General features: G+C 46.0%; 1 protein-coding gene and 2 long non-coding RNA genes across 3 annotated transcripts; all 3 read right to left on the bottom strand.

Moving 5' to 3' along the window:
• Positions 1 to 34,385: 34,385 nt before the first annotated feature.
• Positions 34,386 to 35,145, bottom strand: LOC137097265 (uncharacterized). The gene is made up of 3 exons (XR_010910097.1): positions 35,015 to 35,145; positions 34,720 to 34,914; positions 34,386 to 34,622 (listed from the first exon to the last, which is right to left on the bottom strand). It is a non-coding gene; the product is annotated as an uncharacterized lncRNA (long non-coding RNA).
• Positions 35,146 to 35,344: 199 nt separating this feature from the next.
• LOC137097294 (uncharacterized) lies at positions 35,345 to 37,085 on the bottom strand. Its single transcript, XM_067469535.1, has 7 exons — positions 36,969 to 37,085; positions 36,771 to 36,876; positions 36,501 to 36,638; positions 36,131 to 36,307; positions 35,855 to 36,001; positions 35,618 to 35,737; positions 35,345 to 35,521 (listed from the first exon to the last, which is right to left on the bottom strand). Exons 1-7 carry the CDS (start codon positions 37,016 to 37,018, stop codon positions 35,345 to 35,347), a joined length of 915 nt encoding a protein of 304 aa, XP_067325636.1. The 5' UTR covers positions 37,019 to 37,085.
• A 2,111-nt stretch (positions 37,086 to 39,196) lies between these two features.
• On the bottom strand, positions 39,197 to 47,549 carry LOC137097264 (uncharacterized). Its single transcript, XR_010910096.1, has 3 exons — positions 47,511 to 47,549; positions 39,451 to 39,518; positions 39,197 to 39,255 (listed from the first exon to the last, which is right to left on the bottom strand). It is a non-coding gene; the product is annotated as an uncharacterized lncRNA (long non-coding RNA).
• Positions 47,550 to 71,861: the final 24,312 nt, after the last annotated feature.

The raw sequence follows: 71,861 nt of genomic DNA, 5'->3' as shown, positions 1-71,861 counted from the left end.
TACGGGGTTGATTTGCGTCTCGAATGCCGAGTGGGCCTACCAGTAAGGCAGTAGATTCTCCTGTTGGAGTTCTTTGGTCTTTGGGGCTGTTTCCCTGGAAATATTTGGAGATCTTTGAATGCTCTTAAGACTGTTTCTCCCCAGAAAGTCTTAAGGGTTGAAGCTTTTGTATAGGGGAAGCTTGTACACGTCCTGTACATTAGCTTTCCTTACTGAGACTGACTAAAAAATGGCTCCCTTCCCTTCCCAATTGCCCAGAGCAAGGGGCGGAACCAAAACTTAACAATGATGGACAGGTGATTTGCCCTATCACTGCAACCAAAGGAACCTTTCTGCAGAATCCCTGAAACTTTGAACTGCAAGCAAACACTCAATACAAAGCAAATAAAGTGGGAGCTCCTGGTACAGCCATACCAGCACAGAGTCCACACTGCCATATATTCCAGTTCGAAGCAGAAAATGTGGGATTTTATTCAGCTGTGTTGAAGGGGCCTGAGGAAGCACAGGATTCTGGGAAATGTAGTTTGGGAAGGCAAGGAGCCCAATGCCTGACAATTCAAAAGGCCCTGCCCTAAACTACATTTCCCAGAATTCTGCTCAGCATCAGAAAGCCCCAATCAGGATAGGGGAGAGATCTGTCTCTCCTTAGCAACAGCCAGATAGAGTTCCAAAAAATTTTTGCATCTGCAAAGAGGACAGACTGATACTTCTAGTAAGTACATCTTTGTTCTGGGCTGGGAAGAAACCCTTAAGTGGAAGTTGTGTTGGTTAATATGAGAGACATTCAATACAATAGCTGTTGTGGCTTAAAAAAATACTTTTTAAATTCCCTAAAATCAGAAGATGTATGAATATTTCTTTTTTTTTTTTAATAATTTTTATTGATTTTCATGCACATATACATTGTTAAAAACAGGTAATGGGTATAAAGGGAGTTTACAAAAGGAGTATACAATAGGGAGAAGGGGGGTTAGGGAGGGGTGGGTGGTGCTTTCGGGTGGGGGGGACAGGGCTGGGGGTAGTGGAAGGGGGACAACGAGGGTGGGGGGGTTGGTACTTCCAGGTTTATCCGTCGTGGTACAAACATAATAGGTTTTGCATGTTACATTTGATTTTTATATTTCTCATTTATGAATATTTCTTAAAGTTGGAGGGAATAATCCCCTGTTATCTTGTGTCATTGTGTAGAAAATTCAAGGCGATAACTGCCAATTGGTTTTTTTAAATGTTTTTTTAAAATTGAAAATTTCCCAAAACTCTGTAGATAAGTGAAACATTCTGAAACTTGATGGGCTAACAGTAGTAAATGTGTCCTACCATTGTAGCAAGTTTCACCCCAATAGCTGTAAAAATGAGGGAGAAAGGAGCCCCAGAAGCTTGTCTATTTGCACAATTACTATAACGAAAAAGTAACAAAATTTTCTTACTCTCGTTATGGCAACGAATTTTTTACCAATGATATTTTAGAAACACTTTAGAAATGAAATGCTGGTACCTCCAATTTTATAATGACTTTTGAAATATTTTATTTATTGATCACACATGCCTAATTTCTAGCTATACGAACAGAGCTGGATACTTCCCTAGCAACGAGTTAAATTGCCCTGGGGAAGGGATGCGCTACTGGAGATCAAATGTGGGATTTATTTATTATTTATTTATTTACAGTTCTTATATTCCGCCCTTCTCACCTTGCAGGGGACTCAGGGCGGATTACAGTAAACACATATATGGCAAACATTCAATGCCAGTTTGACAAATAACGTTTAACAGACAAATACACCGAGGCTATTTAACTTTTTTTTTTTCTGGCCGCCAGGGGAGCTGCTGCTTTTCATCGTCCATCAATGACACCGAGTCCTCTTTCTTTATGGCCTCATAAATTAGTTAAATTTAGCCTCCCACACAAGGTGGTACCTTATTTTCCTACTTGACAGATGCAACTGCCTTTCGGGTTTCCTTTAGACTATTTTGTACTACAATATAGTATAGTAATGTCACGGCAACATGAATACAAAGAATTACCCATCTATTCCACTACTGAACAGCTCTTACAGTCAAGAAGTTCTCTCTGGACACATTTCTGCTTTGGGATCTTGTGATTTAAATTTTAGGGAGAGGCATTTGACACACTACAAATACCAGGTTTCCATAAAAAGCGGTCTTGGCTGTTAAAGTAGAATCTCAATGGTACGACTGCATCCTGATAAAAAGCTTCTAGAAATTTAAAATAACTTATAAAGCAGGAAGGTATCATTAATAACTGCTAACAGGAAACACATGGAATTTAAAGAATGGGAGGAGATTTTCCAAATGTGTATTTTTTTCTTGCTCTTTCTTTTATTTGTTTATTATTGGTTTATATTTAGCCGTTACCTGGAGGAGGAGTGCATACAGCCTCACAAATGTTGTTGGACTGAAAATCCCAGCATGCCTCCCCTTTGCCTGAATTGAGTTGGGTGGTTGGGAAATAGAGTCAACAATATCTGAAGGTTTTTGTGATTCCTACCTTTACCCAGATTCTGATGGTGGTCCGCGAGAAGGCCTTACTGGTACATTATTTAAACTGTTATGTTTATTCATATCATGATCTAATCACCATGCTCAATATATCCCATATGCATGGGGGTATTGGGGTAACAATACAAAAGGTTTGCTAGGGTAGACCCTCTTTCACTCAGACTCAGCCCCCCCCCCCCCCCCCCGAAACAAAATCCTGGCTACGGGCCTGCCCATATGTATTCATAGTTGAAATCATGGTAGAATGTTTCTTGTACTACATTCTCACTGGCCAAGTGCAAACAAGAATGGGGCTTTCCTATCCATTTTCTTCAATAGATTAGCACCAACAAAAATGGGTGATGATGCTTTGTCTCTGAATGCCTGCCTTGACCTTTTCTCTTGTATCAAAATCTTAGGAATCTGGGAACAGAGGATGGGTTAGAGATGTCACTGCCTTGGTCCCTAGTCATTGCTGTCACCTTTGGACCAAGGCAGTGACATCCTCTGTTCAGATGTAAGCCAACGCCTTATATCAAGAAATAGTTTTCTAAGATCTACAGAGATACTTGCAGGAACACCTCACCAAGTGAGAGTGAAGTCGAACATGACCCCACCCCCAATAAAAGATAGTAACTTATAGTTTTGCTAAGGACAAGGACACCAGACTGGATAATAAGGGTTAAGCCTTGGTCAATTTGCCAAGACACTAACAACAACAAGGACCCTTCCCATGTTAGGTAGTGTGTACATTTAATCAAGGTTTTATGCCCTAGGTTTCATATATAGCAGAAGGTAGCACATTTATTACTGAGAAACCACCTCCCTTTACACTTTTGTGCTCTCTTGAACTTCTATGGGACTCTGGTGGGAGGGATAAGTGGGTATGTTTTCTATAACATGATTTCTATATTTCTGTATTCCTCCCTGCGTATCTGACCTTTTCCTGACCCTTTTGCCCAATTCCCCTTTATTGAAAAATGTATAAAAATTCAAGGCAGCCACCCCTGCGTGACCCTGGAAAGAAGGAAATCTCCAGTTGAAAAAGACCCTTATCAAAAGACACTATTTGCATGGACAATAACAAAGGACCATGACCTCTGGCCTCGAAGTTGGCTCCCCAGAGGAAGCAGTCACTTGGCATTTATGATCATATCTCAATAGGACAAAGGAAGCCTTCGGAAAGCCACACCTTGTCCTAATCTGTTACTGATTCAACTTTTATCCACTGAAACCACAGCCAAAATTCCCTCATTGTTCCTGTCTCTCAGCACTGGAAAAATCTGGATTACAGTAGGCTTGCCAGACAATCAACATTTATTGCAGCCACTCAATGACAATAGGAATGGCTGGCTCGCAGGCCCCAGGACTCGCTGGCCGCTGGGACATTTCCTACCTCCATAATCCTCTCAAGAATCCATTGTTTCCCTCTCATCCAGCCTCCCTCTCTCCTGATTCATCAGGACGCCGAGGTGGCAGAAGCCCAGCGATTGGCCCAGTCGCTCAGGAGGTGGCCAAGCCTCCTCCCAGCTGTAGAGCATCAGCCAATCATCATCAAGCTGGCAGAGGGGCGGAGAATGGGGGATTCAAACCTGTCGGCTCCGTTTTATGTATTAAAAGCCCTTTATTTTTGTACACTGTATGCTCAGCTTAGTGAAATATTGCTGCTTTGCATCCTTTTCATCCTTTTCAGCTAACTCTAAAATCATCTCGGTGGCACTTCCTTCAACTTTGGTGAGATTTCTTTTGGGAACCTAGGAAAAACCTTTTAAATTGGGCTTCTCTTTGCTCACCATTGTAGCGAGCCCTCTTTGGTGGGTCCGCAGTGTCTCTCCTTCAGGGCCAGACCCTTTTAAATTCCTCCATGATTTCAAGAGTCCAAAAGTGGCAGGCTAAAACCCGGATTTACAAGGCCTGCTGCCTTCTGTGCTAAAGAATGCAAAGAAAGCATTCTCTCTATAATAGGGAAGATGTATGCCAAGCTTCTCCTGTCTAGGCTAGAGTCAGGGGTCAACCAAAACAACATAATTGGCATACCTACAAATATTTAATAAAAAATAAAACAACAAATGGGAGCTGAAAACCCTGGAAGAAGTAAGAGAATTTGATGAAAAAAATGAGCTGGTTCCATTATCTACAAACAAATGAATGCTTCAAAGAGGCCCAAAAGATAGGCTTCAACTCCCAGGAAACAAGTTGGGATATTGTAATACAAAAGGAGAAAAAGGTGATCAAAGTACTCTACCAAAGATTACTAGAGTGGGACACGGTGAAGGAACTAATAAAAGAAAATATGGTCAAATGGGCAGTAGACATTGGGCATACCATGATTTTAAAGGAATGGGAGCACGTCTGGAAGATCAAATTAAGATATGCAAGAGCCACCAACATAATTGAAAAGTGGTACAAAATATTCTACCGCTGGAATTTAACACCTCTACAATTATCCAAATTCTATAAAACATACAACAATCAATGTTGGAAATGTGGGAGGGAATTGGGTACTATCTCCCACTTATGGTGGAGTTGTAAAATAATAAAGAAATATTGGGCATTAATTCGCAAACATACTAAAAAAATAATCAGTGTTAAATATGGCATGAAACCAGAATACTATCTATTGAACATAACCAATTTTGAATTGGGGAAAAATGAAGATAAGATTTTATTTTATTTGTCTGCAGCTGCGAGAATTACAGTAGCCCAGAAATGGAAAGAAGAGATCCCTCCCTAATTGAAGACTGGCTATCCAAGATAATGGAATATATGAATATGGTCAAATTATCACAATTATTGGAAAATATAAATAAAAGGAATCAAACCAATTGGGAACCACTTAGAAGATATTTGCAGGAAGAAATGAAACTCCACATTTAAATATTTAAAGAAAAAGGGAACCAGAAGTAACTAGTTAGCAAACTCACTGAAGAAAAAAACTCAATTTATTTGGAAGATTATCTCTCTGTGGATTGAACTGGAAGCACCTCCAACCCTCCCCACCTCTCCGTCTCATCCCAACCCACTCTCCCGCCACATCCCTCCCCCCATTCACCCCACCTCTATACCCCCCCTCCAATTTCCCACTTTTATTTCAACCCGATTTATTGTAATCTGAAAACAGAGGATAATAAAGATGATTAATTTAAAAAGATTGGCCCCAAGCAAGCAGGATTTTCCAAGGGGAAATCAACATTAGATCAGGTCCACATCTTGGCTCACCTAGCCAACAAATACTCTAAAAATTGTCCTAACAAACTAAACGTAGCATTCTTGGACCTCAAGGGGCATTTGACTCTGTGAATAGAAAAAAGCTTTGGGAGAAACTAGCAGCCCTTAATATTGACCCAAGACTTCTCTTTTTTATTAAGAAACTGCACAACCAAAACCTATGCCAGGTAAAAAACCACAAGAGATTCTTGTCGAACTAGATCCAGGTCCAAAAGGGAGTCAAACAAGGGTACATACTAGCCCCACTTCTCTTCAACATCTTCTTGCATGATGTCCCTATAGCCCTGGCCCAAGTGGATGGGCATAGCCCCAAGATTGGCCCAAAACATGTTTCCCTCTTGCTATCTGCGGATGATGCAGCCCTACTATCCCTCTCCCATGTGGGTTTCCAAAGACTACTGCACAAATTTGTTGACTTCTGTGAGACGAATGATCTGCAGGTGAATTATGATCAAACCAAGATCCTGGTTTTTGGGAAAAGCAATAAAAAACAAGTCTGGAAGATAAAGGGCCATTATATCGAGCAAGTAAAACATTTCAGATACCTAGGACTTTGGTTCAGTAACAACCTGTCATGGTCCACTCACTTAAAATATACACTGGCCTGGGCCCAATCAAGTGACAGTGCTATCAGGAGGTTTTTCCATTCCAGGGGCAACCAATATATCCCCCCAGCCCTGCAAGTTTTTCAAGCAGAGGCGATGTCACAACTACTCTATGGGGTGTCCATTTGGTTACTCCCTAAGAACAGTGCCATCAGATCCTTCCACTCGAAATTCCTCTACGAATTATTTGGTGTCCCAAACTGTGTCCCGTATGCAGTTCTATGCCTAGAATCTGGCCAGTGCTCTATAGAGGCCACTATCTGGCTAAACTTCATCAAATTTTGGTTATCTATCCACTACCAAAGCCCAAACAGCTTTCTGACCCAACTCACCTTGAGCAAACTCCATCACTCCAAATGCTGCTCAAAAGTTCTAGCAAAGATCAGTGAATTGGGCTATAATAGCCACTTCTTGAACTTGCTAACTTTCATTGAGATCTTTACCCTTCTTAAAAGGAGGTTGCTAGAAAGGGATTCTAACCTATTGTTGTGCTTGGGCAATAAATCCTGTTCACCTATGAACATGGCAATTCCATTCATACAGGGAAATCCAGCCTTTTCTGTTGCAGCACTCACCAACCCCTCTTCCATGAGAGCCTACATGCTGGTTAGATTTAATATTATGCCATCTCCGCTCCATAGAGGAAGACTTCACAGTCTACCGAGCAATAAGAGCCTTTGTCCCTGTAGCACAGGACAGCTGGATTCTATCTTGCTTCTTCTTCTGCACTGCCCACTTGACCGGGAACCAAGATCTAGCTTACTACCACAAGTTATAGATCCCTTGAAAGACCACCGTGACCCAAAGTAATGATGCTTCTAAATTGTCACGATTTTAACGGCTGCCTTTCAGTGGCAAGATTCCTGAACGAAGTCTGTAAACTGAATGTGCAGCAAATGTGAAGTTCCCTTTTCTATGGTTTGTACTGTATTTTATCCCTTTTTGCTAAGTACTATATGCCAATAAAGGCTGATTGGATTGGATTGGATTGGAAATGCTTAAGAGGCATTTCAGGAGCCTTGGGGCGGAAGGAGATTTGGGGGAGTCATTCACACCCAGATTTTATTTCTGACACCTCTTTCCTGATCGAGGCCACCCCAGGGGCTTCGCCGCCTGAGGCCGAGGGGCAAACACCTCTCTTCCTTAAGGGCATTGAGTTTGTTCAGTCTGTTCCACTTCCTATTAATCTCACATCGTAATGAGTGAAGAAGATCTCAGGGCCCGTCTACATTGGTTTAGCACCACTCGAACTGTGGCGGCTCAGTGTTGTGGAATCATGTGGACTTTAGTTTGACAAAGCCCTGAGCCTGCTGCACCAAAATGTGTTGATGCCTCGTCAAACCACAGATCCCAGCATCCTGTAGAATGGAGCCATAACAGTTTAACTGGGGTAGAACTGCATTTATTCCACAGTGCAGATGCATCAAACTGCACAAATTTTACAGTGTAGATCAGTGGTTCTCAACCTTACTAATGCCGTGACCCCTTAATGCAGTTCCATATGTTGTGGTGACCCCCAACCATAATATTGTTTTCGTTGCTACTTGAAACCTGTCATTTTATTACTGTTATAAATCGTAATGTAAATATCCAATATGCAGGATGTATTTTCATTCACTGGACTAAATTGAGCAGAAATACCCAATATGCCCAAATGTGAATGCTAGTGGGGTTGGGAGGGGGGGAGGATTGATTTTGTAATTTGGGAGTTGTAGTTGCTGGGATTTATAGTTCACTTATAATCAAAGAGCATTCTGAACTTCAGTATATATATATTTCTATAAGTAAAATGACTGTTGTTTACTTCAACAGCGAGTTAATTCTATAGCACAAATGCACTGTAGGCCACATCGGCACTGACCTTCTCGGTCAAACTATAACTGCCAGGATTCCATAGCCTTGAGCCAAAGCCATTCACATGGGCTCAAAAGGCCTTCGTTCGACAGTGTGGAGTCACCCTATGACTAGGGAAGGCACATCTTCATTGCTCTGCCCTTTTGGGGTGTTTGCTCAAAGAGATTGGCATTGGCCGGCTCCAAGCATCCTGTGCATTCTTCCCTGGGATGTCTAGTTTGGCTCTGAAAAGAACAATCTGCAAACAATCTTTGACCCTTTGGGTGGCCCTTCCTTCCCTGGACCCTTCTGCCTTTCCCTCTCCTTCTTGGATTGTGGTCTCCAGAAACGGGCACAGAATGGGACTGTCACTTCCCTCCATCGAGACAAGCGATTCCTGCTGATGCCGTCTAGAATCACATTGGCCTTTTTAGTCACAGCTTCACACCTTGGGCACATTTTCCATTTTGCAGACTACTAAGAACAGGGTTCGCTACTATCCACACTTTTGCATTTCCACAAGGAGCAGATCCCCCAGCGAAGCATTTTAAAACACACACACAAACTATTCTTCTTAACAAAATTTAACAAACTTTATTGGCACAGCCATGTCATCCTGGTCACAACATGATCTCAACATGACACAGTTTAATGACACACACATTTGCACAGACTACGATCCCTTCCACACGGTCCCATTTCCCAGGATCCTATACCAAATAATCTGTTTATCCCAGATTATCTGGAAGTGCAGGCTCATATAATCCAGTTTAAAGCAGATAATCTGAATTTGGATCCTGGGGAATAGGGCAGTGTAGATCCAGCTTACATAGTAGCATTGTTGTCTTCTCTCACTTCTTTCTCGTAGGCCCCCATCTACACTGCCACATCATCCATTTTGAACTGCAGTTAACCTGAATTCTAAAACTGGATTATACGGCAGTGCAAATGAGGCCTTTGGCTCCATATATACCGTACATTGTATGCAGTTTGAACTGGATTATATACTCGGTACAGACATATATGGATGAGTCTACATTCACCATACAGTGCAGATCAACCTGCATGAAAGGGTCAGTGTGGATGGGGATGAGTTGCAGGTCCTGGGCAGTTTGGGTCTCCCTCCCGAAAGGAATCTAAGGAAACACCACATTAAAAAGAAATGGGTACATTTATTCTAGTCAGACATTAAAGGATACAATATTAGACTATACAAATCCACAAGATAAAACTACAATACACAGACTAGGGGGCCTCTCTCACTGCGCTGTCCAAGGGCGTCTCTTCCCCTCCAGCGGCTGGGCTGTGAGTCCTGGGATTTGCAGAGGAGGGAGGGGGGCCTTGGAGACCCTCCTCTGCCAGAGAGGCCTGGGCCTCCCTCCCCTGCAAGCCCCGGATCCACAGGAGGCAGCCAGAGCAGCCAAAGGGGAAGAGCAGCGCTTCCACAGGGCAGGGGGATCCTCTCCTATACAAGAAAGACAATCATATTACATGGTAAATAACAACAAACATACACTTTAACATTTTACAAGAGAACGAGATATACAAACACAGTTATCGAAGTCCTGTCTTCTCTCTTCTTGTTCTTACAGGCGCCAGTCTGGGTCCCTCAAAGTCAAGCGTCCCACAATGGTTAGGGTCCCTCGCTGATCAGGGTCCCTTGATGTTCATGTCCCTCGATGGGTCACTGTCCCTTGGTGTCCTCCGTCCAGGAAGGCCCTGCAAGAACCACAAGCGGTGTCAGTGGGGAGCACTGTCCCTCCTCCTCCTGCTTCTCCTCCATGGCCCCCATCAGCTAGGCCTCCTTCCACGTGAGTCCAGGTGAGGCGGGGTGAGTGGGGGGCCCAAGGTGAACCCAAGGGGCATCAAGGCCCATCGGGAGACACAGCTCCAGAGGAGGGGGGATGGCCACCTGCTTGACAGGTTTGTCCAGGCAACTGGCAGCCACTAATGGGCCGGCCTTCCTCAGAGGCTACACTGGTAAATACAAATGCAATTCCAATGCGGCTCCTGGGGAAAGCTGGCCCATCAGTGGCTGTCACTTGCCTGGAGAAACCTGTGAACAAGGACAACCTCAAAGTAGTCACTCACAGTCTAAAGCAGTGTTTCTCAGAGAGTTCCAGACAGCAGTTTAACCCGGAACAATGACATTTTAAAAACGCGAATGTTCCCCTGTTCTAGTTCACCTCCCCACTTCCCCCAAAGTGTGTGCTTTCCTGGAGGGGAGGGTCCACATGCCCTGCCAGGTTTTCCCACAGGAAACCAGGACAAAGAAGAAAACTTCTTTAAATATCCCTTTAAAAGGAAAATAACTCACCCTGCCACCATTTGCCCTTCTCTGGAGTTCTCCTGGGTCATGCCAATGGTGCACCAAGGGGGAGGAGGCAGGACAGGAGCAATTTTCCTCCCCTTCCCCCTTTGTGCATTCTCTGGAGAACTCCAGAGAAAGGAAAATGGGGGCAGATTGTTTTCCTTTTAGAAATGCAGTTTTAAGAGGTTTGGGGAGGGTGTGTCTTACATTTCTGGGGCTCCAGGAGCCCAAGAAACCCGAGGTAGATTGTATAGAGAGGAACTGGTTGTCACGCGGCGCAATCCTCAATCCCTTCTACACAGCTCCCTCAGCTGGAAAGACGCAGGTCTTCTGAATGACCCATGTCTTTCCAGCAGTTAAATTATCTCGGCACAAAGCAATCTTCATTTAAACCCGTCTCTTTTGTGGGATGTTGTGTGTCTCCAACCCTTTTATTTGTCAAATTTGAAGGTGCTGCCCCCTATACAGTAATCTTTGAACAATCATTCAAAGATTACTGTATAGCTTTGGCAGTGAACTGAGGCTGGTATGGGTCTACACTGAGCATATATATGAGCATATATATTTATATCTAGAAGTTCAAACTGCATTATTTGGCAGCATAGACCCAGCAACAGGTAACATCTAGAGTGATTGGATCAGGTCTTCAGAGGCAGCTTTGGCTCCTTTCTTCCTCCCTTGAGCCCTGACTCTGGATATAAATACCTGGGGATGAAGTCCCTGGTTCCCTTGGTTGAATGGTCCATTCCTTTGGAGAGTATCTTATAGAATCCCAGACGTTTCTGTGCAAAGGCATAGGCTTGCACTGCGTGATGCAGAAGGATGCCTTTAGACCAGAGTTTCTCGAACTGCTCCTCCAGATGTTTTGGGGCCCATCCAGACAGGCCCTTTATTGCGGAAACTTCCACAATAAAAAGTGGACCAGATGACATTCCGGTCAACCCGCAATTAATTCACCACAAACCAGGAAAAGCTTGGTTTCTGGTGAATTAATTAGATAGTGGATTTATTCCATGCCTTTTTGGACGGCGTGGAATAAAACCACTTCTTCCGGTGTCTGGACTGCAGTTCTTGGAATCACATTTGTCCAATCAGTGCATCCCACCAAAAAGGCCAATTCCATTAGCGGTGCAACCGCCTTTCACCAAGTGGAGTGTGGCCTCTCGATTTCCCAGGACAGGTGGGGGCTGTGACCCTGTGACTCTCCTCTTGACCCCTGCCCTCTTGACCCTTCTGACTGGGTGGAGACAGGGGACAATGGGGTGTTTGAGGGGAGGAGCTCAGGAGGAGGGAGGCCTGGCTGCGCCTGGAGGGCAGGGAGAGGAAGGGCGGCACCCCTGGGCTGGGCAAGGGGAGGGAAGTAGGGAGGTGCCCTTGGGATGCCACCTTGGGGGGAGGAAGGAAGTGGTGGTGGCATCCCAGGTCGAGAGGGAGGGGTCAGGGTGGGGGAGTCCGGAGGTCAAAGGAGGCGGGGCCTAGCCCAAGGGTTGGAATGAAGGCCCAGGGAGCAGGTGGTGGCCCCTCCCCTCCAGGTCCCCCAATCCCCCACAGAACAGAACAGAACAGAGCTCAACAGAGGGGCCTGAGGAGGCCCAAGCTGTCTTCCTTTTCTGCTCTGCTCCAAGGGACCCTGGTAGCAATGGGGCCCAGAGCGGGGGCGGGCCTTCTGCAAAGGGGCAGGGATTCCCTGGGCCAGGGCTGGGCAGACTCCCACCTCCTTAACGCTACTTCCCTTTGGGGCTGCGGCAAAGCTGGAGCAAAGCGGAGGTCTTCCTGTGACACGCGGGGAGATCGTGGTGTTCCTGCAAAGGACAGAGAAAGGAGCTCTGGGTGAAGGAGACTCCTTTCTTCTTTCCTCAATTCCTTCCTCCTTCTCTCCTTCCTCCCTTCCTTGCTTACCTGTCCATCAGGCGGGTGGGCGCTTGATGTACTCTGGGGGGTACCTTTCTCGCCTGCAGCCTGCCACCAAGCGCCGAAAAACAGCTCGCAGCCCGTGTCGGGAGTGGAGGGCGGAGGCCCTGGCGAGGATGGCCTTGGTCTGCCAGCCAACTCTCCTGACTTCAAGGTCATGGTGGGCAAGGAGATCAATCAACCCTGGAAGGAAGAAAGGAAGGGAGGGAGGTCAACAGGTGAGGGGCGGCACACGGCCTCCCCAGGACCCTCTCTTCCAAGGCCCAGTCCCTCTTGGGCTGACGTACAGGCCTCGTAGGTGCAGGTGTTCCTCTCAGTGCAGGTGTTACTGTTCTTGTGAAGCACATGACCTGGAGAGAAGGAAGGAGGCAGAGAAGAGAGGGACCATCTCCCTGAGCAAAGACCATTCTGGAGCTCCCTGAACCCAACACTACACTCAAGGGAGGGGGACGCCCAGGAGGAGGCCGGGGAGGGGGCTTTGCAGGCGGAAGGAAGGGAGAGAAGGGGAGGGAAAAATGGGGAGGAAGAGGAATCTGATCTTTGCTCTCCCCTCAAAAGGCTCCAGGTTCCAGAATGAGCTTCAAGAGCCTTCTGCATCTCCCAAGGTGGAGGGAGAGAGGTCTTCTGGGGAAGAGGGCACTCCTGCTGCCCCAGAGACTGAGCCAGGAATGGGCACAAAGGGGGCCAAGGCCTCCCCCCCGGTCCCTTACCGAGCAACATGGCCGCTGCCTTCTTTGCCGAGGGAAGCTTGCTCTTGAAAAAAGGCAGGCTGCCATACACCTGCTCCTCCAACTCACTCCTGGAGCTGCAGTGCTGGATCTGGAGGAGAGAGAGATGAGGCAAAAAGAGGGGTTCCCTATGCCTGCTGGGCATAAGGCCCCCCGAATCCCCGGCTTCAGTACGGGCGCTGACCAGGTGCTTGGAGATCTTGTGAAGCAGCTCCTGCAGGATGAAGGTGTCTCCCGCCAGAACGCTGTCCTCCAGGTGCCATTGCAGGACCTCCGCCATCTCCCTGAGGGTCTCCCTTGCAGTCTTCAAAGAGGAGGAGGAGATGGAGGGAAGGAGTCAGGATCACTTGGAGGGCAAGTGACCCCTTCCTCGCTCCCTTGACCCCTGTCCTGAGCTCCAAGGCCTTGAGGGGCCAGTGCTGGGCCTCCCTCCCACCTTGGCCACCTCCTCGTCCTCATCCTCCACGTGAACCAGCACCGTCAGGAGGTCGTGGATGGTCTGGCCCTCCTGATGTTGATGTTCTGGGCGCCAGAGAAGATGCTGGAAACATTCCAGGGCTGCCTTCCGGATCTTGGCAACCTCCTGAAAAAACGAAGGAAAATAAAACTTTCTTTCTCCCCCTTTCTTTGTGTGAAGCCCCTTCTCGGGGCTTGGGAAGAGGGGGAAATCTACACCCTCCCCAAAATGGACCAGGGGCCAAGACTCACCTGGTGGAAGAGAGGGCGGCATCCGGCAGCCAGGGGAGCCTTCGTAGGGCCCTGGTCTTCCTTGTGCAGCAGGGGCCCCAGCTGGCCAGCCAGGCCCAGGAACTCCAGCACCACGTCGATGTGGGGGGATTGCAGCCCCCCGAGGACCCCGTGCAGGAGCTCCTGGAGGCTCATGGTCTGCAACGAGAGAAAGGAGAGCCATGCCTAAGAGGTCCCCTGCAGAGAACGCCTAGACACAGGCCTCCCCCTTGTTTGGGCAAGGGACCTCCTAGGACCTTCTGTATCACAGTGGTTCTTCCTACAACCGCAAGAGCAAGGTCTGCTGGATCTAGGCTCAGCTGGCCCTCTGTGTGGTGTGTGGAGCCGGGGCTGTGCCTGACTTACCTCCCTGTAGGTCTTGCACAGAAGGAGAAGGCCCTGCCTGCTCTGATGTTGTACGGCCAGGCTGTGATGTTGGAGCCAGGTCGTGAGCAGTGCCCAGGTCTTCTCCGGGGAGTGTGGGCACCTGCCAATGTGCAGCAGCTGGAAGAGAAAAGGAGAAGTGTGAAGAGCTGGAGCCAGGAAGGGAAGCACTGCCTCTCCTCTCCTCGACTCCCCCGCCCTATCCTAAGGCCCCCTTCCAGCCTAAAACCCAGGTTGACCAACCCTCCTCACCTGAATATAGAAGGCCACCACTCCGGCCGAATGCTCCAGCGGCGCTTCTGTTTCCCAAGTGGAACACAGGTGCTGGAGCAGGGAGGAGGAGGACTTGAGGAGGCTCCTGGAAGACAAGAGGGACCCCGTGATGGAACCCAGCCAGAGAGACCAGGCTGTGCCTTCTCCCCGAACCCCTTCCAGCCCTTGGCTCCTTATCGCAACTGGAGGGCCATTCCCTCAGGGCAGATGCTGACACCCAGGACACCCTCTTCAGCAGCACGATGATGATCTTCACCAGTCCTCTGCAGGAAAATGAAAGAAAAAAGTTTACTTCCCAGTGGAGGGTTTGAGTCCCCTATCTGGCCACCCAAAAGGCCTGGGAGCCCCACAGAGCCTTCTCCCCCCTCCTTACTCTGGAGGAACGTAGGTGCTGCTCCAGTTCCTGCTGGGCGCCTCCAACCCAGGCCTTGTGACCTCGATGTAGTTGGTCACCAAGGCGAGCAGAAGCTCCAGGGACCAAGCCTCCAGGCGAGTGCTGTCCTTGATGTATCTCACGATCTTGCCGATAGCCTGCGGAGAGAAAGAATGAGGGTTACATGCCAGGAGGGCTCCTGCTGAAGGCCAGGAAAGAGGGCCCCCTCTCCTTCCCCAGCCCCCCAAAGACAGGGTGCGGAAGGGGATGTCCTTACTGTGGCCGCATCCAAAGTGGGGCTGCCCTGTTCCTTGCCCTCCTTGGCCAGCCAAGGGCCCTCCTTCACCTTGGCCAGGAACAGGTCGAGCGCCGCCTCCGTGGAGCAGTAAGGTGAATTGAGAACGGCGCACATAAATTCACCACATTCCCTGCGAATGAAGAGAGGGAAGAGGGAGCCAGGGTCAGGGTCAGCCTTGTCTCCAACCCCATGGGGACAGGGGAGTGGCACCCCCAGGCCCAGCTCTCTTACCTCCCGTTGGACTCCAGATAGTGGTCCGTGGTCATCTTGAGATGTTTGCATGCCACATAATCCACAGCCGGCATGGCCTCTGCAGAGGAGGGACTGCGGAGCAGCTGGCACAGACGGTGCAGGTGTTCTTGCGCCTGTAAGGAAAGAAAGAAGGGAAACAGTGGCACTCGGGAGACATGGAAAGTCTCCTGGGACCAAAAGTGGAAGGAGAGGGATGGTGAGTGAAGATGTGTAGGATGCCTGTTGGGAGGCATGGGACATTGGGGTCCCAACATACCTTTCTTGTGGCTAAAGAGAAGTCTACCTGAAGGCCGGACATCTCTAGGAAGATGTCACCTGGAAGGTCTATGCAGGAGACCCCTCTCTGCGTCCTGAGGAAGGCGTTGGGCGATGCCTCCTCGGTGGTTGTCCCAGGACTTGTGGGGGGAACTCTGGGCCTTACCTGCTCTACGTCCATGGAGGACCATCTCCGAGGCTTCAGGGCCAGATCTTCCCCTTCCTCGTGGCCCAGGGAGCTGGAAGAGAGGCATAAGGAGGCATAAGGAGGTGAGGCCTGGTAGGCCAGGGACTGAGTACAAGGAGGGGTGCACGGTCATCCCTCCCGGCAAAGAGCAACGCACCTGCTTGAACTTGGGAGAGGGTCCCACACCTCATCCTCCAGGCTGGGGATATCAGCTAAAGTTGCCTCTTCAGGGTCCTGTAAGAGACAATTAGATAGAGAAGTGAAATAGGGGCAAAGGGGAAGGAATGGGAAGACAGCTCAGGGGAGGAAGACTAGAGTAGGAGGAAGAAGTTTAAAGGAGGGGCAGGGAGAGGAAAAGAGGAGGGGATGCAGAGGAAGGAGCCCCCCCTTCCTTTTCCCGCTTCCTTCCCTTCCTTCCGTTCGATGTCTTCTCAGGGGGCTCATCGACACTGCAAGGAGAGAGAGAGGCAACAAGACAAGATCAGAAGACATCCTCTCCTCTCTCTCAGCTGGAACCCCCCCCCCCCCCACCAAGCCCCCTAGAATAAGGCTACAGTCGGAGGCCCCCTTGGCCTCAATTGAGGGAGGGAGGGAGGGAGGGAGGGAGGGGATGTCTGCCTGCCATGTGGCCCTGAACCTGGGAAGGGATGTACCTCTCATTTTCGAGGTCCTGGGCCGCCCCCTCCTGCACGAACAGCTCCGAAGGAATACCAACCTTTTTGGAGCCCTGTTGAGGGGGAAGAAGAGGGAAGTGAGGGCTGTGCTCTTTGCCAAGCCTCCCTCGCTCTTTCTCCCTGAGAATTGGACTGAAACCCCCAGCCTTCCTCCCCAGTGACACACTGCCTGGGGCTGTTGGGACTTGCACTCCAACTACAGTTGAGCACTGTAGGAGGCCTCTTTAGCAAAGGGCAATCTAGAATTCAAGGGGTCTTGGGATGGCCCTGAGTCTGAATCCATTTCCAAAGGACGAGGAGAGGCAATCTCCCCCTTTTCCAGCCTCTTTCTTTCACTCACCAACTCCCTGGGTAGTTCTTTCTGTGGAGGAGTTGGGATTGTCTCCGAGATGAAGCTGCTAGAAAGACATGGGAAGAATGCAACGTCCTGGGAGGGCCCCCTCCAGATCTCTGGGCGCCAACCCCCCAACCCCAGCATGCCCTCACCCCAAAAACATGGACAGGAGGTACCTCTCTGAAGTCTTGGAGATGGCCAGGCTCCCCCTCGCCACCACCAGGCTGCTAGCCTCCAAGGGGGGGGTCCTCTCTCTCCAGAAACTGCAGAGAAAAGAAGGGGGTCTCAAGATGTTATTGGAGAAGGGCTTTTTCTTCTGCCACAATCTCTCTCCTTCCATCCCATTCTTTCTCTCAGGGCTGGAATCCCCAGACAGTGCTGGACTTCAACCCCCAACATTCCTCCGCATTGACCATGTTGCCAGAGGCTGCTGGGATTTGCAGTCAAACAACTCCTAAGGGCTCCAGGATTCCCACCCGTCTTCAGAGAAGGCCCACCTGGGGACCAAAACCGAATAGCCTTACTTTCTTGGATACCGACCACTGCCTTGGCCCAGCTTCTGTGAGAGACAGGGAGCAAATCGGATGGAGGAACCCAAGAAGAAAAGTGGTCCATCTTCTTTTTGACTTTACCCAAGTCAAAAAAGAAGCACAATTAAAGCTCTGGCAGGCCATGCAAAAAGAATCTGCGAACCCCACCTCCTCCAACGTGAACCATCTAAACTGGGTTCAACAGGTCTATGGCTACTCCACCACCAACATCAAAAGAGCTCCAAGACTGAGAACGAGCCACGAGAGTAAAGACAAAGATCCACCCAGAGGAAACGTGTTCTTACCAAACATCAAAGGAACCACTGACTACAGAGAGAGAAGCTGATGAACAAACACAACCTACAAACTATCTACAGACCCACTAAGGAAATCCAACAAATGCTACGTTCAGCAGAGGACAAGAGGGATCCTCTCACCTCTGCAGGAACTGCCGTATACCATGCAGCTGTGGACAAATCTACATAGAGACCACCAAATGAAGCATTGCCCAGACACAAATCAAGGAACATGAAAGGCACTGCAGACTAATTCAGCAGAGCACCTGATGAACCAACCTGGGCACAGCATATTATTTGAGAACACAAAAATGCTGGACCACTCTGACAACCACCATGTCAGACTACAGAGAAGCCATTGAAATCCACACGCATGTCGACAATTTCAACAGAAAGGAGGAAACCATGCAAATGAACAATATCTGGCTACCAGTATTTAAAAAACTGTAAAATCAGGACAGTAAGTAAAGAACAACACTCCAAAAACAGGGGAATTCCAGACAGGAAACAATCAGAGCCAGCTAAGCACCTCCTAACAAAGGATTCCCCCAGGCAGGAAACAGCCAAGCCTTGAGCTGCAAGGTAATTCAATGCCAATCGAGGTGATAATTTTCAACATTCACACTTGTCTCAAACAGACAAGAGTTCTTTCTCCCACACGAGACATTTCACGGACATATAAACCACTTGCCTTGTTTCCAACAGACCTCACAATCTCTGAGGATGCTTGCCACAGATGTGGGCAAAACATCAGGAGATAATGCTTCTGGAACACGGCCATACAGTCCGGAAAACTCCAATCAACCCACTTCTTCAATGGCTTTGCCCAGAACTAGACACAGGGTTATTCCAGGTGAAGAGGTCTGACCAAAGCAGAAGGGAGTGGGACTAGGACATCCCTCCATCTCAACACTGGGCTTCCATTGATGCAGCCTAGAACAGCCTGGACTTGGAAAGCTGCTGCAATATACTCTTGACTCATGTTCACTTTGCAGCCTGTGCCGTCCGATGGAATTAGCACTGAACTGGTTTTTAATTTTAAATATTTATGACTGTTTTATAGTATGATGTTTTTGTTTAAAATATATTTTTATATTTTTATAATTTTATGTCTAATTGCACTGTTCAACCTATGCTGGAACCCGCCCTGAGTCCCCTTGGGGAGATATAGCGGTATACAAATAAAAGATTATTATTATTATTATTATTATTATTAAATATTTTATTTCTCAATATTATTCACACATTAATAGAAGTAGTTTCATCGTGCCAGCATTCTTGCAAAAACATATCAGAAAGGCAAATGTCGCTTTTTCACCTGATGACTTCAACCAGCATTATAAATATTTGCCCAAACCAAAAGGCATTTCAAAATCCCCCCCCCCACTACCCCCGTTTTGTACTTTGGCTATAACCCCCCCCCCCCCTCCTGCTGAGGGGAGCGGGTAAGCATACATGTAAGACGTCTACTGACATTGTTCTGTAGGGATATATGTGGATTAACTTTGTTATACTTGCTCCCCCCCCCCCCTTTCCCCTGTCCTCCCCTTCTCCTTTCACAATGTTATTTGTACAACTTGCAAAATCCTAATGAAAAATTATTCAAAAAAAAATGAGAAGGTTCCTGAAGTCAATCTCCAGAGGAGACTATATGTGGCATCTTAGTTACTTAGATCTGGACCTAGGCAATAATCCACCCTTTGAAATTATATCTGGAAACATATTGGTAGCTAATTTGAGTCTTATCACATAAAAATAATATGATGACTTGGGCTAGGTTTCATCAGTAGTTTGGCTGCTGTATTCCAAACGAGGTGGTGTTTCTCACTCACTCTTCCTAGTCCAGATCCATAGCTAATATCCTGATCCCACTATGCTGTTAACAGCACTATATTCTATTTCTGCTACAATGAAATTCTAGGATTTGCAATTTATGGAGAGGAGGAGCTGTGCACTCTTATTCAGGGAGTTCTTAGGCCTCACTAAACTATGAAGCCCAGGATGCTATCATGGCAATTAAAATAGAATACAGCACTAGAGCAGTGCAGTGTGATAAAGGAACCACTTAGATGTCACTACAACATGGATAATGATAGAACAGCCAGATTCCTTTCTGCGGAACCGAATTGACCTATGAACCCACTCATAGGTGATTAGAAGGTGACCCAGATGACTCTCCCTGCCTTTTGTCCAGCCAGAATGTGTGAATGAGACCCCTCCAGACACGTGTGAGCTAAGCAAGCTCACATGCCCAGTGGGGAGGGAGCAGAGGCAACAAAGGACCCCAATTTATGTGTAAGACCTTGCTGCAGATTATCTTGAAGGGACAGTGCATCCTGCTTGGTTGGGCTTCAGGAGATATCTGTGGGATGGGACTCTGCCAGGCTGGCAATATGGTGGCTCCACAGAAGCCAGTTGCCACAGTGGTGAGAAGAAGTAAGGGTCTATCCCTTTCCCCCCATCCCTCCAGCACAAACCCCATCTTCATGGCAACACACACTCACCACTCTTTTCTTCTCTCTAGTTAAAAGGACTATGGTCTAGAACAGCAAAATTGATAGGTATTTCCCTCAAAGTGAGTGATGGGAGGGCGAGAATGCATTGATATGTTGAGGGAGGTTTTCTCCTCACGTGTTCAGTTGGGGAGGTGACCCCCAATACCTACGATACCACTGCATATGCAAAGCCATTCTTTTGCTGGGGAAGGAAATAAACCTTGAAGATGACAATATAATACAGCTATGATGGCACACCAGGAAGATCTAATGAGAAACTAAATGTGTCTGGCTATTTTCCCAGTGACCATCGGTATGCCCTAAATTACTTTAATGCCCCCAAAAATGATACTCTACAGACAAGACTAAATTAACCAAATTGAGTTTACTGAATAAACAGGGTGAAATAAAACAAGGTATACTGAGGTATCTGAGGTAACAAATTTGATAGAGTTAGAACAGTGAAATATAAACTCTGAGGTAACAAACTATAAACTCTGGGGCAAATATATTCTAATCTAAAATCTATAAACTTTGGCAAATGTAACTATTCTATTACATGTATATGAACTATCTATCTATAAGGCAAATATAACTATTCTATGGCAAATATGTGATAAGGATGGCCTGTTCAAATTGCTAGGCCAGACCAGACACTATCTGGCTAACTAACTTCAAGCTATGACCAACAAAGAATGCCATAAGAAGTTCTATCACCAGCCCATTCTGGCTCTGGGTCAGAATGGGCTGCACCAACTGAGCTCGGCCTCTAGGGGGAACCTAAGCTTCTCCCCTAAACTTGGCAAAATGGAACAGTCCAACAGGCAAACAGGGAAATAAACAGGCCGAGACTTCACAACAGCCTCCATGTCCATTTAAGATTAAGATGAGATGGTTTTTAAAAGAAAGTAGCAATAAACTATTGTGCCACATACTAAGCGATTCAGGAGGGTGTCATTGGATGCTTTGGACAATTTGTTGAATTCCGAAAGTGCACAAAACCATCATTGCAGCATAACTGTGTTAGAAGGTCTTTGAACTCCACTAAAATTCAGTTGGATCTATTCACACTGTCCTAATGTGGATCACAGGAATAATATTCCTGACTCTGTTTTATTTATTATGCTTGTTTTTTCCATAGGAGAAGACACTCTAAGGGCATACATTTACGAAAGTAAGTCGTTCATGTTTCAAAAGTTAGGGTTTAATGCAAGCTCTGAAGTAAATCAGTTGAAGACCACTGTTTCAACTAAGTTCATTGTCTGGCTTATTTACACATTTCAATAATATTTCAAGAAATATGGGGTTCTGAAACAACACAATCTTTTTGCAGTGTGGGATTTTTAAAAACCCTCATGGGTAAAAAAAAGCCATACTATACATATTTTATCACTTAAAAAGATGAACTGTGAATATATTAGGAATTTGTGTCCTGGGAATTGACTTGTCCATGTCTGTCAAGGTGAATGTTGTCACTCAGAGACAGGATACCGAGGGAGGTATCTTTAGGCACAGTAGCCTCTGAAGATGCCCTGTTGGAGACTCCTATCTTAAAGGCCTTCTAAATCAAATATTAATCTATTTCGATACAACAAATAAGTCAAACCTTCACTCCTGATGAGGTTTTGGATTTTAAAGATTCTGACTGTTTACAAAGATCTGGAGTTTAATTTTACCGGTGAGACACCTGCTTGTGCTTGTGCTCTGTGCTGAGAACATTTTATGCTGGGTTTGTATGGTGACATAAATGTAATATTTTCAAAAACATGAAGTATTACCACTAATACCAAATATCTAGCTCTGTGATACCTTTTTCCTTACATGGGTTCATAACATCTGATCCTGAGCTCTCAATTCTCTTTATTAGTACCTGTAATGTACAGTTTGGAAAGTATACATCAGGAAGTTGAAGAGAACTGTGTACAGTTCTCATTCCTATCTGCAAATCTCCGAGGTGTATTTCTAACTGGCTTTGTGGCTGTAATGAGGAACAAGGACCTTCTACAAAAGCTAGTGTTCCAGGTAAAGATATTCTCGTGGTGCGTTAGGCTCTTCCTTTGGGGCTAAGGGTTTCCTCATCATTTGTTTCCAGCTGATTGTCCCTCCCTTCACAAATCCTTGGCCATATTGTCTTTGTGGATCTCTCCCATTAGTGTATTTCCAGCCCAATGTCATATTTGGAGGCATTCAAGATTAATCTCCGCTTCCCATTGTCAAGTGTAGCTCCAACCAAAAATATATCTTCTTTAGCTTTGGAAAAAAAAGCAGGTTAACATTGTCACCCCTGTGGTGTTTGTTTTGTTGTTTGTGCCCCTGTTCAGAAGATCTTGCTTCACTTTCTGTCCCTGCGATAACTGGATTTTGAAAAATGTGGCTTGTCTTGGAAACAAGGATTGGTGATGAAGCTTCAATGGAGAGACCTTTTCCCCTTGATGACTCTTCCAAGAGTGCATTTCCCTTCCTGGGGGTAGATTTCTCTCACGTCCGTTTGTTACAACCTTGTTCTTACTTGAGTGTGCTTGTAACTCGGGGACTGCCGTCACCCATTGACTGGAAAATGTGTAAAAGTTATTTACAAATTCCTTTCTCCTTTGAGAGAAAGAGTGAGAAAGTCACCTTGCCAAAAAAAAAAAAAAATTCATTACATTATTTTGTATTTCAGGACAAAAAGTTAACTTGCAACCCCCACCCCGCTTAAAAAAAAACATTTTTACCTAAAACATTTTCATTTAGAAACCAATGCACTTTAACACAAAATGCACAAATACAGTGTTCTTTGCATTAAGCTAATTGTGTTTTTTCCTTGCAAAATCCAAGGTACCTTTGGTGAAAAATTAAAATCTCCAAATATAAAGAATAATAGAAAATGTGCAAAACAAATGAGCATTACTGTATTATTATTATTATTATTATTATTATTACAGTCTTTTTAAAATTGCTGCCTTTCCCCTAATCCTGGGACTCGGGGATAAAATGCAAGTGTTAAGAACCATTGAAAGCATGCCATGAAAAAGAGTAAGAGCAGTGGAATGAAAGCATTTGCAACTCTTTTGTTCTTGCAATGGAGGATGAAATATGTGCAAATTTTCTTCTTTCCACCACAGCAGTCATTGTTGCTCTTTCACAGAATATTATTCCATGGAAGCCCCTTCACACATCCTTCAAAGGAATCTTATCGGCAGGAATGTTTAGGAGATTATCTGATGTATAATCTTTTTGGCAGGAAAATTAAAACTAGCCAGTGGCTATCTATATCATGTTTGCATCAGTTCTCTCACATGAGAACTGATTTAAAGGACAGAACCAAACCAAATTCATCCTCAAAATTACTCAACACTCCTTCATGCTCTTGATTCAAATTTCATCACATAGCAACCCTTGCTTTCATTTGTGTGCCACTAAATCCCTGCATTTAGGTCCATGTAACTGGTTGGCATTAACATTATCTTTTTCTTTATGTTATTAGCTGGAGGAGGCGCTTGAAGCCCCTGGCCAATGCAAGCTGAAGGTAGACGAGCCAGAATTGCAAGATCTGGTGGAAAATTTACAAGATCGCAGTGGAGTCATCATCCCTGAACTTGCAAAGGCAGTTGTTTATTTTCTAGAAGCCTTAGATGGTAAGGATCACAACTTCCAAAATACAGTGACCATTTGAATGTATGTCACTAAAGGACATTTCAGCCCATGAGCCTCTGCTGATTCAGTTGTACACATGTTGATCTTGCAGATAAGGGCAGCATTTCAAATCTCAAACTGCTTGAAATTTCCCACAGCTCTCTTGAAGGGCACCTAGATCTCTTCAGTAATAATACATCATGGACAAATAACTCATGGCATATTCTCCTAGAGTTTCTCACAGATTTGCCCAGTTACTACTGTGAGAGGACAACAACTCAGTGAAAAAGAGCCTTCTCTTCATTTGCATGTCCCAGAATGCTAGAGAAAACTATGGCTCTTTCTTATCATATTGCTGATCAGAATAATCTTGCCATCTCCCTGCTTCAGCCATTTTGCGCTAGTATGGAACCCTTTCCTTCCATTGATTGTTTTGCTCTCTTTCTCAGAACTGGAAGAAGAACAATTGATGCTCTTGGAAGAATCTGTGGAAAAGAAGATTGTGCCCAAGCAGCTGGAACTGGTAAGTGAGAACTCTAATCACACATTCCCTATATGTTTTGCCAGACATGTTAATAGATAGTAGATACTCCTTTTACAAAACTGAAATAAGTGTGAATTCTATGGAATCCTAGGATTTGCAGACAGTTTTAAGTTTTAATGCAGCAGCAACAAACAAAAAACCCCCAAAGAATTCCATATGATGCATCCATGCCAATTAAAGTGGATCGATGGCACTATAACTGTGTGGTGCAAAAGGGCATGAGTTTATAGGAGCGGTATATATACCTCTGCCTTTCTAAAATGTAAAATGTAATTTGCTTGCTAGCTTCTCAGCACTGGCAGAGCTAACTATGGCAAAAGAGTTCCATAATCAAATTGTAATACATGGCTGTACACTATAGTTTTTCCATAGAAAAACAACAATGATTTTTTTATTTAAATGAATATTTTGATTTGTGTGGTTTGATTTTGCTTCTTTTATGTTTCCAAAGATCGATATCATTTTAGGCAATATTCTAAGCAACGATGAAAAGAAATTTACTGTAGACGTCCAGCTCTTATCTGAAGAAGAGATGCTTATAATGGGAGCAATGATTGAATTGAGTGGAGTGACCATTCAGAAAACCGAAGCTCATCTTACAGGAACAGGAGAGCCTGCAGCTTTGGTGCCCTTGTTTGTGGTTCTTTATGTGCTCTCTCTTCTAACTAAGCAAGAAGACGACTGAATTCATCATGATATCTGCATGACTAAGCTGTACACATTTATCTGGGAAAGTCTCATTTATTTCCAAGCTTGAAAATATATATTTTGGGTTCAACTCCCACAATCATGGGTTGGGCAAATTGCAGTTCAGAAAAGTAACTTTTTCCAGACTTTCCTCAGTGCAGCTTAGTTCTGAGCAAAACCGTTATAGGGTTATATTGTAGTGCAGATAGGTATATACGGCCTTGCTCTTAAATCTTCTTTGCACTGTATAGCCTTCTTTTCAGTCACATTTCTCTCTATGAATGAAAATTAGTAGTAATAAAATAATTTATTTTCTTTGCAAAAGACCTTAGGTTGCATGCCTCATACATCCCTTACTGTGCTGTTACAGCTGTACCAGAAGCTCCCACTTTATTTGCCTTGTATTAAGTGTTTGCTTGCAGCCAAGGCTTGGGATTTTGCAGAAGGGTGGCTTCCTGTTAAAGTTTGTGGTTATAGGACAGGCCACCTGTCCATCATCATTAGGTTCCTTAGTTCCGCCCCCTTTTGGGTTTTCAGAAGAGAAGGGAGCCATTTTTAATCAGTCACACACAAGGAAGCTAGTCTATAGGACACAGACAGCTCGTCCCGTAGGAAAAGCTTCATTCCTGAAGATCATCTGGGGATCATCCGGTGATCATCTGGGGATTATTCAGGGGAACAGGAACAGAAGGAAAGGATCCCAAAGGCTCTGGCTGAGAGCTCACAGCCTCTCAGCCTCACAGCACCAGAGGGGAAAACAGTCCTGAAGTTCCCACAGGACAGCATTACAAAACCACTGAATTCCAGCTGAAGTATCTTCAAGCCTTGGCTGGTAGGTTTACTCGATGTCCAGACGCAGTTAGGATCGGTAGTAAGACCCAGACCAGCGAGGCCCAGATAATAGACAGCCTGGGAGAGATTATAAAGGGTTCTTCCTCATGCTGAGAAAGTACAGTTAATCCAAGTCAGTGCCAGTCTCTTAAAGACTAGAATAAGAAAACCTTGAAGTGTTGTTTGAAGATTTGTTATTTGTTCCTTAATAAAGTCTTTGTTGTACCATTAAAGACTGTAAAGACCATCACTTCAGGAAATCCCTAAGAATCTCTCTTTGAGGCACCCCAGATTCCCACTGGGTTTAAAGTATACGTCCTATAGAATAAAGACAATTTGTTCAGACCCAGTGCACGACAGAACACTTACCATTTGCAATATTCCTTGTTCTGGTAGAAATTATATCTCCTGATGGTGGTAGCCATCATGACCATCTATCTCAAATAGCCACTGCAAATTATGGCTAATTTTCATCTGAAGTAGAACCATCCAGTCTCAATTAAATGGGATGGATAGATAGCTAGATTGTAGATGGTCATATGCTTGTTTTACCATGTTTCTCACACCAGAAACGACTTGCAGTTTCTCAAGTCGCTCCTGACACGACAGAAAAAACCATGTTGTAAACATGAAAACACCATACAAGTCCTGCATGTATGACATGCTTCTTTTTTCAATATCCTGACTACTTTAAAATTACCCTTTTTCTTTTATTCTAAGACAATAACAACAACAACAATAATAATAATTTTATTTTTATACCCCACCTCCATCTCCCCTAAGGGAATGGGGCGGCTTACAAAGGGACACGCCCAGAGAGCACAAAGTTAAAAACATAGCACAATAAGATGCCATCAAAATAAAACCAAATAAAAACATATGGCAATAAAACATAACATAAAAACAGTACCATACAGAACGATAAAAGTGCTGAGTTCAGAGGGCTCTGGGTTTGTGCAAATTCCTAGACAGAGCTAAGGGAAAATGCAAAATTCAGAAAAGCAGGGCTGGGAGGATAATGTTCATGGGCATTAAAATGTCAGGATTGTAGAGCGGAGGGCCATGTTAAAGTGCAGAACTTAGGTAACATTGGGCCAATTTTTTGGAACTGCCTAGTCACACTATTCCTCCTTGCAAACATCTCTACAAACGGGGTGCATCTTTATATACATAAATTTGTTTGTATATATGAATAAAGCTTTTTTCTCTGTTGCTGTTACTGAAATTGGTGTGCATCTTACAATCAATGCTATTTTAGAATCAAAACAGAGGTGTTTTGGTGGTAATCGGGCCTTATATAGCCTCAGGATGGTGGGCAGGGTTATCACCAAAACATTTTAGATTGTAGACAGTTCCAAACAATGAACTGTGTGATTCACGGAGACCACGAAGAAAATGTGTGTGTGTGTGTTTGTTGTTCATTCGTTCATTCGTTTCCAACTCTTCGTGACTTCATAGACCAGCCCACGCCAGAGCTCCCTGTTGGCCGTCACCACCCCCAGCTCCTTCAAGGTCAATCCAGTCACTTCAAGGATGCCATTCATCCACCTTGCCCTTGGTCGGCCCCTCTTCCTTTTTCCTTCCATTTTCCCCAGCATCGTTGTCTTCTCTAAGCTTTCCTTTCTTCTCAAGATGTGGCCAAAGTACTTCATCTCTGCCTCTACTATCCTTCCCTCCAATGAGCAGTTGGGCTTTAAGATATATATGGATGGAGCTACACTTAAAAAAGGTATACAAATTAAACTTAAGAACAGACCTATAGAACCTGTCTTGTTCATAACTTAGAGATTGCCTTTATTGAGACAGACACAGTGCTGTCAAATTGTATTAATGAGACAATGTAGACACAACCTGAGTTGGTCACGGTGTGCCTAAAAAGCCAATAGTTTTCCCGAAAAGGGGATGAATTTGAAGCTGAAAATGAAACTAAATTCAGAGTCTTGAGGTTCACTGCTGTTTCCTCTTCTTAATTAGCCCAAACACCTTCAGAGTTTTTTTTTGTTTTTGTTTTTCAATATCACTTGAGGAAGGGAGAAGATCAACTGGGCGATCTCCATTGAAGCTGCGGAGATTTCCTGGAGCATATGGGCTTGAGTCAAACAGCTGAGCTGGGGGTGTATGCTCGTGTGGAGGGACTTGGGGGCTATGGAGTGTGGGCTGCTGCTGGTTCTTGGGAGGCACAAGGGAGGTCATGGGGATAGAGGCCATTTCCAATTCATCTGGACTTCCATCCTTGGGAAACTGCAATTCCCACAGATCAAGCTATGTTTTCTTTTAATTAGGGATGGGATTGGGGGTCTTCAATAACAAAGAGAAACATCTTCAGGAGAAGCAGGCAGTTGGGGTTCAATGTGTTGAGCTTTGGCTTCTTTCACTTTCCTTCCTGGAATAAACACTGGCACTGCAGCACATGGCAAGGGCCCCCTGGAGGGCAAGAGGAGGAACTGACTCACTCACCTGGGGAAAGGCACCTGAACACCAGGGAACCCTGGGAGATGTAGTTTGACAGGCCTTCTGCCTTCTTTGCCCAAAAGTGCCAGAAACAGAGAGGCAGCATGGTGAATTGGTTCAAGCTCTGGACTCAGGATTAGTTTGACCACACGCCGACATTTGTGGTCCAGTGCGATGGAATCCTGGGAGTTGTCGTTTAGTTTGCAAAGCATTTCACTTTCTCAGCATTCTTTGACACAGAAGGCTGCAGACCTTGCAAAACTGCAATTCCCAGAATTCCATAGCATTGAGCTATGACATTTGCAGAGCAAATACACCCTTAAGAGAGAGAAATGTATTTTGTTTGTAAGGACTAAAGGTTCATCTACACTGTAGAATTAATGCAGTTTGACACCACTTTGATTGCCACGGTTCAATGCTATGGAATCCAGAGATCGATAAAGTGGAGAGGCACCAGAACGTTTTGACACTGTAGGTATTCTAAAATACCACCCAGTTTTTAGACTTATTATTATTATTATTATTATTATTATTATTATTATTTCTACCTGGCTTTATCCATCTAAAAAAAGCTGCATTCATTTTACAGTGTAGATGCATTCTTCAAATCCTTGAATGATTATTGACAGTGCCGGCTAATGTCATCCCGCTTGCATGTTTTGCCATAGGAAGTTACTTTGGAAGAGTCTTTAGTAACAGTCACAAGACCAACTCCCTGGAAGTAAACAATTCATAAAATAGTTGCATTTAAGTGTTACTTTTTTACATTACAGCTATTGAAAGTAATGTATGTTTGTTAACATAGTCACTTGAGCTGCAGCATGCGCTGGAGCTTGACCCGTGCCATCTTTCTTCTGCATTATTTGACAGTACAATACAATAAAAGGCCACCCGGACTCTTCCATATATATCTCCATAAGTTAAAAGACTGTCTTTTACTTCAATAGGGAGTTAATTCTACAGCACAGATGCACTTTAAGACTCAGGCTCCATCTTCACCAACTCTCTCAATGAAACTACAACTCCCAGGATTCCATAGCCTTGAGCCAAAGTCATTCACATGGGCTCAAAGGGCATTTGTTCTATAGTGTGGAGTCACCTTAAGACCAGAAAAGCCACATATTCATTGCTCTGTCCTTTTGGGGCATTTGCTCAAAGAGACTGGGATTAGCCGGCTCCTTGCATCCTGTGCGTTCTTCCCTGGGATGTCTAGTTTGGCTCTGAAAAGAAGAATCTGTAAACAATATTTGACCCTTTGGGTGGCCCCTCCTTCTCTGGACCCTTCCACCTGTCCCTTTCCTTCTTGGATTGTGGTCTCCAGAAAGGTACACAGGATGATCTCAGGTGAGAACAGAAACGGGACTGTGGCTCCCCTTCATCACGTCACGAGAGTCCTGCTGATGCAGCCTAGACTCGCATTGGACTTTTTCGCCGCAGCTTCACACCTTAGACTCATTTTCCATTTGTAGACCACTAAGAACAGGGTTCGCTACTATCTACACTTTTGCATTTCCACAAGGAGAGGATTCCCCCAGCGAAACATTATAAAACACACGCACAAACAGTTCTTCTTAACGATACTTAACAAACTTTATTGGCACAGCCATGTCATCCTGGTCATAACATGATCTCAATGTGACACAGTTTAATAACACACACACATTTGCACCAACTACAATCCCTTCCACACTGTCCCATATCCCAGGATCCTATACCAAATAATCTGCTTATCCCAGATTATCTGGGAGTGCAGGCTCATATAATCCTGTTTAAAACATATAATCTGGGATCAGATCCTGGGGAATAGGGCAGTGTGGATCCATTTTACATGATAGCATTGTTGTCTTCTCTCACTTCTTCCTCTTAGGCCCCACCTACACTGCCATATAATCCATTATGAACTGCATTTAATCCAAATTCTAAAACTGGATTATACGGCAGTGAAAAATGAGGCCTTTGGCTCCATCTAAACTGTACATTGCATGCATTTTGAACTGGATTATATGTTCAGTACAGACAACTATGGATGAGTCTACACTCACCCTACAATGCAGATCAACCTGCATGAAAGGGTCAGTGTGGATGGGGCCTGAGTTGTAAGTCCTGGGCAGTTGAGGTCTCCCTCCCCAAAGGAATCCAAGGAAAGCGCCACATTCAAAAGAAACGGATACATTTATTCTAAGCAAAGATCTTTTAACACTAGACAGCAGACATGATATAAATGGTTACAGAAAGTAAACAAAACAGACTATAGAATAATATTAAGTCACAATTGATGTCAGGGTTGCCCAACATGACAAGCCTGGTTACAAAGCCGATACAACACAGACTATATGCCATGGCTCCATCTACACTGTCATAGAATCCAGTTTGAACCGCAGTTAATATGTATTTAGAAACTGAATTCTATGCCAGTGTCAATGGAGCCTAGAACCTTATCTACATTATCATTTCATGTAGTATGAACTCAGGCTGGATCGGCACTGCCCCATATCCCAGTTTCTGGTCCCAGACTATCTGCTTCTCCCAGGTTATCTGGCAGTGTAGACTCATATAATCCAGTTTAAAGCAGATAATCTGGGATGAGATTTTGGGCTATAAGGCAGTGTAGATCCAGCCTACATGGGAACATTGTCATCTTCTCTCACTTCCTCTTCTTAGGACCCATAAGGGTCCTTCTACACTTCCCTATAATCCAATAATAATTCCCTATAATCCATTCTAATTCCCTATAATATCAAGGCAAATAGTCCACATTTTCTGCTTTGAATTGGATTATCTGAATCAATCAACACTGCAAAATAATCCAGTTGAAAGCAGAGAACCTGGATTTTATAAAGCTGTGTAGAAGGGACCCTACACTGCCATATAATCCAGGTTGAACCACAGTTCTGAAAATTCTGAAAATGGATTGTGTGGCAGTGTAGATGGGGCCTATAGCCTTACCTACACTGTCATTTCATGCAGGTAGAACTGTATAATATGGTCAGTGCAGACTCAGGCTGGATCTACCCTACACTACTGGATTATATGAGTCTGGCAGTACAGACTCATATAATCCAATTCAAATCAGATAATCTGGGATCAGATCCTGGGAGAGAGGGAAATATAGATCCAGCCTCATATGCAGCTCAACCTGCATGGACGGGTCAGTGTGGATGGGGCCTGAGTTGCAGGTCCTGGGCAGTTTGGGTCTCCCTCCCAAAAGGAATCTAAAGAAAGTGCCAGATTAAAAAGAAAAGGGTACATTTATTCTAATAAGACATTAAAGAATACAATATTAGACTACACAAATCCATAAGATAAAACTACAACACACAGACTAGGGGGCCTCTCTCACTGCGCTGTCCAAGGGCGTCTCTTCTCCTCCAGCGGCTGGGCTGTGAGTCCTGGGATTTGCAGAGGAGGGAGGGGGGCCTTGGAGACCCTCCTCTGCCAGAGAGGCCTGGGCCTCCCTCCCCTGCAAGCCCCGGATCCACAGGAGGCAGCCAGAGCAGCCAAAGGAGAAGAGCAGCGCTTCCACAGGGCAGGGGGATCCTCTCCTACACAAGAAAGACAATCATATTACATGGTAAATAACAACAAACATACACTTTAAACTTTTACAAGAAAGCGAAATATCCAAACACAGTTATCGAAGTCCTGTCTTCTCTCTTCTTCTTCTTACAGGCGCCAGTCAGGGTCCCTCAAAGTCAAGCATCCCTCGATGGTTGGGGTCCCTCGATGGCCAGGGTCCTTCGCTTATCAAGGTCCCCCAATGTCAAGCGTCCCACGATGGTCAGAGTCCCTCGCTGATCAGGGTCCCTCGATGTTCATGTCCCTCGATGGGTCACTGTCCCTTGGCGTCCTCCGTCTGGAAAGGCCCTGTAAGAACCACAAGCAGTGTCAGTGGGGAGTGCTTCCCCTCCTCTTCCTGCTTCTCCTCCATGGCCAACACCAGCCAGGCCTCCTTCCACGTGAGTCCAGGTGAAGTGGGGTGGGTGGGGGGCCCAAGGTGAACCCAAGGGGCATCAAGGCCCATCGGGAGACATAGCTCCAGAAGAGGGGGGATGGCCTCCTGCTTGACGGGTTTGTCCAGGAAAGTCACAGCCACTAATGGGCCAGCCTTCCTCAGTGGCTACACTGGAAAATACAAATGCAATTCCAATGCAGCCCTTGGGGAAAGCTGGCCCATCAGTGGCTGTCACTTGCCTGGACAAACCTGTGAGCAAGGACAACCCCGAAGTAGTCACTCAAAGTCTAAAGCAGTGTTTCTCAGAGAGTTCCAGACAGCAGTTTAACCCAGTAACAATGACATTTTAAAAAAGCGAATGTTCCCCTGTTCTAGTCCACCGCCACCACCACCACCCCCAAAAAGTGTGTGCTTTCCTGGAGGGGAGAGTCCACATGCCCTGCCAGGATTTCCCACAGGAAACCAGGACAAAGAAAAAAGAAACCTTTAAATATCCCTTTAAAAGGAAAATAACTCACCCTGCCACCATTTACCCTTCTCTGGAGTTCTCCTGGGTCATGCCAATGGTGCACCAGGGGGAGGGGGGCAGGACAGGAGCAATTTTCCTCCTCCTCCCTTCATGCATCATTGGTACGACCCAGGAGAACTCCAGAGAAATGGGGAGCAGATTTTTTTTCCTTTTAGAAAGGCAGTTTTAAGAGCTTTGGGGAAGGGGTGTCTTACATTTCTGGGGCTCCAGGAGCCCAAGAAATCCAAGGTAGATTGTATAGAGGGGAACTGGAAGTCGCGCGGCGCAATCTCCGGTCCCATCTACACAGCTCCCTCACCGGGAAAGACACAGGTCTTTTGAAAGACCCATGTCTTTCCAGCAGTTAAATTACCTTGAACAAAGCAGAGTTCTCCTGCTTTGTGACGAATGCATTCGCGTTTACGTGGGCCGTCATCTGGACGCCTCTCAGAAAAACGCAGGAGGGCGCACGTTTTGTGTCCTATCTGGATAGCCTTTCAAATTGTGCTTCTCAACGTGTGTTGGAAGTCAGTCCAACACACGTTCCAACATGTGTTGGAAGTTTGCTGAAATCCCAGTCAGCTTGCTAGCGATTAGGATGATATGAGTCAAAGCCCAAGAGCGCTTCCAGAGAGCTCTTTATCCCAGGAGCATCTGCGATTAAAATATGTGGATATTCCTGGGGGCCTGTCTACACCCATCCCTGAAAGCACATGCTTTCTGGGGTGGGTGTCCAGGTGTTCTTCCGGGACTGGCCCGGCAGAACATCTGCAGACCCTAGCCTCCTACCCCACAGCCCCCAAAACCCTTTTAAAAGTAAAATAAACTTACTTAAATTTATTTTACTTTTAAAAAGGGGTTGGGGCTGTGGGGGAGGAGGATGGGATTCCCATAGTTTTCCGGACTAATTTAGTCCGGAAAAATGACTGTAGTCCAGACACCAGAAGTAGTGGGTTTATCCTACAGCTTCCAAGAGGCACAAAATAAATCCACTAACTAATTAATTTTCCACACACCAAGGTTTCCCTGGCTTGTGGCAAATTAATTGAGGGTTGACCAGAATGTCATCTGTACAGCTTCCCCCTTTTTGCAGAAGTTTCTACAATAAAGGGCCTGTCTGGAGGCAAGGTTGCCTCTGAAGACCTGATGCAGTCACCCCATATGTTACCTGTGGCTGGATGTGTGTTTCTAAATAATGCAGTCTGAACTTATAGATATTCCCCAGGAAAGGAGGGGGCTGTGACCCTGTGACCCATGACTTGACCTTTGCCCTCTTGACCCTTCTGATTGGGTGGGGAGAGGGGGCATTGGGGTGTTTGGGGGGAGGGGCTCAGGAGAAGGGAGGCCTGGCTGTGCCTGGAGGGAAGGGGGAGGAGGGGCGGCACCCATGGGTTGGGCAAGGGGAGGGAAGTGCCCTTGTGGGGATGCCACCTTGGAGGGAGGGAGGAAGCGGTAGTGGCATCCCAGGCCGAGGGGGAGGGGTCAGGGTGGGGGAGTCCGGAGGTCAAAGGAGGCGGAGCCCAACCCAAGGGTTGGAATGAAGACCCAGGGAGCAGGTGGTGGCCCCTTCCCTCCAGGTCTCCCAATCCCCCACAGAACAGAACAGAGCTCAACAGAGGGGCCTGAGGGGGCCCAAGCAGTCTTCCTTCTCTGCTCTGCTCCAAGGGCCTCTGGTGGCAATGGGGCCCAGAGCGGGGGCGGTCCTTCTGCAAAGGGGCGGGGATTCCCTGGGCCAGGGCAGGGCAGACTCCCGCCTCCTTAACGCTACTTCCCTTTGGGGCTGCGGCACAGCTGGAGCGTAGCGGAGGTCTTCCTGTAACAAGCCGGGAGATCGTGATGTTCCTGCAAAGGACAGAGAAAGGAGGACTGGTTGAAGGAGACTCCTTTCTTTCTTCCTCAATTCCTCCCTCCTTCTCTCCTTCTCTCCTTCCTTGCTTACCTGTCCATCAGGCGGGTGGGCCCTTGGCGTACTCTGGGGGGTACCTTTCTCGCCCGCAGCCTGCCACCAAGCGCCGAAAAGCAGCTCGCAGCCCGTGTCGGGAGTGGAGGGCGGAGGCCCTGGCGAGGATGGCCTTGGTCTGCCAGCCAACTCTCCTGACTTCAGGGTCATGGTCAGCGAGGAGATCGGTCAGCCCTGGAAGGAAGGGAGGGAGGGAGGTCAGCAGGTGAGGGACGGAACACGGACTCCCCAGGACCCTCTCTTCCAAGGCCCAGTCCCTCTTGGGCTGACTTACAGGCCTCGTAGGTGCAGGTGTTCCTCTCAGTGCAGATGTTACTGTTCTTGTGAAGCACGTGACCTGGAGAGAAGGAAGGCGGCAGAGAAGAGAGGGACCATCTCCCTGAGCAAAGAGCATTCTGGAGCTCCCTGAACCCAATGCTACACCCAAGGGAGGGGGTGCCCCAGAGGAGGACAGGGAGGGGGCTTTGCAGGCAGAAGGAAGGGAGAGAAGGGGAGGAAGAGGTCCCTGATCTTTGCTCTCCCCCCAATAAGGCTCTGGGTTCCCAGAATGAGCTCGAAGGGCCCAGGGTGGAAGGAGAGGGGTCCTCTGGGGAAGAGGGCACTCCTACTGCCCCAGAAAGTGAGCTGGAAGCCAGGAATAGGCACTGATCACCCACCCCCCCGATCTCTTACCGAGCAACATGGCCGCTGCCTTCTTTGCCGAGGGAAGCTTGCTCTTGAAAAAAGGCAGGCAGCCATACACCTGCTCCTCCAACTCACTCCTGGAGCTGCAGTGCTGGATCTGGAGGAGAGAGAGAGATGAGGTCAAAAAAAGGGTTCCCTATGCCTGCCGGGCATAAGGCCCCCCTGACTCCCAGGCTTCAGGACGGGCACTGACCAGGCGCTTGGAGATTTTGTGGAGCAGCTCCTGCAGGCTGAAGGTCTCTCCCCCCAGAACGCTGTCCTTCAGGTGCCATCGCAGGACCTCCGCCGTCTCCCTGAGGGTCTCCCTCGCAGTCTTCAAAGAGGAGGAGGAGGAAGAGGGAAGGAGTCAGGCTCACTTGGCGGGCAAGTGACCCCTTCCTCTCCCCCTTGACCCCTGTCCTGAGCCCCAAGTGCTGGGCCTCCCTCCCACCTTGGCCACCTCCTTGTCCTCATCCTCCACGTGAACCAGCACCGTAAGGAGGTCGTGGATGGTCTTGCGCTCCTGATGTTGATGTTCCGGGCGCCAGAGAAGCTGCTGAAAGCATTCCAGGGCTGCCTTCCTGATCTTGGCCGCCTCCTGAAAAAACAAAGGAAAAGGAGACTTTCTTTCTCCCCCTTTCTTTGTGTGAAGCCCCTTCTCGGGGCTTGGGGAGAGGGGGAAGTCTACACCCCCCCCCCCCAAAATGGACCAGGGGCCAAGACTCACGTGGTGGAAGAGAGGGCGGCATCCGGCAGCCAGGTGAGCCTTCGCAGGGCCCTGGTCTTCCTTGTGCAGCAGGGCCCCCAGCTGGCCAGCCAGGCCCAGGAACTCCAGCACGACGTTGATGTGGGGGGATTGCAGCCCCCCAAGGACCCCGTCCAGGAGCTCCTGGAGCCTCATGGTCTGCAAAGAGAGAGAAAGGAAGGCCATGCCTAAGAGGTCCCCTGCAGAGAACGCGTAGACACAGTCCTCCCCCCTGGATGGGGAAGGGACCTCCCAGGACCTTCTTCCAACAACTGCAAGAGCAAGGCCTGCTGGATCTAGACTCAGCTGGCCTTCTGTGTGGTGTGTGGAGCCGGGGCTGTGCCTGACTTACCTCCCTGTATGTCTTGCACAGAAGGAGAAGGCCCTGCCTGCTCTGATGTTGTACGGCCAGGCTGTGATGTTGGAGCCAGGCCGTCAGCAGTGCCCAGGTCTTCTCTGGGGAGTGTGGGCGCTGGCCAGTGTGCAGCAGCTGAAATAGAAGAGGAGAAGTGTGAAGAGCTGGAGCCAGGAAGGGAAGCACTGCCTCTCCTCTTCTCAACTCCCCCGCCCTATCCTAAGGCCCCCTTCCAGCCCAAAACTCATTCTGACCAACCCTCCTCACCTGGATATAGAAGGCCACCACTCCGGCCGAATGCTCCAGCGGCGCTTCTGTTTCCCAAGTGGAACACAGGTGCTGGAGCAGGGAGGAGGAGGACTTGAGGAAGCTCCTGGAAGACAAAAGGGACCCCGTGAGGGAAGCCAGCCAGAGAGACCAGGCTGTGCATCCTCCCCGAACCTCCTCCGGCCCTTGGCTCCTTACCGCAACTGGAGGGCCATTCCCTCAGGGCAGATGCTGAGGTCTTCTAGCATCTCCTTGGAGGTCTCCTTGAAAGACACCCGGGCCACCCTCTTCAGCAGCACTATGATTATCTTCGCCAGTTCTCTGCAAGAAAATGAAAGAAAAAAGTTTACTTCCCAGTGGAGGATTTGAGTCCCCCATCTGGCCCCCCAAAAGGCCTGGGAGCCCCACTGAGCCTCCCCCGCTCCTTACTCTGGAGGAACGTAGATGCTGCTCTGGTCCCTGCTGGGCGCCTCCAACCCAGGCCTTGTGACCTCGATGTAGTTGGTCACCAAGGCGAGCAGAAGCTCCAGGAACCACCCCTGCAGGCGACTGCTGTCCTTGATGTATCTCACGATCTTCCCGATGGCCCGCGTCGCTCTTGCCTGCGGAGGGAAAGGAGGAGGATTAAATGCCAGGAGGGCTCCTGCTGACGGCCAGGAAAGAGGGCCCCCTCTCCCTCCCAAGGCCCTCAAAGACAGGGTGCAGGAGGGGATGTCCTTACTGTGGCCGCATCCAAAGTGGAACTCCCCTGTTCTTTGCCCTCCTCGGCCAGCCAAGGGCCCTCCTTCACCTTGGCCAGGAACAGGTCGAGCGCCGCCTCCGCAGAGCAGTAAGGTGAATTGAGAACGGCGCACATCAATTCACCACACTCCCTGTGAATGAAGAGAGGGAAGAGGGAGCCAGGGTCAGGGTCAGGCTTGTCTCCAGCCCCATGGGGACAGGGGAGTGGCACCCCAGGCCCAGCTCTCTTACCTCCCACTGGACTCCAGATAGTGGTCTGTGGCCATCTTGAGATGTTTGCGGGCCACGTAATCCACAGCCCGCATAGCCTCTGCAGAGGAGGGACTGCAGAGGAGCTGGCACAGACGGTGAAGGTGTTCTTGCGCCTGTAAGGAAGAAAGAAGGGAAACAGTGGCACTCGGGAAACATGGAAAGTCTCCTGGGTCAAAAATGGAGGGAGGGGAATGTGTAGATGTGTAGGATGCCTGTTGGAAGGAATGGGGCATTGGGGTCCCAACATACCTTTCTTGTGGCTAAAGAGCAGCCTACCAGAACATCTCTAGGACACACCTGCCACCTGGAAGGTCTATGCAGGAGGCCCCTCTCTGCGTCCTGAGGAAGGCGTTGGACGATGCCTCCTCGGTGGTGGTCCCAGGCCTTGTGGGGGGAACTCTGGGCCTTACCTGCTCTAGGTCCATGGAGGACCATCTCCGAGGCTTCAGGGCCAGATCTTCCCCTTCCTCATGGCCCAGGGAGCTGGAAGAGAGGCATAAGGAGGTGAGGTCTGGTAGGCCAGGGACTGAGGACAAGGAGGGGCGCAATGGTCATCCCTCCTGGCAAAGAGCAACGCACCTGCTTGAACTGGGGAGAGGGTCCCACACCTCATCCTCCAGGCTGGGGATATCAGCTAACGTTGCCTCTTCGGGGTCCTGTAAAAGACAATTAGATAGAGAAGTGAAATTGGGGCAAAGGGGAAGGAATGGGAAGACAGCTCAGGGGAGGAAGACTAGAGTAGGAGGAAGAAGCTTAAAGGAGGGGCAGGGAGAGGAAAAGAGGAGGGGATGAAGAGGAAGGAGCCCCCCCCCTTCGCCCGCCCCCTCCCCGCTCCCTTTCCTTCCTTACCCTTGATGTCTTCTCAGGGGGCTCATCGACACTGCAAGGAGAGAGAGAGACAAGGCAAGATCAGAAGACATCCTCTCCTCTCTCTCAGCTGGAACCCCCCCCCCCAAGCCCCCTAGAATAAGGCTGCACGCTGAAGACCCCCCTGGACACAATTGAGGGAGGGAGTGAGGGAGGGAGGGGATCTCTGACTGCGATGTGGCCCTGAACCTGGAAGAGATGTACCTCTCATTCTCAAGGTCCTGGGCCGCCCCCTCCTGCACCAACAGCTCCGAAGGAACACCAACTTCTTTGGAGCCCTGTTGAGGGGGAAGAAGAGGGAAGTGAGGGCTGTGCTCTTTGACAAGCCCCCCCCCCCCTTTCTCCCAAAGAGAATTGGACTGAAACCCCCAGCCTTCCTCCCCAGTGACACACTGCCTGGGGCTGTTTGGACTTGCACTCCAACAACAGTTGAGCACTGAAGGAGGCCTCTTCAGCAAAGAGCCACCTAGAACTCAAGGGGTCTTGGGATGGCCCTGAGCCCGAATCCATTTCCCAAAGGACGAATAGAGGCAATCCCCCCCTTTCCAGCCTCTTTTTTTCACTCACCAACTCCCTGGGTAGTTCTTTCTGTGGAGGAGTTGGGATTCTCTCCGATATGAAGCTGCTAGAAAGGCAAGGGGCAGAAGAGGAACTCAGCTTCTCCCTTCTATTCCCTCCAAGAGAGGCAAGCCCCATCCCAAGGATCTTGCCAGCCCATGGGAAGAAGGCAACATCCTGGGAGGGCCCCCTCCAGATATCCGGGCCCAAACCCCCCCAGACCCCAGCATGCCCTCTCCCCAAGAACATGGACAGGAGGTACCTCTCTGAAGTCTCGCAGATGGCCACCAGGCTGCTAGACTCCAAGGGGAGGTCCTCTCTCCCCAGAAACTGCAGAGAAAGGAAGGGGGGGGGGTCTCAAGACTTTACTGAAGAAGGGCTTTTCCTTCTGCCACAATCTTTCTGCTGGGATTTGCAGTCAAACAACTCCTGAGGGCTCCAGGATTCCCACCCCTCTTCAGAGAAGGCCCACCTGGGGACCACAACGGAATAGCCCTAAGTTCTTAACAGCAATGCATCAGGGCCATTACTCGACATCTTCAGTATTTCTCTTGGTTCTATAGGAAGCTGCTAGTTAGTAGAAAGCAGGAATCTTTCTCAGTCTTATTTGCAGATACCTCTGATTAAGATTGGGACTTAATACTGTATGTAGGAGCATGATGTCCCATATTCATATCCCAGACAAGCCCTGTACATTTTGGCCAGTGTGCTACAGTGGTCTGAGCTTTGGACCGCAATCGTAGACGCCAGGATTTGAATCTCCACTTTCCCATCAAAATCCACTTTCTTGGTCGCAGAGGAAGGCAAAAACAATCTCCTCTGAACAAATCTGGCCAAGAAAACCTCACGATAGGTTTGTCTCAAGGCTGCTTTAATTCTGAAAGGACTTTCAAAACACCACAGGCTCACCGGATATATGACCGCCTGGAATGCAACCTCTTACGAGAGAGAATTCACACCATCCGCAAAGAACTCGCAAACATAGATAAGGAACTGTTGCACCTCCATATCAACATCCGCCAGAAGATGAATTCTCAGGACTGGGACAAAATAGATAACCTCACTTGCAGAAAAATGGAGAAAAACATGGTTGTCCACACCAACAGACAAAAACAAAAATTCCACAAACGCCAAAAGCAACACCCGAAACCAGAAGTGGATACATCGCGGACCATCATCAACCTGACAGACAGACAATTCTCTGAAGACCAAGTATCCATACTAGCGAAAGGTGGAAATTTTGCTGTAACTGCCACCAGTATCCCAGTAAAAAACATCATTGCCAATGTCGAATCAGCAATTTATCGCCTCCCTGAGGAAGAAGCAAGAGGGGAAACAGCAAGGATCCTGAAAAAGGCAAAACTTCCCTCCAGTAACATAACAAGGGAGGAAAGACAAGCCATCAGAGACCTCAACTCAGATCCTGATAACATCATTCTCCCAGTAGACAAGGGGAATGCTATACAGAACAATACAAGGAGAAGATCAGAAAACTCTTGGATCCTATTATATACAGAAAACTTAAAAAAAGACCCAACTTCCAAAATAACCAGAAAAATCAACATAGAATCAAAGAATCAAAGAGTTAGAAGAGACCTCATGGGCCATCCAGTCCAACCCCCTGCCAAGAAGCAGGAATATTGCATTCAAATCACCCCTGACAGATGGCCAGCCAGCCTCTGCTTAAAAGCTTCCAACTCCTCAATAAACTTCGGCATACGACAACGGCTATGTAAATCGGAAGCCCTTCCACCTAGGCTTTATGGACTCCCAAAAATCCATGAGGACTCCACCCCACTCAGACCCATCGTGAGTGCCATTGGATCCCCCACATACGACTTAGCAAAATTTCTTGTAGCACAGTTACAAAGCCATATTGGGCTCACTACACTCTACATCAAGGACTCAGCCCACTTCATAGAAAAAATCAGCAATCTCAAGCTAAATACCAACGATAAACTGATCAGCTTTGATGTGGTGTCTCTATTTACCATGGTCCTGGTAGCAGACACCATGGCACCAATCAACCAGAAGTTCCCAGAAAACATCACAGCTCTGTTTCACCATTGCCTCACCACCAGCTACTTTCAGTGGGACAATGAATTCTACGAACAAAAAGATGGAGTAGCTATGGGGAGCCCCCTCAACCCGGTCATAGCTAATTTCTACATGGAACACTTTGAAAAACAAGCCCTGGAAACAGCAACAAAAAAGCCCACGATATGGTTCAGATATGTGGATGACACTTTCACGATTTGGAGCCATGGAGAAGAAGAACTAAACAGGTTCCTGGACCGTCTTAACAGCATCCACCCAAACATCCAATTCACCAAGGAAAAAGAAAATGAAGAAAAACTGCCTTTTCTAGATGTCCTAGTCATCCGCAAACCAGATCAACAATTGGGTTACACGGCTTACAGAAAACCTACACACAGAGAGAGATCGATATCTACATAAAAACTCCAACCATCACCCAAGTCAAAAAAGAAGCACCATTAAAGCCTTGGCAGAATGTGCGAACCCCACCTCCTCTAAGATGAACTGAACCACCTAAATTGGGCTCTACAGGCCAATGGATACTACACCTCAGACATCAGAATTGCTGCAAGACCGAGAACAAGCCACGAGAGTAAAGACAAAGATTCACCCAGAGGAAAAGTGTTCTTGCAATACATCAAGGGAACCACTGACCGCATTGGGAAACTGATGAGGAAACACAATATACAAACTATCTACAGACCCACCAAGAAAATCCAACAAATGCTACGTTCGGCAATGGACAAAAGGGATCCTCTCACTTCTGCAGGAGTCTACCGAATACCATGCAGTTGTGGACAAGTCTACATAGGGACCACCAAACGCAGCATTGCCCGGACACGAATCAAGGAACATGAAAGGCACTGCAGACTACTTCAACCGGAGAAGTCAGCCATAGCAGAGCACCTGATGAACCAACCTGGGCACAGCATATTATTTGAGAACACAGAAATGCTGGACCACTCTAACAACCACCATGTCAGACTACTCAGAGAAGCCATTGAAATCCTCAAGCATGTGGACAATTTCAACAGAAAGGAGGAAACCATAAAAATGGACAAAATCTGGCTACGTGTATTAAAAAAACTCTAAAATTGCAACAGCAAAAAACAGAGAGGAAACAATCAAGGACATCTAATCACCTCTCAACAAAACATTCTCCCAGGCACTGCCAGGCCATCAAATGCTAATCAAGGTTGTCAGTTGGAACATTCACACCTAGCTTCAACGGACAAGAGTTCTTTGTCCCACCCTGGTCATTCCACAGATATATAAACCCATTTTCCTAGTTCCAACAGACCCCATTACCTCTGAGGATGCTTGCCATAGATGCAGGCGAAACTTCAGGAGATAATGCCTCTAGAACATGACCATATAGCCCAAAAAAAAACCCTACAACAACCCAGAATAGCCCTACTTTCTTGGATACCGACCACTGCCTTGGCCCAGCTTCTGTGAGAGACAAGGAGCGAACGAGATGGAGGAACCCAAGGGGAAATGGTGGCCATCTTCTTTTACCCAAGTCAGAAAAGAAGCACAATTAGAGCCTGGCAAAGCATGCAAAAAGAATCTGCAAACCCCACCTCCTCCAAGGTGAATTGAACCATCTAAACTGGGCTCAACGGGCCTATGGCTACTTCACCACTGACATCAGAAGAGCTGCAAGACCGAGAACGAGCCACGAGAGTAAAGACAAAGATCCACCCAGAGGAAACGTGTTCTTACCATACATCAAGGGAACCACTGACCACAGAGAAAGAAGCTGATGAACAAACACAACCTACAAACTATCTCTAGATCCACTAAGAAAATCCAACAAATGCTACGTTCAGCAAAGGATAAGAGAGATCCTCTCACCTCTGCAGGAGCTGCCGTATGCCATGCAGCTGTGGACAAGTCTACACAAATCAAGGAACATGAAAGGCACTGCAGACTAATTCAACCCAAGACTTCAGCAGAGCACCTGATGAACCAACCTGGACACAGCATATTATTTGAGAACACAGAAATGCTGGACCACTCTCACAACCACCATGTCAGACTACACAGAGAAGCCATTGAAATCCCCAACCATGTGGGCAATTTCAACAGAAAGGAGGGAACCATGAAAATGGACAAAACCTGGCTACCAGTATTTAAAAAACTGTAAAATCAGGACAGTAAGTAAAGAACAACACTCAAAAGACAGGGGAATTCCAGACTGGAAACAATCAGGGCCAGCTAAGCACATCCCAACAAAGGAATCCCCCTGGCAGGAAACAGCCAAGCCTTGAGCTGCAAGGTTATTCAATGCTAATCGAGGTGATCATTTTCAACATTCACGCTTGCCTCAAACAGACAGGAAACAATCAGGGCCAGCTAAGCACCTTCCAACAAAGGATTCCCCAAGGATGCTTGCCATAGATAGGGCAAAACGTCAGGAGAGAATGCTTCTGGAACATGGACATACAGTCCGGAAAACTCAAAGCAACCCACTTCTTCAGTGGCTTTGCCCAGAACTAGACACAGGGTTATTCCAGGTGAAGAGGTCTGACCAAAGCAGAAGGGAGTGGGACTAGGACGTCCCTCCATCTCAACCCTGGGCTTCCATTGATGCAGCCTAGAACAGCCTGGACTTGGAAAGCTGCTGCAATAGACTTGACTCAGGTTCAATCTGCAGTCAGTTAAGACAACTAATTCCGTTTCATATGGACTGTGGTCAAGTCAGAGGTCACCCATCCCATATCGAGGAATTTCATCTTTATTGCTATAGCCCCCGGTGCCGCAGTGGGTTAAACCGCTGTGCCGGCAGGACTGAAGACCAACAGGCCACAGGTTCGAATCCGGGGAGAGGCGGATGAGTTCCCTCTATCAGCTCCAGCTCCTCATCTGGGGACACGAGAGAAGCCTCCCACAAGGATGATAAAACATCAAATCATTCGGGCATCCCCTGGGCAACGTCCTTGCAGACAGCCAATTCTTTCACACCAGAAGCGACTTGCAATTTCTCAGGTCGCTCCTGACACGACAAAAAAAAATCTTCATTGCCCAAGTCTAGTACCCTACAGTTCTCCCAGTTGAAACCCATTTTGTTAATATTGGCCCACCTTTTAAATCTCTGATGTTCCTTTTGGTCACTTTTTCATATGATTTTTTTAAATTTCATGAATCGGCCATGTAATTATTTATTTATCTATTTATTTAAGATGTTTCTACCCGGCCTTTTTCCGCAATCGGACCCAAGGTGAATTACAGCATATAAAACATACAATACAGAATTCAAAACATAGTTAAAATCCAATAGAATCATAGAATCATAGAGTTGGAAGTCGTGGGCCATCCAGTCCAACCCCCTTCCAAGAAGCAGGACAATTGCGTTCAAAGCACCCCCAACAGATGGCCATCCAGCCTCTGTTTAAAAGCCTCCAAAGAAGGAGCCTCCACCACACTCCGGGGCAGAGAGTTCCACTGCTGAACGGCTCTCACAGTCAGGAGGTTCTTCCTAATGTTCAGGTAGAATCTCCTTTCTTGTAGTTTGAAGCCTCTGTTCCGCATCCTAGTCTCCAGGACAGTAGAAAACAAGCTTGCTCCCTCCTCCCTATGACTTCCTCTCACATATTTATACATGGCTATCATGTCTCCTCTCAGCCTTCTCTTCTTCAGGCTAAACATGTCCAGCTCTTTAAGCCGCTCCTCATAGGGCTTGTTCTCCAGACCCCTGATCATTTTAGTCGCCCTCCTCTGGACACATTCCAGCTTGTCAATATCTCTCTTCAATTGTGGTGCCCAGAATTGGACACAATATTCCAGGTGTGGTCTAACCAAGGCAGAAAAGAGGGGTGGCATGACTTCCCTGGATCTAGACACTAGACTCCTATTGATGCAGGACAAAATCCCATTGGTTTTTTTTGCCGCCGCATCACCTTGTTGGCTTATGTTTAACTTGTTGTCCATAAGGACCCAAAGATCTTTTTCACACGTACTGCTCTCGAGCCAGGCGTCCCCCATTCTGTATCTTTGCATTTTATTTCATTCTATCAATCATATCCTACCCAAAGAAAGACTCTGTGTCTGTGGCGCCACCAATGCCGGTTGACAATCTGAACCACATATTACATAACTACTGTTTGTATGAAAAAGAAAGGAAACAACATTTATGGCCTTTCGTTTGTCATAAAACGAGCTGGGATGCAACGGCCAAAACCACATTTATACTAGCTGGTTATAACCCTGTTTTAACAACAAAAGTTGCCCTTTATTTGTATAACGCATCTAAAAGGTGTACCGTATATACTCGAATATAAGCCGAGTTTTTCAGCCCTATTTTTGGGCTCAAAAAGTCCCCTTCGGCTTATATTTGAATCAAGCCGAGCAGCGGAGCCTGGGGGCTTCAAAGCTGGCTGGCCTTCGCTTCCATGAGGAGGTGGACGAATGGCGGCTGCAGGGGCAGCGGAGCCCGCAGGAGAGCCTTGCGCTTCCTTTTTCAGCCTCGGGCCAGAGAAGAGGCTGGCAAGCGCACCCACCACCGCTTCCGGCGAGGCTACCTTGGGCCTCCATTTGTAAGGAAGGAGGCAGCCTCGTTGGAAGGGGCGGTGGCAGCAGGTGCACTCGCCAGCCAGGTGCCCTCGCCAAAAGTGAGGTCGCGTGGAGCTGGTTGCGGAGGGCAGCAGAAACCAGTGCAGGCCTTTGCAGCCAGCGCAGGCTTCCACAGGTCTTCGCAGACACAGAAGGTAAGGAGGCAGACAGGCTGCTGCAAGTGGAGGTCCTTCTCTGCTCCGTCGGCTGTGTCCTCCGCTCGCTCCTGCAGAGGCGTGCGCAGTGAGAGGAGGATGCAGCCGACGCCGCGGAGAAGGACCTCCGCTTGCAGCAGCCTGCCTGTCTGCCTGAGTTCTGTGGCTGTGGAGGCCTGCGGAAGCCAGCACAGGCCTCCATAGCCAGCTCCATTCAGCTTTCACTCGGCCTCACTGCCTGCCCGCCTGCCTGCTTTCTGAGACCAGGAGGTGTCCTACTAAGATCGTGCTTTTGCTGCATGAAGGAGGTTGGATTAGATAGCCTTTAGAGCTCCCTTCCAAATCTATTATTTTTATTCATATTAATATTAAGACTGGATGGCCATCTGTTGGGGGTGCTTTATTGTGCTTTCCCTGCATGAAGGCAGAATGAAGGGGGTTGGACTAGATGGCCTTTAGAGCTCCCTTCCAACTCTATTATTACTATTCTTATTAATATTAATATTAATATTAAGGCTGAATGGCCATCTGTTGGGGGTGCTTTGATTGTGCCTTCCCTGCATGAAGGCAGAATGTAGGAGGTTGGACTAGATGGCTCTTTAGAGTCCCCTTCCAATTCTAGGATTCTATGAAAGGAGTCTTAGAACCACGAACTGAACATGAGACAATAGTGTGATGCTGCAGCTGAAAAGGCCAGTGCCATTCTAGGCTGCATCAATAGGAACCTGCGAGAAGGCAAAAGGGAACTGATATGACATTTTACCTCGGATGGTTTTTAAATTGCTTTTAATGATAATTAATGCAACTGTTTGTTTTAACTCATTCTACCATGTTTAATATTGCCTTTTGTTTAAATTTTTTATAGTTTTTTGTTTATATAGGCATTTAATGTTTGCCTATTACTATGTTGGAAGCCAGCCTGAGTCCCCATTATTATAAAGTTACTGTTGATACCATATTGCTTTTGTTGACCCCCCCCCCCCTTTTCCATCTACATGGCTTGTTTACTGTTTTACTTTGAAATATGGCAAATATTCAAAACCATTTAACCTGCTGATGTCTCAATTAATGTAATTTTAATAATAATGTATCTATTTTTTATTTTGAAATTTACCAGTAGCGGCTGCATTTCCCACCCTCGGCTTATACTCGAGTCAATAAGTTTTCCCTTTTTTTGGGATAAAATTAGGTGCCTCGGCTTATATTCGGGTCGGCTTATACTCGAGTATATACGGCTAAAAGGAGTATATTGATCAAATTAGTACACAGTATAAGGGGGATGAGGACATTTGATGTATAAACTTAAGGTATATTTGGTTACAAGTCGGCCACCCACACTTTTTCCCTCTGTACTTGTATATTTATATTTTTACTCAGACTAGATGTATACTGTATGCTGTGTTTACATCGTGTGTTTTGATGAATCGACTGATCAATAAAAATTGTTTTGGATAGATAGATAGATAGATAGATAGATAGATAGAAGTAACACCTTAAAAATGGTCCCACATCTACAGAACTTATCTTGTTTATAACTTGGGGACTTCCTGTATTTCTAAGAGGCTGCTTTCCTTACCTCAAATGCTGGCAGTACTTGGATGAAGCATGTCCGGAGGGAGGGCTCCTCCGCGCAGGTTCCTTGTGGCTCTGAAGAGCTGAAAGGGGCAAGAGAAAGCCACAAAGTGTGAGAGACTGGGGCAGCCCATCCCATCCACGGGTCCTGCAAGCCCCCCATCCCCTCCCTCCCTCCCTCCAACAGGGACCAGGTTGATGGTCCAGGAAGTCCATGGGGCACCATGAAGGCATCCCTCTTCTCCACTCCGAGGGACTCTAGCAAGGGATTGACCCTTGGAACTGGCTGCCACTGGGAGAGAGGGAGGGAGAGGGAGAGTGCTAGCAACTGGGGTCTGCGTGCAGACTGAGTGGCAGGGGTTTGGGATTGGGATGAGGATTTGTGTGTGGCTGGTGACTGGCTGGCCCTTTCCACACTCACACTCAGTTCAGCCAATGAGCGCCTATATGCAAATCTCCACTCTGCATAGAAACCACTCCATTCCAAGGGCCCCTCCCACTATCTCCTCCACCAGCCAATCAGCACCCACATGCAAATACCCTCTCCCCTCACAACCCACTTCTGCAACCTAATTTGCATACACATCCCTCCCTCCCTGAGGCCCCTCCCTCCTGCCCCTCCCACAGCTAAGCCCCTCCCACAGGCTCTTAATTAATGCCTTGACTCACACTGGCTCCTAAACTGTTGCATGGAGCAATAGGGGTTCCACAAAAAATCTTAAAATCATATTTAAAGGGATTTTAAAATCAATCTACACACAACTCAATATTGGATTTCTCTAATGAGAAGGAATGGGGAGCGCAGGTTATCTCCAAAACCTTTTTCTTCTTATTCACACCACCAAACACGGTGTGGCAGTTGAATACCACCCTAGATTTATGTCTGCAGCTGTCAGACATCAAACCCTCTTTCAAAACTAAAACGATGGTTTGTGGTTATACTTTAAATATTTTCTCTTCATGTCCAAACATATTGAATTATACAGAAAACTCAGGTAATAGAAATAGAAAAAAGGAAGAACTTTGTGAATTCCTAATGCTTGGTTTAAAAGATACAGAAAGCGTTAGGGTTCTGCAGGAAAGAAATGTCTTCTAAAGGGTTCCATAGGAGCCCCCAGTGGCGCAAATGGGTTAAACCCTTGTGCCGGGAGGACTGAAGACCGACAGGTCAGAGGTTTGAATCTGGGGAGAGCATGGATGAGCTCCCTCTGTCAGCTCCAGCTCCCCATGTGGGGACATGAGAGAAGCCTCCCAGAAGGATAGTAAAACATCAAAACATCCGGGTGCCCTCTGGACAATGTCCTTGCAGACGGTCAATTCTCTCACACCAGAAGTTTTTCAAATCGCTCCTGACACCAAAAAAGAAGGCGTGTGTGGGTTCCATGACCGAAAAGGCTTCGGAATCACTGGCCCAAACTGGCCTCAAATGAGAGAGGCCAGTGATTCCCAAACCGGAATCACTGGCCTCTCTCATATAAAAAATTCTAAGATGCCATCAATTATAAGACCCACACTAATTTCAGCATTGCCTCTCTCATATAAAAAATTCTAAGATGCCATCAATTATAAGACTCACACTAATTTCAGCATTGCCCAAAAGTTATATATAATAAAGCATAACCATAAAATAAGCCCCAGCATGATATTTCAATATGTTGTAAATAAGAACTACCCCAAAATAAGTCCCAGTTAAGGTCATCAGCTAGATTGAGGCATTTACTAATAATACATCCATTACAAGACAGGACAGACATAATTTATTTATTTTATTTCATATACTTGTACCCTGCCCTTCTCACGCCAGAGGGGAGACTTAGGGCGGCCTCACAGCAAACACCATTTGGTGCCATCATAATGATAAGAACAATCAACAAATTGATTAAAACAAAACATTTAATAAGCAGTTGTTAAAACACGCCAATTAAAATCCGGATCCGGGTCAATTCATTGTCACTTCGAAATTGCTTATGTCTTCTTTATACAAGCCACTATTCAATGGTCAAATGCAAGGTCCCACAGCCAAGTCTTGAGTTTCCTTCTAAAGGGCAGGAGGGAGGTGGCCAATCCGATGTCTTTGGGGAGGGAATTCCACAGACGGGGAGCCACTGTTGAGAAGGCCCTGTTTCTCGTCTCCACCAATCGTGTTTGCGATAGCTGTGGGATCAACAGCAGGGCCTCTCCAGATGATCTGAAACTTCGTGATGATTCGTAGTAGGAGATATGTTCAAACATGTAGTCTGGGCCAGAACCAGCACTTTAAAACCAGCACGTTAAAACCAGAAAAGAAACTCAAGACTTGGCTGCGGGACCTTGCATTTGACCATTGAATAGTGGCTTGTATAAAGAAGACATAAGCAATTTCAAAGTGACAATGAATTGACCCGGATCCGGATTTTAATTGGCGTGTTTTAACAACTGCTTATTAAATGTTTTGTGGATTACTGCAATGCGCTCTACGTGGGGCTGCCCTTGAAGACGGCTCGGAAACTACAATTGGTCCAGCGGGCAGCAGCCAGGATGCTAACTGGAGCTCATTATCAAGAGAGGTCAACCCTCTTGTTCAAGGAGCTCCACTGGCTGCCATTTATTTTCCGAGCCCAATTCAAGGTGCAGGTGCTCACCTACAAAGCCCTGAACGGTTTGGGACCACCCTACCTGCGTGACCGCATCTCCATCTACGAACCCACACGCTCGCTCCGGTCATCTGGGGAGGCCCTGCTCGTGATCCCACCTACGTCGCAAGCGCGCTTGGTGGGGACGCGGGACAGGGCCTTCTCTGTGGTGGCCCCCCGACTTTGGAATGCCCTCCCAAAAGAGCTTCGTCAGGCCCCTACTCTGGCAGTTTTCAGAAGGAACCTAAAAACTTGGTTGTTCCGATGTGCCTTCGCAGATTAGGAATCCCCATCCCAAGTCCTAGATGCACTTTAGCACAACTAATGTTGCTGCACACCGCACTTTTAATCCTACGTTCCTCCTGCCATCTCAGCACTTTTAACCCTGTACCCCATTGCGTTGGCCGAACCAGTTTTAATAGTGTCTTGATGTATTGTCATTGTGGTTATTTTGCTTAATTGTTTGATTTGCTTTGTTTATTGCTGTGTTATGTTTTCTATTGTATTGTGTTTTGTGGCTTCGGCCCGTGTAAGCCGCATCGAGTTCTTCGGGAGATGCTAGCGGGGTACAAATAAAGTTAATAATAATAATAATAATAATAATAATAATTGTGCTCGGTAGCAGATCGGCAACCAGTAGAGCTGGCGTAACAAAGGAGTTGTATGCTCCCTATATGCTGCTACGATGAGCAACCTGGCTGCTGACCGTTGGACTAACTGAAGCTTCCGGGCAGTCTTCAAAGGAATGAATGATAAAATATTAATTTTAATATATAATTAAATATTTATAAATAATAATATTGACATTGTAATATGACAATGTAACAGAAGATGAAATGACTATATTTGAATAGGTGTAGATTTTTGTACACAAGAAAAGAAGACACCCCCTGCAAATAAGTTTAATGTGTCTTTTGTTTTTTTTGTTTTTTTGTTTTTTTTTCCAATATACTTCATTTTATTACTATTAGTTTAATGTGTCTTTTGGAGCAAAAATTAATATCTGGGGAAATTTGGAACATACACAATTAAATCGCTGCTGAAAAAGCCCTCCCTCAATCCCCTGGGCCTTAACCATCGCAGACCAGTTTTTCTGTTCATAGAAACATAGCTACTTCTGGAGGGACAATGAATTCTATGAACAGAAAGATGGATTAGCCATGGGGAGACCTCTCATCCCAGTCATAGAAAAATTCTACAAAGAACACTTCGAAAAACAAGCCCTGGAAACAGCCACAAAAAGTTCAGATATGTGGATGACACCTTCACCATTTTGAGCCATGGAGGAGAAGAAGTAAACAAGTTCCTGGACGACCTCAACAGCATACACACAAACATCCAATTCACCATGGAAAAAGAAAATGAAGGAAAACTGCCATTTCTAGTTGTACGAGTCCTCCGCAAACCCAATCAACCATTGGCTGGATTTAAAATAAATAGAAATAAAACACAAATTATTACTAAGAATATTTGTAAAGAAAGAAAAGAGAAACTCCAGGGAAAAAAAACAGGAATTAAAGTAGTCACAAAGGTAAAATATTTAGGCGTAATAATATAGACTAAGAATTTCTACATTGAATGTAACATGAGAACATTCACACGATTAATTAGAGACTGTTTATAATTGGAAGATAATTTTTCAATACTTTGTTAACATAGTAAAACTAGAGCTTCCAAAATCACAATTAAATAATGTCAGGCACAGTGACACAAAATAACACTTCCTATATTATCGAAAGATCTTCTTTCATAAACAACATCAGAAACAGTGACACATGGTTTATCAATATTTCTTCAACACAATGAACTTAGAGCTTCCAAAATAACAGTTAAACAATATCCGTCACAGTAGCACAAAATAACACTTTCTATGTTGTCGAAAGATCTTCTTCCATAAACAACATCAATGACAGTGACACACAACTTGTTTCCCTTGTTTTGCAATGTCTTCATCAGGTGTTATGATGTTGTAATTCAATTGTAATAGGTAGCTATCATTTCTGTTTTGATTTCCTATCAGCATTTATAGTCTTTGGATTCAATTCCTGTAAACAGCCTTGGCTGTGAGTTAGGAGTTCTGAATTGAGCATTTGGCGTGGGCAGAGTTAGAAGGGGGCGGGGGAGGGATGGTTTTGACAGGGGGAAGAGGGTGGGTGGGGTTAGAAGGGGGCGAGGCTTGGCAGCGGCGTGGGCGGGGTTAGAAGCGGGTGGGGGAGGGATGGTTTTGACGGGGAAGAGGGTGGGTGGGGTTAGAAGGGGGCGAGGCTTGGCGGCGGTGTGGGCGGGGTTAGAAGCGGGTGGGGGAGGGATGGTTTTGACAGGGGGAAGAGGGTGGGTGGGGTTAGAAGGGGGCGAGGCTTGGCGGCGGCGTGGGCGGGGTTAGAAGCGGGTGGGGGAGGGATGGTTTTGACGGGGAAGAGGGTGGGTGGGGTTAGAAGGGGGCGAGGCTTGGCGGCGGTGTGGGCGGGGTTAGAAGCGGGTGGGGGAGGGATGGTTTTGACAGGGGGAAGAGGGTGGGTGGGGTTAGAAGGGGGCGAGGCTTGGCGGCGGCGTGGGCGGGGTTAGAAGCGGGTGGGGGAGGGATGGTTTTGACAGGGGGAAGAGGGTGGGTGGGGTTAGAAGGGGGCGAGGCTTGGCGGCGGCGTGGGCGGGGTTAGAAGCGGGTGGGGGAGGGATGGTTTTGACGGGGAAGAGGGTGGGTGGGGTTAGAAGGGGGCGAGGCTTGGCGGCGGTGTGGGCAGGGTTAGAAGGGGGCAGGTGGGAGGGATGGTTTTGACAGGGGGAAGAGGGTGGGCAGGGTTAGAAGGGGGCGAGGCTTGGCGGCGGTGTGGGTGGGGTTAGAAGGGGGCGGGGGGAGGGTTGGTTTTGACTGGGGGAAGAGGGTGGGTGGGGTTAGAAGGGGGTGAGGCTTTGCGGCGGTGTGGGCGGGGTTAGAAGGGGGCGGGGGGAAGGATGGTTTTGACTGGGGGAGGGTGGGCGGGGTTAGAAGGGGGCGAGGCTTGGTGGTGGCGTGGGTGGGGTTAGAAGGGGGCAGGGGAGGGATGGTTTTGACAGGGGGAAGAGGGTGGGCGGGGTTAGAAGGGGGCGAGGCTTGGCGGCGGGGTGGGCGGGATTAGAAGGGGGTAGGTGGGAGGGATGGTTTTGACTGGGGGAAGAGGGTGGGCGGGGTTAGAAGGGGCAAGCCTTGGCGGCGGTGTGGGCGAGGTTAGAAGGGGCGGGAGAGGGATGATTTTCACTGGGGGAAGTGGGTGGGTGGGGTTAGAAGGGGGCGAGGCTTGGCGGCGGCATGAGCGGGGTTAGAAGGGGGCGAGGGGAGGGATGGTTTTGACGGGGAAGAGGGTGGGCAGGGTTAGAAGGGGGCGAGGCTTGGCAGCGGCGTGGGCGGGGTTAGCAGGGTAAGAGGAAGGAGGGCAAGTTGCGTTGCGTGTGTGAGCGGGAAGGGGGCGGGGGGAAGTTGTGTTGCATGTGTGGGCGGGAAGGGGGCGGCGGGGAGGTGCGTGGTGCGTGTGTGTGTTTGTGTCTGTGCGTGTTGGCGGCGGAAGCGTGCCGGGCTTGGAGGCGGCGGTTGCGTGTTTGTGGTGACGTGTTTGTGCCGGGCGGGGCGAGGGAGGGCCGTCCGTCTCGGGAGCGGAGCACGGCCAGAAGGGAGGGAGGGAAGTGCGGAGGGTGCGTTGGCCATTCGGCCATGTGTGTGCGCGCGCTGGGGACTTTGCGCCAGTGCGCATGCTCAGTTGTTTTGCCGTTTTATCTGTGTGTTGTTGTGTTGTTTTTAATTTTGAGTAGATTAGTTTGTACCGAGTGGGTTGTCCTAGGGGTATGGCAATTTTGGGTCAGTTTCGTTGGGGTTTTTTAGAGTTTTGCTGTCCCGTTGGACTCACCTAACAGATTTATATATATAGATCTATGCTGGAAATGTGAAGAACAACAAGGCTCATTTTTCCACATGTGGTGGTCATGCAGAATTGGGAAATCTTATTGGAGGGAAATACATGCAATAATTGAAAAGAAATTTAGAAATAAAGATTGAACTAAAACCGGAACTTTTTCTATTAGGAATTACAGAGATAGATCTGGAAACTAACAAAGAGAAACTTCTCAACTACTCAAAAACGGCAGCCCAAATTTGTTATGTGAGATACTGGAGAACTAAGGAGATCCCTACACAAGAACAATGGCTACTGAAGATAGTTTACATCATGAACATGGACAGATTGACCCACCTGATGAAGGCGAATCAAAAGATGATGAAAACAAGAACAGATTGGACCCCGCTAAAAAAACTATTTAACCCAAAAAAATTACAAATGGTTAATTAAAACACAATAATAGGCTAAAATACAACAAAACTACAACTGAACAAGATACAACTGAATAAGATGCAAACGGGTTTGCCTCTCAATATTCGAACTACCCACATAAAGAGATTAGAATGCCAAAGATGAAGACGACTGGAAGCCAACACTCTGTCTTTCCTTTCTCCCCACCTCCACCTCCCCAGCCTTTCCTAAATACCCACTCCCCTACCTACCATGACCCAACTCCTTCCCAACCTCTCCCTACCACTCCTTACCCCACTTTCTTTACCCAAACTCCTACTTTTTTTTAACCCTCACTGTAAAAAAAACCTTCAATTAAAAAAAAGAATGATTCTAGCCAAAGTATGGAGAACTAAGGAAATACCCACAGTGGAGCAGTGGGTGATAAATAAATATGGACATGGATAAATAAATATGGACATAATACATATGGACATACTGACTCAAAAACGTTCGCACAACACAACAAAACCTCAAAGAACTGATTGGAAAATATTTCTGGAATTCGTAAGATAAGAAAACAGATAAATAGTGTATATATCAGAAATTTGTAATCAAAACTCAAAGGAAGTATCAACACGAAACTGACGACAAAAATAAGCAAAGACAGGAGATATATATAGACAGCTGGGTCACCCTGGGGGATCCTGGAAGCACTTTACCCACCCCCTTCACCCTTTCCTTCTTCCCTCCCTTTTGTTTTTTTTTCTTTTCCCCTCCCCTTTTCCCTCTCTTTACCTCCTATATCTACTTCATTTCCTTACTTTCCTACTTTACTTCACAGAAACATATTGTTCCCACTCTTTTTATGTAAATAACAAGAAAACAATAAAAATATTACAAAAAATATTAGTCACACAGTTTACAAAAAACATACACACACGGATAGATACCAACATACTGTAAAAGCTCCAACCATCACCCAGGTCAAAAAAGAAGCTCCATTAAAGCCCTGACAGATCGTGCAGAAATCTGCAAATCTTACCTCCTCCAATGTGAACTGAACCACCTAAACTGGGCTCAACAGGCCTATGGCTACTCCACCACAGAGATCAGAAGAGCCACAAGACCAAGAACAAGCACCGAGAGTAAAGACAAAGATCCACCCAGAGGAAAAGTGTTCCTGCCATACATCAAGGGAGCCACTGACCACAGAGAGAGAATCTGATGAACAAATACAACCTACAAACTATCTACAGACCCACAAAGAAAATCCAACAAATGCTACATCCAGCAAAGGACAAGAGGGATCCTCTCACCTCTGCAGGAGTCTACCGTATACCATGCAGCTGTGGGACCACCAAACGCAGTATTGCCCAGGCATGAATCAAGAAACATGAAAGGCACTGCAGACTAATTCAACGAGAGAAGCCATAGCAGAGCCCCGATGAACCACTGAACTCTTCCAGTATTTTCTGTTGGTCATGGAAGTTCTGTCTTCCAAGTTTGGTTCAATTCCATCACTGGTGCAATTCAGAATTCTCTTTCGTTTTAGGTGAACTATAATCCCAGCAACCACAAACCCCAAATGACAAAATCAATCCCCCACAACCCCCCACTAGTATTCAAATTTGGACGTATAGGGTATTTGTGCCAAATTTGGTCCAGTGCATGAAAATACATCCCGCACATCAGATATTTACATTACAATTCATAACAGTAGCAAACTTACAGTTATGAAGTAGCAACAAAAATAACTTTATGGTTGGGGGTCACCACAACATGAGGAACTGTAATAAGGGGTCACTGCATTAGGAAAGTTGAGAACCACTGGTTTAACCCATTGCGCCACAACAGCCCATTAATCATTGAATTAATAAACACCTACGGAAGGGTGAGAACCACTGCACTAGAGAATGAATCCATTTTAAATCCAGCCCCTCCCTAAACTACAAACCCCAGAATTCTGCAGGGGGCAGCAACAGGATTTAAAGTGGATTCATTCTCTAGTGTGATGAGGTCCCTGGACACAGCCTATTATTTGAGAACACAGAAATGCTGAACCACTCTAACAACCACCATGTCAGACTACACCACTGATTCCCAAACTCTGATCTTCCAGGTATTTTGGACTTCAGCCTCCAGAATCCCTGGTCATTGGTCAAGGCAGCTGAGACTTCTGGGAGTTGAAGTCCAAAATACCCGGAAAACTGGAGTTTGGGAAACACTGGACTATACAGAGAAGCCACTGAAATCTACAAGCATGTGGACAATTTCAACAGAAAGGGGGAAACCATGAAAATGAACAAAATCTGGCTACTAGTATTGAAAAACTCTAAAATCAGGACAGTAAATAAGGAAAACCATCAGGGTCAATTAACGCTTCCCAACAAAGGATTTCCCCGGCAAGAAGCAGCCAGACTTTGAAGCTGCAAGGATATTCAATGCTAATGCAGGTGGCCAATTGCAACAATAACACTTGCCATAAGCAGAGAAGAGTTCTTTCTCCCACCCTGGGCATTCCAGAGATATATAAACCTCACTTGCCTCGTTTCCAGCAGACCTCACAACCTCTGAAGGTGCCTGCCATAAATGTGGGCGAAACGTCAGGAGATAATGTTTCTGGGACATGGCCATACAGCCTGGAAAACTCACAGCAACCCAGTGATTTCGGTCATGAAAGCCTACGATAACATTTTAAATACATAAACTAATAAGAATAATTAGGAGGAGCCCTTATTGATAAGATATGGAAGAGAAGACAGGAAGAACATGGGACAACATAAGAAAAAATGACTACCAGCTTTAACGTCAGATTTCAAGGCTACGCTCTATTTTGTTAGTGACGTTATATGAAATTTTGAATACTTTAGACAGTGTGTGTAATACTAATTGAGATGAAGAAAGAGATGTAATAATTGTAACAAATGCAAGGCTTCTCTTCTCCCCCAACCCTGTCGCTCTCTCTCGGTGACATATGGTAATATTAGACAACCTTTGTAAAGATCTAATTTAGCAACAAGAACTCCACAAATCCTCTTTTTTTTGTTTTGTTTCTCTTTTCGGTACTGTTCCATTACCCAGGTGGAGCCCCCGGTGGGGCAGTGAGTTAAAGCGCTGAGCTGCTGAACTTGCTGACTAAAAGGTCGCAGGTTTGAATCCAGGGAGCAGCGTGAGCTCCCGCTGTTAGCCCCAGCTTCTGCCAACCTAGCAGTTTGAAAACATGTGAGTAAATCAATAGGTACCACTCCGGTGGGAAGGTAATGGCGCTCCAAGCAATTATGCCAGCCACATGACCTTGGAGGTTTTTATTTATTGTGTCAGTATCAACCAGACAATTGTATTACATTTTAACAAATTGGGGACATGAGAGAAGCCTCCTCGCAGGATTGCAAGACATCCGGGCGTCCCCTGGGCAACGTCTTCATAGACGGCTGATTCTCTCACTCCAGAAGCAACCAGAAGCGACCTTGGAGGTGTCTATGGACAACTCTTTGTCTTAGAAATGGAGATGAGCACCAATCCCCAGAGTCAGACACGACTGGACTTAATGTCAGGGGAAAACCTTTACCTTTTACCTCCATTACCTGGACGGAGGCCAAAGGGGGCCTAGACAGAGAGGGATAGTCCATTTTAGGGGTTGGGGGAGTTGAAGGAGGAAAACCATTTTCCCCGTTTTCACTGGTTATCACCCCTCTCCATGTCCCATTTAATCAACGAGGGCTATTTCCATGATGGCGGCATGGGGGGGGGGGGGACAGAAAAACAGGGGAAATTCTTTTACTTCTTCAAATACCCCCCTCCCCACAGACTATCCTTCTCTGTCTAGTGTCCCCTTTTGGCTTCCGCCCAGATAATGGAACAGAACCTTCCATTAGCCCAGAAAAACCTACAACAACCCAGAACCTTCTTTACTTATTGTTTGAAAAAATGGAACTTGAACATCTATATTTAAAAAAATGTAATGTTCATTCGTGGGATTAACGTAACTCAAAAACCACTGGTTAATTGCCGCCAAATTTGACCACAAGACATCTACTAACCCAAGGAGTGACCATCACTCAAAAAATTGATTTTGTCATTTGGGAGTTGTTTTTGCTGGGATTTATAGTTAACCTACAACCAAAGAGCATTCTGAACTTCACCAATGATGGAATTGAACCAAACTTGGCACACAGAACTCGCATGACCAACAGAAAACACTAGAAGGGTTTGGTTGGCATTGACCTTGAGTTTGGGAGTTGTGGTTCACCTACATCCAGAGAGCACTGTGGACTCAAACTATGATGGATCTGGACCAAACTTGGCACAAATATTCAATTTGCCCAAATATGAACACATATAGAGTTTGGGGGAAATAGACCTTGACATTTGGAAGTTGTAGTTACTGGGATTTATAGTTCTCCTACAATGAAAGAGCACTCTGAACCCCACAAATGAGAGAATTGGGGCAAACCTCCCACAAAGAGCCCCCATGACCAACAGAAAATACTTAAGGTCACCCAGTCCAACCCCCTTCACCAGGGCAAGAAAACATAATCAAAGCCCTCCTGACAAAGAGCCATCCCCCTGTAGCTATAGATAGATATATATGATTCACACACACACACACACACACACACACAGATAGTATCATAGATTTGAAAGGGACCCCTAAAGAAGGACAATAATATGTTGAATGTTCCTGAATAGGCAAACCAGACAATCTCGATATCAATACTGACAAAGAAACAGCAAGAAATACTGCTTACTCAAAGCAGAAAGAAATTACATATATTAGAAACCAACACTTTCTCATTACTTTATTTTCCAGATCACCAGACTGGGCCACAGCAACGCATGGCAGGGAACAGATAGTCTATAGAAATAAAAATGTAATCTTCGTTTGTGGGATTAACATAACTCAAAAACCACTGGACAAATTGATACCAAATTTGGACACAATACACCTATCAGGCCAACAAGTGACCATCACTCATAAAAACACTGAAAAACACAGTAGAAGAGACTTTAAAAGCAAAAAAAAAAAAAGAATTACAATGCATGCGCAAAACCACATATTTACACAAACACACATATATACACATAGTTATTTGTTTGTTTGTTTGTTTGTTTACAATATTTATAGCCCGCCTTTCTCAGCTATACGGCGACTCAAGGCGGGTTACAGATTGGCATAGTCCTTCATATAAGTGCAATTAAAAACAATCAACATGAAAATATAAAACATATATAAAAACCATGAAAACATATAATCATCAGTGTCATCCTGTTAAAAAGGTTATCCAGTAACATTGTCTGGCCATTCCATGTTCATCATTCATAGTGCCGTGTTATCTATTCCGCTGCATTCTCAGGAGGGAATGTCAGGAGGGAAGTGGCCGATCTAATACCCCTGGGGAGGGGGTTCCATAGTCGGGGGGCCACTACTGAGAAGGCCCTTTCCTTAGTCTCCACCAATTGCGCTTGAGAGGCAGGCGGGGTCGAGAGCAGGGCTTCCCCAGACAATCTTAAGCTCCTAGATGGTTCATAGGAGGAGATATGTTTGGATGGGTAAGCTGGGCCGGAATCGTTTAGGGCTTTATAGGCTAAAGCCAGCACTTTGAATTGTGCTCAGTAGCAAATTGGCAACCAGTGGAGCTGACGCAACAGAGGAGTAGTGTGCTCCCTGAGTGCCGCTCCTGTTAGTAACCTGGCTGCCGCCCGTTGGACCATGTGAAGCTTCCAAAAGGTCTTCAAAGACAACCCCACATAGAGCGAGTTGCAGTAATCTATTCGGGATGTAACAAGAGTGTGGACCACCGTGGCCAAGTCAGACTTCACAAGGTACGGGCGCAGCTGGCACACAAGTTTTAACTGTGCAAATGCTCCCCTGGTCACCGCTGAAACCTGCGGTTCCAAGCGATGAGCGATGAGTCCAGGATTACACCCAAGCTGCGAACCTGTGTCTTCAGGGTGAGTGTAACACCGTCCACACAGGCTTAACTCTATGCCCTGTTTGGCCTTTCGACTGACCAGGAGGACCTCTGTCTTGTCTGAATTCCAATTTCAATTTGTTCGCCCTCATCCAGATCTTCACAAATATATACACTCACAAAACACATTTGCACAGACACATGCGTGGCAGGGGACGGCTAGTGCTCAATACAAATTTATGGGGGGAAAGCCAAAATGCTAAGTTTGGGAGCCAAAAAGCGGGGTGCGACTATTGCATAGTGACAACTATTATGTGCGGAAATACATCTCCCAAGGGCTCCTCCCTCTGCCCACCAACCAATCGCCTCCTACATACAAATTCACTTAAACTCAGAGAACCCACTTACCACAATTTGCATATAACCTCTCTCTTTCAGGGGCCCCTCCCTCCTCTCCCTCCCCCAGCCAATCACCTCCCACATGCAAATTCCCTTAAACTCACAATCCCCTCTTGCCACAATTTGCATATGCCCTCCTCCCAGGGGCCCCTCCCTCCTGCCTCTCTCCCTCCCCAGCCAATCACCTCCCACATGCAAACTGTATTAACTCACAATCCCCACATGTCACACTTTGCATATATCCTTCCCAGTAGCCCCTCCTTCCTCCCCCTCCCTGGCCAATCACCTCTCACATGCAAGTGTCCCTCACAATCCCCTCCTCCCACCCCTCCCTTGGGGCTTGGACCCCCAAAGGCACCCCCTGACAGTTGAATTGGGACCCAAAGGAGCAAGCAGCCCCCCATCTCCTCTGGGGACCCCTCCTTTCTTGGGCCAGGGCTTCCCTTTGGGGGGGCGGAGGGGAAGGGGCCCCAGGGGCTTACCTTGGAAGAGCCACAGGAACCTCCTCTGTGTTTTCGGGGCCCACGTGGCGGAAATGTGGGCGCCTTGTCCAGGCATTCTGCAGAAGTGGAGGGAGGCAATGAAGGGGGCCCTCCCTGGCAGAGCAGGGCTGGCCCCGGGGCCCCAAAGGGAGCGGGAGGGGAGGGTTCCCCGAGGGAGCGTGGCCCTTACCCTGAGCCATGTCACCAGGGCCGTCCCAAGGGGAGCGCGCGGAGGGGCCTGGGTCGGAGGGGCATCTGTGGGGGGCGGCTCCGGCCGGACCTGCCTGGAGAGCCCTCTGCCCATGATGGCGCCCAGGAAGGCAATGGCAGGGCCAACCGACTCCTGGCCCTTTGGAACCCTGGGTCTCCATGGCAACCAGGTAAACACCTCCGGGCTTGGAACCTGGGCAGGAATGGAACCTTTTCAAAGGAAAACAACCCACAGCCAGGAAATGCTCTTGGGAGGGAGGGAGGGAGAGTGGCCCTGTGCGCCTGCCCTTTTCCTGCCCCTTCCCCTTGCAGGGTGGATTCAGGGGCCACAGGGCCCCCAGGAGCCCCACGCGGAGACCCCCTTGGCTCCTCTTCTGGGAGGAAAGGTCTCTCCCTCCGGCTCTGAAGGCTCCCTGGTTGTTCCCAAGGCCAGAGGCTGCCAAGGGGGTTTATCTTCAGGTGTTGATGTCATTGTGATACACCATGAACTTAGGCCCCATACACAAGACCATAACTTCTGAGGGGTCGATCACAACTCCCATTGTCCTCACCCAGCATGCCTTTTTGGATGATGGGAGTCACAGTCCAACAAATCTGGACGTGAGAAAGAAGGGCGATTTAGGCCTTGCTTTTGAAAAGAGCCGGGTTCCTGAGCAAACTGAACTGAGATCCCAAAAGAAAAAAAACACAAAACACCCCAAGGAGGTTTAAAGAGGCAAAAGTGTGACTCCTGGGGGGGGGGGGGGGGGATACGATTGCTAACGATAAAATAATGACTGGGTTAATTTCTAAATGCCGCCACAACCCTCAGTGCTTCATTTTAATAATAATAATTTTTAGATAAACAGGTTTTTGACACTTCACAGTATACAGCTTCCACTTTCCTGTCAACCTGATCCCTTTGCGATTTTTCCTGATGGAAACTTCAGGCCTGAGATTCTTTGAGGGTCAGCCTCAATGGGACCTTCTTGGCCGAAGTCAGGAGGCGGCTCATTCCCAAAGGGAGACGGAGAAGAGCAAAATGGTGCTTGAGAGGCAAAGGACGCCTTTCGAACTGGGAGGAAAGTCTCTTGGGATGCCTGTGCCGTCACACCCAGACCCTATAAAAATAAACCTAAGATGTGCTTCTCTCTTTGTCTGGGCGGACCGCGGGGGTCTTTCTTTAGAAGCTTGAGATTCCCAGCAACTGAGGCTACTACAGGCTTTGAACATCAAAACAATATTTATTTTTCAAAGTCCTTGCAGACTTGGCACAGCTTGTTAAAGTTACAAACATAACTGTCAATTGGTGAAACAATACAGATGATCTTTCTTTCCTTTCCTTCAGTTACTGAGGTAAAGTTTTCCCAAATGGCAGAAGAAAATCCTGGGATCTTTTCACCCTTACTCTGAGCTGCTATGGTTTAGAAACAACAGGTTTTTTCCCTATCTATAGCTCAAGGTTAGCTTTGGAGATGAAGTAATGCTCAATAATACTCAATGACTCAATATCTAGCTATAACTCAATTGCTCAATTACTCAGTTACTATTCTATCTATTTCAAGTAGCTTCCTTATCTATATAACTCAACTAGCTGTCCCCTGGCCCGCGTTGTTGTGGCCCAGTCTGTTGATGTGGAGAATAAAGTAATCAGAAAGTGTTGGATTCTAATATATGTAATTTCTGTATGCTTGTGGGTAAACAGTATTCCGTGCTGTTTCTTTATCAGTGTTGATATGGAGAGTGTCTGGTAGGCCCACCCTGGAACATGCAACATATCATAATCCTTCTTTAGGGGTCACTTTCAAATCTATGATACTATATCTGTGTGTGTGAATCATATCTATCTATCTATCTATCTATCTATATCTATCTATGGCTGGATGGCTCCTTCTCCTGCAACTGGTAGTAGATACGTTGCTGTGACGCTGAGCCTCAACAATGGCTCTCTGTCAGGAGGGCTTTGATTATGTTTTCTTGCCCTGATGGTGTTGGACTGGATGGCCTTAAGTATTTTCTCTTGGTCATGGGGGTTCTGTGTGGGAAGTTTGCTCCAGTTCTATCATTCGTAGGGTTCATTCAGAATGGTCTTTGATTGTAGATGAACTATAAATCCCAGTAACTACAACTCCCAAATGCCAAGGTCTATTTCCCTCAAACCCCATCTGTGTTCCTATTTGGGCATATGGAATATTCATGCCAAGTTTGGTCCAGATCCGTCATTGTTTGAGTCCACAATGCTCTCTGGATGTAGGTGAACTACAACTCCCAAACTCAAGGTCAATGCCCACCAAACACTGGTAGTATTTTCTGTTAGTCATGGGAGGCCTGTGTGCCAAGTTTGGTTCAATTCCTTCATTGGTGGAGTTCAGAATGCTCTTTGATTATGGGTGAACTATAAATCCCAGCAACTACAACTCCCAAATGACAAAATCATAAATTTTTGAGTGATGGTCACTCCTTATGTAGTGAGACGTTATGTTGCCAAATTTCGTGTGATTTCGTTCATTGGTTCTTTTGTTTTTAAGCCACTCATTGTGCACAGAGCATTTTTATATATAGAGATACCTATTCTATCTATCTCTATAGTATTCAATAGTTCTTATAATGGTTTTTTCAGAGTTACCTGCCTGACCAACAGCACATCGGAAGCTTTCTTTCTCTACTGAAGGAGGCAGGGGAAATAGCAAAATGGAGATCTCAACCCAGGAAAAAGGGCGGTCTCTAAACCCAAAGAGATACTTTCTGAACCAATAGCTGCAGAAGGGGCCTGCAGGCTGGCTTTCCAGCCTCTAATGCTGTTAACTTTCAGAGTGCAACTGAGATTGTAGCAACCCTGGGGAAATGCAAAGGAACACTATCCCATGCAACTAAAAGGTAATGCAAACTATGCTCCTGGAAGACGGAACAATGCCGACCGTTGTCTGAGACTGACTTTACAGCACAGAATGGGGCCTGTTTGAGGACTGGGCTGTGAGAACGCCTTCAAGGCCATGGAGGACAATGTGGGCAGGAAAGGCCTCCATTCCTCCCTATTCGGGGCCCTGGGCAGGCCCTCCTCAGACCTGGAGGATCCTGGGATTGTTCTCCATTTTCCCCTGAAAGCAGCAGCCATTTTGTGCTACAGGAAGGAAGCAAGCAAGCAAGAAATAGGGAAAGATGTGCCTCTGGCTTTCCTTTCAGGAGAAGAAGAGGGGCAGGAGGAGGGTCTCCATGTTTCAGAGGGGAGAGTATCTGGGGGTTCTTCCACACATAATAATAACAACAACACTTTATTTATATTCTGTCCTTCTCACCCCGAAGGGGACTCAGGGCGGATCACAGTACACATACATGGCAAACATTCAATGCCGTTTTGTGTTGACAATACACAATCCACAATACTGTCTGAGGCTGTCTCTACAGCACAGAATGGAGCCTGTTTGATTCCCCTTTACTTCCCATGGCTCAATGCAATAGGATCCTGGGAGATCTAATTTGTCAAAGTACCAACACTCTTTGCGGGGCCCTGACGAAACTACAACTCCCAGGGTTCCGAAGCACTGAGCCACGGCAGTTGAAGTGGTGCCAAAGGGCATTAACTGTCCAGTGTAGATGCACCCTTAGTCACAATGTTGTTAGTCATAATGAGAGAGACATGATTTAGAAAATTGAATTCCCAATCATTATATGTTTCAAAAGCTCTGTCTATAGAGAAAAACCTTGCTCGTTAGAAACTGCTGATGCATAGAAAATGTTAGCAAAGAGAAAGAGTGATTGATCTCTGTGTTCTTTGTTCAGTAAAAGATACAAGCAGTAAGTTACTCCCTCCCTCCCTTGATTTTCCCAGCCGTAGAAGAAATGCAACTTGCACATAGATAAGCCGACCTGGCGTTCAACAACTCAGGGTCAGAGATTTCAACAGAACCATTGTTATAGGCTTTTGCTGTCAGTAACATAGAAGAACCAATAAGATTCCTAATTGTCTGACATAACCAATGAGATGATTGATTTCTATGTACCAATCAAACTGTTTTAATGAGAGTCATAAATAATCAATGCAACCAACTTTAGGTTGGACAAACCCCTTTATTGCATACCCATATGCATGTTTGTCACTATTGCTTCAGCTGCGCAATAAATAGCATTTTGCAGTTTTAAAGATTCAACTTTCGTGGTGTCCTTCCTCGCCCTCCTTGGGAAGGGGCAATCTGCTCTTGGATTTTGGATTTGTGGATTATCTTTTTGGTTTTTGCCCCTACAATATGATTTATTCTGGAGAAGTCTGCATCCATCTGTTTAGGATCCTTCTTCAAGAATCGCCATGAATGTTCCCCTCATGCTCATTTCTGTCCCATACCCACGTCTTATTCCTGGGACTCAGGCACCTCAAAGCATTGGGTGGAAATAGGAGGAGTTTGCTTCACGCTCAAAAAAGGGTGTTTCGAGTCACAGTTTTCATATATTCCTGACCAAAGTCTGAAAAAACACTCATTTGAGGGGTGGGCAGGAAATGCCTCCATTCCTCCCTATTCAGGGCCCTGGGGCTCCTGGCAGGCCCTCCTCAGACCTGGAGGATTCTGGGATTGTTCCCCATTTTCCCCTGAAAGCAGAAGCCATTTTGTCCTGCAGGAAGGAAGGAAGCAAGCAAGCAAGCCATTGGGAAAGATGTGCCTTTGGCCTTCCTTTCAGGGGAAGAAGAGGGGCAGGAGGAGGGTCTCCATGTTTCAGAGGGGAAAGAGTATCTTGGGGTCCTTTCACACATAATAATAATAATAATAATAATAATAATAATAAGAACAACAGCAACAGCAACAACAACACTTTATTTATATTCTGCCCTTCTCACCCTGAAGGGGACTCAGGGCGGATCACAGTACACATACATGGCAAACATTTAATGCCGTTTGTATAGACAATACACAATACACAATACTGTCTGAGGCTGTCTCTACAGCACAGAATGGAGCCTGTTCGATTCAATGCAATAGGATCCTGGGAGATCTAACTTGTCAAGGTATCAACACTCTTTGCAGGGCCCTAACGAAACTACAACTCCCAGGGTTCCAAAGCACTGAGCCACGGCAGTTGAAGTGGTGCCAAAGGGCATTAACTGTCCAGTGTAGATGCACCCTTAGTCACGATGTTGTTAGTCATATGATTTATTCTAGAGAAGTCTGCATCCATCTGTTTAGGATCCTTCTTCAAGAATCGCCATGAATGTTCCCCTCATGCTCATTTCTGTCCCATACCCACATCTTATTCCTGGGACTCAGGCACCTCAAAGCATTGGGTGGAAATAGGAGGAGTTTGCTTCACGCTCAAAAAAGGGTGTTTCGAGTCACAGTTTTCATATATTCCTGACCAAAGTCTGAAAAAACACTCATTTGAGGGGTGGGCAGGAAATGCCTCCATTCCTCCCTATTCAGGGCCCTGGGGCTCCTGGCAGGCCCTCCTCAGACCTGGAGGATTCTGGGATTGTTCCCCATTTTCCCTGAAAGCAGAAGCCATTTTGTCCTGCAGGAAGGAAGGAAGCAAGCAAGCCATTGCGAAAGAGCTGCCTCTGGCCTTCCTTTCAGGGGAAGAAGTGGGGCAGGAGGAGGGTCTCCATGTTTTAGAGGAGAAAGAGCCCTTCCCCTCTGAAACATCTATGGGCCCTTCCACACAGCCCTATATCTCAGAATATCAAGGCAAAAAATCCCACAATATCTACTTCAAACCTCTGATATTGCAGAACCACAGGTGTCCCAGTTTTCATGCATAACCACAGATCTTTCATAACTGCAAATCTACAACTATGCTTCCTATTTAAAACCTACCTGGGAGAAATCATTAACTGCAGGTTCTTGCAGAACAGTTAGACATTTCCAGTCAACAAGAGGTAAATATTGTGACTTGTTTACAATTTGTCTAGAGCAGGGGTCCTCAAACTTTTTGAACAGAGGGCCAGGTCACAGTCCCTCAAACTGTTGGAGGGCCGGATTATAATTTGAAAATAACATGAATTCCTATGCATACTCCACATATCTTATTTGTAGTGCAAAAAACACTTTAAAACAGTACAATGATTAAAATGAAGAACAATTTTAACAAATAAAAACTTCGTAGTATTTCAGTAGGAAGTGTGGGCCTGCTTTTGGCTGATGGGATAGGATTGTTGTTGTTGCATGCTTTCAAGTCATTTCAGACTTAGGTTGATCCTGAGCGAGGGCCGGGTAAATAACCTTGGAGGGCCGTATCCAGCCCCCGGGCCTTAGTTTGAGGACCCCTGGTCTAGAGGACTTATTTTTCATTATTAGTTCCCCATAGTTGAAAATCACTTCTGCAAAAGGGGAAACAATTTAACGTCAACCTTATCAGTTTTATTTTCATCACAAGCAAGGAAAGCAAAATAAAAAATGCTGCCATTCCTCTTTATTAATTAATGGCCTCTCGACATAAGGAGAGGGAAGCAGCAGGAAAAAAAAAGCAGAGTTTGCTGGGAAAGAGACTGGGGGCCCTTCCACACAGCCATAGAACCCAGGATATCAAGGCAGAAAATCCCTTCTTCTTCTTCAGAAGAAATTACAGATAACTATACATAATAGATTGTCTCTATAGCTGGGTTTAAAGAAATGCTTATTGGTACTAGCAAACACATTCTGTAAAGATTTACAACCAGCAAAGATAGGAATATTTTTTTTTCTTTTTTGGTCTAATTGCTTACATAATTTAAATTAAAAAGTGGGATAATGTTTGCTAACTATACATGAAAAAGGAGAAGGTGGGATGGTCTGGAATTAACAATAGGGATGTAGATTGGGTTAAGGATCAGGGATTAATTGATAGGGATTATTATTATTATTATTATTATTATTATTTTAAAAAAAGAAAATTAAGCCAGGAAGGGTGAGTTATGTGAGATTGTTATCTGACGGATAGGAGGAGTGGATGCAGGGGCCTCTGTCCATCGTTATTCTCTGGATGGGTGCAAGGATTCATTTCCTAGCAACCTCCTCAAGGAGGAGGGGGTCATGGGTTCCAGAGGAGGGGTTGTTTTGGGGTAGGGATCTGGGTTCTGTAGGGATATGGGATAATATAATGGGAGGGCCTGCGACAGAAAGTTGTGAAGGTAAACAACTGATCTATGATGGAGGAAATTAAATTTTTGTCGGTCAACATAAATGGCCTATCTTCTCCGGTGAAAAAATATAAACTGGCTAGAATGTTAACTGAACAGCATGCTGATATATGCTTAATCCAGGAGACTCATAAGAAAAAAGATAAGGAAAAATTGTTAAACTTAAAGAATTGGGACTTACAATTTGAATCAAGAGGATCAAATAAATCCAGAGGAGTAGCAATCATAATAAAGAATACTAACAGTTTTGTACTAGAGAAAAGGATATCAGATAAGGAAGGGAGATTTATAATGATAATGGGAAAATTAAACAATAGTGATATCTCTATTGCAAGTGTATATGCGCCAAACAAAAAACAAATAAGTTTCATAAATAAAACATTTGCCAAAATTGAAAAACATGCAAAGGGCGAAGTAGTCATTGGGGGAGATTTAAATACGGAGTTATACATGAATAGAAGAAGCTTAGGGGTTAGTCCCCCAAAGTTAGAATGTAAAGTCAATTTTAAAAAATGGAATCTAATCGAGGCCCATAACAGAATAGGTGAAGAGAGTATGGCACCAACTTTCTATTCACACAGACACTCTAAATTCACAACTATAGACTACTTCATAGTTGGAATTAATAACTCTAGAGAAATTAAAGAGATAAAAGTAGGGAAACAATGGCCAGGAGACCATGCTCCGATTTCGCTTAAATTGGGAGAACCTGTAAGGAGACTCACAAAGAAATGGAGATTTAATCCAAAAGTAACTTTCAAAGAAAAGGACAAACAAGATATTAAAAATCAGATAAAAGAATTTTTTTTAATAAACAGACAACCAGAATTAAAAGAAGAGTTAATATGGGATGCTTTTAAAGCTACTATTAGGGGTACATGTATCACTAAAGAAATTGGGATTAATAAGAAAGAAAAATCCACTCTTGAAAAAACTAGAGGTGAGGTAGAGAACTTCCTCCAACAATTTCAAAATCACCCAACAGCAGAAAATAAGACAAGATGGATAGAGAAAAAACAATATTTGGAGAATTTAGAAAAAATTGACGCCACCAAAAAACATCTGTGGATCAAAAATGATTACCAATTCAACTCCATCAATAACTCAAAAAGTTTGGCCAGATTCCTAAAAAAAAGACAAGCTAGAAAGAGAATACTAAAATTAAAAGATTATAGGGGTAAATTAAAATCAACAGATAATGAAATTAGAGAAATTATGGCAAGTTTTTATGAGAAACTTTACGATGATAAAAATACAATAGAACAAGAAGTATATTTACATGAAAACATAGACTATCACTCACAAATAGAATTAAACAACACAATATCAAATTCAGAAATTGAAACAGTAATAGACAGTTTAAAAGTGAACTCAGCCCCCGGGCCAGATGGCTTTACCACAAATTTTTACAAAATTTTTAAAGGGGAAATTACTCCAAATTTGGTCATACTTTTCAATAAAATCATGGAAGGAGGTAAAGTTCCAGACTCCTGGAAGTACTGTGAGATAATAACAATTCCAAAACCAAATAAAGACGAGACAGATCCTAATGCATATAGACCTATCTCCCTTAGTAATGTAGATTATAAGATCTTTACAAAAATCATAGCAAATAGAATAAGAGAAAAAATCCCAAAAATAATCCATGAAGATCAACATGGATTTATAAAAAATAGGAAAATAGCAGACCCTATCAGGATCATTCTAAATACTCTAAGTCATGCTACAGTTAATAGATCCAAACTGCTTATAGTAAAGCTTGACTTTCAAAAAGCATTTGACTCAATAAACCATAAATACCTGAATAAAATATGTGAGGCAAGTGGAATGGGGGAAAAATTATGCAAAGTAATAAAAGAGATATACAGCAGAAATAAGGCAGTCATAAATGTAAATGGGGTTGATTCGAGACAAATTAGTATAAAGAGTGGAACTAAACAAGGATGCCCACTCTCTCCACTATTATTTGCATTGGCCATTGAACCTTTAGCAAATTTAATTAGACAGGACCAAACAATCAAAGGATACAAGGCGGGCAAAGAAGAAATAAAAATAAACCTTTATGCGGATGATGTTATAATAATTTTAAGCGAGGTGAAAGAGTCGCTAAGTTCATTGGTCAAATTAATAAAGGAATTTGGGGAAATCTCAGGGCTTGCAACAAATTTAGGTAAAACAGAAATTCTCCATAAGAATTTAACATCGAAAGAACTAAAAATCGCCCAAAATATTATAGGAGTGAAACTGGGAAAGAAGTCATTAAAATACTTAGGAGTAGAAATTCCAAAGAATTTAAATAATATTATCCAATCAAACTTTAACCATTTATGGAAATCTACAAGCAAAGCACTTAAAACCTGGGGGAAGAATTTTCGGGACATCACTTCTAGACTTAAAATTTATAAAATGAAGATTCTACCCAAATTCTTATATTTATTTCAAAGTCTGCCAGTAAACATCTCGGCAAAACTCTTTAAGAAGTGGGACAATTCCATCAAGAAATGGGTAGTGGGAGGGAATAAAAATAGAATTTCTAATTTTATATTCTATGGCACGCAAGAAATGGGGGGATGGGGAGCTCCATCCCTGGAGCTGTATTATGAGACATGCCATATCGCTAAATTAATAGAATTGGAATTGGAAGGGGGGAGAAAATGGGTGAAATTAGAGAAAGAATTAAACGATTGGAAAAAGGGCTCATTTATGGGAGAAAAAATTGATAAAAAAGAGCTTAATAAATTAAGAGAGGGCCCCCTCCTCTCAACATTGTATGTTTGGAAGAAATGGCAAAATAAATTACAAATAAATAAAATAGACCCCTTTCCACTAGAAACCCTAGAAAATAAAGATAAAACATTTAGGAATTTAATCAGGTCCCTGAAAGAGAATGGAATAAAGAAGGTAGGAGACCTCTTGAAACCTAATGGAGATATTAAGAAATGGGATGAGATAAAGGATAAATGTGGTTCAAAGTATTGGATAGCTTGGTTGGGCTTGTCGAAAAGAGTACAAGAAATAAAAAAGAAAGAAACATCAGAAGCTCCATTGGATAGAATAATAGGTTGGAAAATAGAAAAAGAGAAAGGCATTATAGGGGAAATATACAAGGAACTAATAGCCTTATCCTACAACACAAAACATACTTTAGTAGAGGCCTGGAAACAGGATATAAATTTTAATGAAAACTTAGTAAACTCCTGGATCAATAAAACTCAAAAAATTAAACATCTAAGAATCAAAGAAACACAAAAGAAAATAATTTCAAAATGGTATAGGACCCCCTCTCAATTGGCTCACATTATGAAAAACACTTCTAACAAATGCTGGCATAAATGTGGGGAGACTGGTACTTTCTCACACATGTGGTGGGACTGCTCTGAAATCCAAAAATTCTATAATACTG

The sequence above is a fragment of the Anolis sagrei genome, chromosome 6 (genome assembly GCF_037176765.1).
Source record: "Anolis sagrei isolate rAnoSag1 chromosome 6, rAnoSag1.mat, whole genome shotgun sequence".
NCBI classification, from domain to species: domain Eukaryota; kingdom Metazoa; phylum Chordata; class Lepidosauria; order Squamata; family Dactyloidae; genus Anolis; species Anolis sagrei.
The sequence above is the reverse complement of the archived record's forward strand: the minus strand, read 5'-3'. Positions and strand labels throughout refer to the sequence as shown.

What these genes read in the sequence shown, in the direction of transcription:
- LOC137097294 (XM_067469535.1), bottom strand. Translation starts at nt 37,018, where the DNA reads ATGCTAGAAGACCTCAGCATCTGCCCTGAGGGAATGGCCCTCCAGTTG. An exon ending in GCCGCCCTCTCTTCCACCAC is followed by an intron (nt 36,002 to 36,130) that starts GTGAGTCTTGGC and finishes TTGTTTTTTCAG; the next exon opens with GAGGCGGCCAAGATCAGGAA. An exon ending in AGGACAAGGAGGTGGCCAAG is followed by an intron (nt 35,738 to 35,854) that starts GTGGGAGGGAGG and finishes TCCTCTTTGAAG; the next exon opens with ACTGCGAGGGAGACCCTCAG.